General features: G+C 40.0%; 1 long non-coding RNA gene across 3 annotated transcripts; it reads right to left on the bottom strand.

The window, feature by feature from the left end:
- Positions 1–36,462: 36,462 nt before the first annotated feature.
- LOC141962496 (uncharacterized) lies at positions 36,463–71,838 on the bottom strand. 3 transcript variants are annotated; one of them, XR_012633953.1, is made up of 9 exons: positions 71,708–71,838; positions 71,083–71,175; positions 68,994–69,100; positions 66,193–66,253; positions 62,715–62,810; positions 62,281–62,483; positions 51,701–51,932; positions 44,946–45,069; positions 36,463–37,898 (listed from the first exon to the last, which is right to left on the bottom strand). It is a non-coding gene; the product is annotated as an uncharacterized LOC141962496 (long non-coding RNA). The 3 variants fall into 3 exon arrangements; XR_012633952.1 differs by lacking the exon at positions 36,463–37,898 and adding an exon at positions 41,483–42,821; XR_012633954.1 differs by lacking the exons at positions 36,463–37,898; positions 66,193–66,253; positions 68,994–69,100 and adding an exon at positions 41,483–42,821.
- Between the last annotated feature and the right edge of the window lie 251 nt (positions 71,839–72,089).

Here is a 72,089-nt window from a genome sequence, read left to right as displayed (position 1 = left end):
AACTTTTCAGTAGGAGCTTTTCCTTTAGAAACAGAAAAATTCTGAAGAAGAATTTTATAAGAGGAAATCTATGTTATGATAACTGGACTGACATTTCTTTGTGACTTAGAAAATAATTCTGTGACTCAGCTGAGTTTACATACACCTAAACTTTCTCTAACAATCATCTGTCTATTTAGTCTGGGCCAAAATCCCCTTAGTGGTGAGAATTCCATCACCTTCTTTACCTAGGTTGGACGTGTCCTTCTCTGTCCTTACAGTTAGGAAACTTTTTCCCAATTTCTCAGCTAAATCTTCATGGCTTCAGACTGAAATGGTTATTTCTTGTCCTTGCTTGTGGTGGACATGGAGTAAACAGCCTAACCATAACATCTTTCTGCACAAGTGAAGATGTCATCGTCCTCTCATCAATTTTTTCTAAACACTCTTCTCAATCTTTCCACATTGGTTTTTGCTCTTAAATTTTTGGTCATGATTTTTGCTCTCATTTTTTGTTGCTCTTCCATGGATTTTCTCTCAGTTGTCAACCTAGCTTTTGAACAGTGATGCCGAAAACCAGCCATCAATTGTCTTGCTAAGACCTTGTATGTATTGCCATAGATCAGGGGTTCTTAACATTTTCTTCACCTGGACCCCCTTCAAATATCTTTTGTGGCTGCAGACCACCAAGACTTAATTCAAGATTTAAAGCACTAAACTGCATCAAATATTTATTTCAATTTTCTCGTGAAGGGTCTTCTAATTTGGAGATAAAGGGAAGTAAGTTAATCTGTTAATGCACAGACTGCTATTACAATATCTTTATCGCAATGATTCCATATGAATTTAAAATAATAGCATCCACACTCTTCTTGCTCAAATGGCCCATTTTATGGTATTTTAACATGCTAATTCCAAATTCAATGCAAATTTTACATAAAGAATTGATGAAAAGTTTTTACAATTCTTCTCACCTCCCCCCTTGTTTGACTCTGTTCAGTCACCATATGTAACATATGAAACATACCCTTGTTTATGGGTCCAGGGCTGCCACTTGGAGGGACAGGCTTCATCCCTGTTGTGTCCCTAAAGAAGGCCGTTGGGTTAAGAAAATGCCTTTAAGAGAAAAACCCCCTAGTTAAAGTGGGTCCCAGCAACCATGCTAGCACCAAAGATACTAGCACGACAGGGCAAGTGGGGTGGGAGGCGACACACACACAACTTGAGTATGAGGGGAGCACTGAGGGACAGGGACTGTGGAAAAAAGGAGGCACAGTGCTTGTCGCAGGCCAGACCAAATGTTTCTGGGCTGGATGTTCCCCACCCCTGCTTTAAGCCTTCTCGGATCCCCTGTGATGACCTTGCAGCCCCCCCAGAGTCTGCAGACCACAGGTTGAGAGCCACTGGCATAGATGACTTCTGCTCAGATCCTGCTGCTAAGATGTCCCACAATGATGCTTTGTGGTTTTCCCAGTTACATCTGACTGTTGACCCACACTCTGCCTTTGGCCTTCTCCACCCTGTGGTTCTGGGCTGCAATGATGCTGTCTGTCACAGTATTCTTTATTTTGTGTTTGTATATTTGATACTTACTACTTAAATACAGAACTTATTTTTGATGCTACAGCCCCAAAACTTGCACTGGCTGAGAATTTTGATTACACAGGCACTACGTGTTCTGGCTGAGGGTATGCATTCAGTTCTACGAATTGCCTTGAAACCTGATTAGTGCAGTAGAGGGCTCATATTATTAATCTTAAATATATTTGTATATTTTACCTCACATTTTTGGGGAAAAAAATGAAACAAACTTGATTTCAGAATTTTAAAACTCTTCTTCTTTTCTTTTTTCTTAGCAATGAACACTTTATTCTAAGTCTTAAATTATCAAAACTTTATCGAAAACATCAAGAGTTATGTGAAGATACACTTGACCTGGAGTGAAGTATCAGGAGTTTTTAAACATTTAACTTATAGTGTATATTAGTATGAAACTAAGTTGAGCAGAACCCATTAATGTCACAGTGGTCGGTTACCAATGGAAATAAATAATTCATGATGAAGGGAATTAGTCTAATTAGCAGGCAGTTTGAGTCCTTTGATAAAACCCAGCTCTAATTCCGTGAAGGGCAGGAAGTGCTGTCATCAGTCAGCCCTGAAAAGATTAGCATCTATTATGAATGAGGTTAGACACCCTAGTGAAGTCATGTGTGTCCTGGAGACAAACTTAATATGTTCCAGAATGGGACACAGTTTGTCTCACCAACACATCATGATTCCTACTGGGCTATTGTATGTAATAACAAGCAAAGATCAGTGCTCCTTCCTATCATTCTCCCCCTGTCCATCATTCTGACAACTGTGCAAATACATTTTCCATGCAAAGCAGGGAATGTGCCCTGAATACTTGTAAAATTGCATAAGATGTCAAGGAAAATGTGTTACCTTTTCTCAGCAACTTAAAACCAAACAAACCAAAATACCAGTGTGGAAAGAAGGTTTAAAACCGCATCTGGTAAATATATGGGGTGTAGAGGGAGGTGTATCAATTTTGAAGTACGTTGATTCCGTTTGAAAACATTATTACCATCTGTCATAAGATGCGCCAATAAAGCTATAGATGTAGCTATGCATGATAGAAAGGTTTCAAAATAGCTGGTGGTGCTATAAGCGTATAGTATTGGATGGATATATAGAAGTAACATCCTGGAAAATTGCCTTAAGTTCTGGAAGTATGACCTTAAAAAAAAAAAGGAGAAGCTTCTTTGTGTTATGTATTTTCATTTAGAAATGTTAACTGGTTCATTTGAGGAGACTATCTGTGAGCTGTGCAAGCTTCATGGTTTTGTAGTACATGCTGACGCAACATCAGCTGTGTTTCCATTTTTGCTTATGAGCCTTTTGAAATTATATGTTTCCGTTTTGCAATTTGATGCAATAATGAAGAAACTCCACATTTGTACGTTATTGTATTGCCTGTTTTTATTGTAGGAAATTAATTGCTCCTTTTATTTATGTTATTAAGGGGGGAGAAAACAATTTTGCAGTATTTTATCATTTGCTGTAATAATTATCATACTAGTAATACAACGGAAGCCTTAGAAACAGAGTATATTATGTTCAAATGTCTGACAGCACTTTATATGCTGACACTTGTGTCTGGGGAATGTTGGTCTTCTAAGTACATTGGAAAAGGTAACAATAAGTTACTAATAATGTCTGTGATGAGCTTAGGATGATTTATAATATAGAAGTGAAGAGTAAAAGAGTAATTGTAGTCAACACAAGAAATTATTTTTGTAGAAACATAACAATATAGCAACTCAGCTGTCCAAATACTTAATGACAATGGACCACTGATACTGTAGAGAGTGCCAGAATCAAGTGCCCCACTGACTTCATGTAGATTCCTAGAGGAGGTCAAGAAAACAGTGACCTTCTCTGTATGGTTTATTGTTCTGAGTTCCTGGAAGAAAGAAGATCTGCAAGTTAGTTTACCTTGATTTGTTCATTTTTGTCTTGATTTCACTGGCTAGTAAAAGTCAGGACAAAATTCAGCTGCATGAGCATTTTGGGGGTTTGAGTCTTCTCATCTTTGTGTGCCTCTTAAAAATGACCTTGGGCTAGTGAATAGGTTCATTCATTAAAATGGATTTATTTATATGTATGTGTGAACAGGCGCACGCTAGAACCACTATTTTTATCACTATGTCAGTGAGAGCTTGGTGCTTAGAAGCAGAAAAGTTATAGTCTGGAAAACTTGTGGTATTAGGTACCAGTTTAGGCAATTAACACATGTACCCTGAAGTCACATAAGACAATTAGAGAAAAGAGGGAAAAGATTGTAACAAAAATATGATTTTGTCAAATCTCTTGATGTCCTTAACTGGCCACCTAGCTTTGACTGTTGTCACAATATACAGGAGCTTCTTGTATAATTCATTGGTATATGTTAGTCCTCCATGGAGTTCACAGATTGACCGGTATGCTTTTTTCACATTAAAAATGCTGCTGGGTGTAAACATAAGAATTTATCAAAACTTCTTTTATTCCATATATCCAAATAACACCTGTCCCAGGTCATACTTTGGTAGTATCTGCCAGAGAGAGAAGTGAAACAATGAATTCCTTCTTCAAAAAGCTCTCATTCTATCCTTTCCTGTCTTGTCTAAGGAAGGTTGAAGTGACCAACATAAATACTTTTTTTCTGTGAAGTATGTTGTTGTTTTTTCCAGATTATTCCCTTCAAAATTCATAGGGTGAAGCACAAGGACCAGGAAAAGGTTAGTGGCCAAAAGCTGGTTATGTCCAGCTTTGCTCTGTAATTCTGTGTGAGGTTTCCACCAGGCACTGCATGGCCTGACGTCAGTGGGCCTGAGTGATAGAATCATAGAATGGTTTGGGTTGGAAGGCACCTTTAAGGTCATCTAGTCCAAATCCCCTGTGGTGGACAGGGACATCTTCAACTAGATGAGGTCATCACAGACAGATCCAGCCCTTTCAGTCAATAAATCACAAGTAGTTATATGGCTCAGCTGTATTCCCACTGCACAAAGATACACGTTTCCAGTGCAACCAGAGTATGAATTCTTAATTCTGCTGATTTTCCTTGGATGATATGTTTAAACAGTACTCTATTCTTATTTTTTTGTTTATTCTGCTTTCAGTACCAGGAGGGTGACACTGGAAAATGGGTGACCACAAGACATTTCTGACTCTTATAGTATACTTGCATTGCTACATCCCTGTGTCAAAATCCAAGTTCTTATATAATGGGACAGATGGCGTCACTGCATCAGTAAAGAAAACTGGGGAGGTCACAGTAGTTCCTGTGTCGTGTGACAAAAAGGGCACACACCTCAGGCGGTCGTGCCACTATGGAGCTGCTCTTTCACATTGTACTGAAAAGGGAATTCTGCAGGACTTTGATATTTTAAAAACCAGCAAGCTAGTGAAAGAAGATCCTTTTCACTGAGGCACTCTTTATCTTGGCAGCTGTCTCACCTGTCCCCTCACTGAGGCATCCTTATGGGATATCGTCCATTAATCAGTTCCTCTTCTTCCTGCTATTTTGTAACCAGTGTTTACATGTGTCATCCCTGTCTCTATTGTCCTTAATCCTCACTCACACCCTCCCACAACACCGATACAGCAAGATATTGCAGCAAAGGACACGTCATCCACATTCACAACTAAATCTATAACACACTGAACCATTTTCAAGGTTTACAAAAGTGGGTGTAATAGCCCTATGTTAGTGCATTCTCATTAACTACTGATCACACTTTCAATCTGTTCTTGCTACATGTTTTATTCAGGGGCTCTTGTCACATGTATCAATGTGAGCCATTTCTTCTGTAAATAAAGGACTGTTTAGATCTTCTTGTAAATAACAACACAAAGCTAAAATTGTTCTGATGAATATAACACATTTGTGAAATGTTCATTCTCAGGTATGTCTTTGATTCATGAGGCTTATAGTATACTATGGTATCTAGACCAACTGCTGCCCATTGTCCCCTTCTCAGATCAGCTTATGTTCTCAAATACCTGCTAAAGAACATTAGCTATTGGCTGCTTCTACTGGACAGAAACATGGAGCAGAAAAAATGTATGCCCTCTGTTTCCCCGTTCACCATGAAATTAATTTCTGATTTTTTCTGCTAGTAATGTAAACTCAGATGCTGGAACTCTCAATCAGAAAGTTTTCTCTACTTTAGACAGAGAGCAGATGGACTAGATGATCATTGTAGATCCCTTCCAAATGAAATATTCTGTTCCTTTCTATAGCAATGAAGAATAGCAGAGAAAGGAAAAAAAGCCAAAGATTAGAGTAATATCATGCTATGCCCTGGTTTTAGCATGTTTATCTGCATGAAACCAATCCAAGTTTACTTTGTGTAGATAGAGCAACAGGACAGAAAGGAACTGAAGTAAGGCTGCAGGAATTTTCATCAGGGAAGTGTTCAATTCTAAGGGCATTTCTGGAAGCATAAAAAGCTGAGTGCATAGCAGCATGACAGGCAGGAGAAGGAAGGGATCATGGAGGCTAATATTGCAGGGACATAGAGAAAACAGTGGGATGTGAAGTCAGTAGCATACCCAGAAGGAACTATCCTGGGCCCTGTTAAAATGAGCTGGAACTTGGCACAGGCAGAAAAATGATGAGGCAGCTGAGTCTTTGAAACAATACAAAAAAAATAATGCTTCTGGAATTAGAGGCAAGTGAACTTTTGCTGCCTTAGTTCTAACCGGTTGTACTTCATATCATGCGTTGCCTGTCATTGCTGGGTTTGCAGATGAAAAATGTAGCTCCTACTCTAAGTTTCTGTGTGAATCCAATCCAGAGGGAGCATTTTGGGAGCTTTGTCTTTTGAACAGAATGGAAGCCCTGATTAAATGGAAAGAGAAATGTAGACACTCTCTCTACTGCACCCATTGTGGCCCAATAGGAGGAAACAGATTTGCCAACAGTTTAATAGCTCAAGGTACTCCTATGGCAAGTCTGCAGTCCTGATCAATGCGACATTCTTGTTCATCCAGCAAGGTGAAGTCTGGTGTAAATACCTACAGTAAATTAAACTCTTATGAAAAGTCTTCAACTAAATAATCTTTTATACTTTTTGCTGATGGTTGTCTCAATTTCTGTTATTTTTTTTCAGCTCCAGGTCTTTCCCTGCCAATGCCTTGGGCCTTGTTCTCTGCTGCTGCTTTTCTGCAGACACACAGCATCACCTGGAACCTGCTGAGAGTGCCACCAAGAGAAGCAGCAGTGAGAACCCGCTGGTGGGATCCTTTTTCAGTTACTGTGCTCAAATATCAGATTCTTGTCTGCATTTTCCATAAAGAAATGAAAAGAATAGGAATTGGTGCTTAGATTTATCAGTTGAACTCACATCCCAGCTGGCTCAATTATAAAATGTGCAGCCTCTCTGATACATGGCACACTGCAACATTTTGACACAACTCTGGTTGTCAAGGTGTTTGTCTCCAAACTAGCAAGACATTATGTGGCGATAAATTTTGTCTCCTATAATATTATCTGTATAAATGCAAATTTTATTTTACCAGTGCACCAAAATTTTGAAACTAACAAACTTTCTCTGAGCAGCGTACCGTAATTTCAGTTCCATAATTAAACCAGAACCCCTCTCCTGGACAGGTTCACTCAGCGTTGCCTTTCTTTGAGTAATACACCTTCAGGCCAGTGCCTTGTTTTGATGTATTACAATGATAGACTGAAGAATTCATGTAATATATCATCACGGTCAGCTGTTTCTGGACGCCAAGGATTGAGAGACTGAGCCAGCTGTTTTTCTGATGTATTCTGGTAATGTATCACCAGGTGATGGAAACTGATAATGTGTTACTTCAAAATGAACCACCCGGAAGAGTCCAGAGGTGCAGATTCTATATAATCAGGCATCCAAAATATGAAGCAGGGCTGAAAACTCCTGGAACAAGATGTTGGTAATAAATCAGCTTGCTATAGTATTACATTAGCAGTGTGGCTACACAGGTATGCAGACACCGTTGTGTGTAATCTGGTTTCCAGTGCCTCTGTGTGATGCCGCTTTAAAGATAACCCTAGCAGCACTTTTACCTTCACTTCTCTTACAGCTAAACAGTTCACAATGAAAACAACCCAGAACAAGGGACAGGGCAGAGTTATACTGTTTCAACAGATCCAAAGAGTTGGGATTCCTTCTCAGTGTGCAGTACCGTTAGAGCCATTCAGTTGCCACTCTTTTAGTGAACTGAGCCCTTCTGTGGCAATGGCAATACTCTTCCCCTTTGCCCTAGATGGGAGTACTGTGTCCCAGAGGGGCATGGCCCAGAGCAGTGCAGTCGTGACTGACTTTTCTTGCAGGTTGACTGAAGACAAGGAAGGCTTCTTTGTCCATCTCTTCATCCCCTCTCTGTTAATCTTTCCCCTGTCACACACACAGAGAGTCAAGCCAAACTATAACCGATCCCCACTTATTAAAATCAATTAAAAAGAAAATTATCGGAATGGGTAGCAATTTTAAATATTTGCCTGAAAAACTCTACCTCCTTGATAAAGCAGGATTGTGTATGTGTAAAAATATTTCCCTCTGAATTTAATTTTAACCCCAGGGCAGTCATGGGAAGACAGAAAAACTGTAAAATTACTTTTTAAAATTATGAGCTGTGTTTCTACTAGTAGCTCTTCCAAATACTTCTAGTTTGTTAAATGCAGTACTGTTTATAAATTTGCATGTATAAACCTCATTATATCTTTGGAAACCCTTTAGGATAAATAGGTCCTGCCCTCAAACTTTACTCTTTTTGTATGGAAGGCTTACACTGCAAACAAAGACTAAGTATATTTTACTAACAGTAAGCATACTTTTCTGTCTGTAGTCAGATATTACAAATCATAGGACTACAAGACATTAAATATGGGGTTTTGGCATGTGATTGTGAGTGAAAAATATTCCAGCCTCATGCATACAAAGGTCCATACCAGTACAACTGTCTCTGCTAGGTCAAATTTAATCAAAGCGTTTTGAAGAGAAGCTCTGCCTGGCAGGCTCCATACTGGATCAGGTAGTACCACAACCTATCCTTACATAGCCACCACAAGGCTAGCACAAATATTGTGCTGTGTGCTGTGACTTACCCTGCAGAACAGTGATTTTGTGCTCATATCTGATCCATTGCCAGCACCGTCACTTATTCTCTTCATCTTTGGTACTCCAAGGAGCTGTGTGTTTTCAGCCCCTGCCTGCCTTTCATCTCAAAGCCTATGCTTAGCACTTTGCAAGAGCAAGTTCTGTAGAATACCATCTGTAATTTATTTCCTGCAGTTGATTGTGGGTACAAAATTCCAAGTGCAAATGATCTCAATAACCCACAGATTTCTTAATTTAAAAAAAGAACCACAAGAATTTTCTGTGCTTGCTTTTTCAGACCACTTCATTTCGTCCCCAAGGTTATATACATGATTGGCAATCAGCCTTGAAGCATCACAGAAACATTTTACTCAGTCTTGACTGCTCATCTTTTATTTTACTTTTATTTTTTAAATATTTTTACTTTTCTTTTAAATATTCTGGCTAACGTGTAGATGGGGCAAAAGTTCACATATCAGGAGCTATATTTGCATGGGACCAGTGGAGAGTGTCAGGTAACATTCCCTCTCTGACACCATTTTGTCACAGTTAAAATAAGGATCATTAATATCTCCTTGAATGAATCTTCATGGAAATTGTAGTTCTGAACATGTAATCAGCTCATTTATGGCCTAACGAATGTTGCCCTGAGTCAGCAGTTGACTGACACTCAACTGTTTTTGTAAAATTCACCTTATCTTCTACTATTAGATACTGAGATGTCCCTTCCTCTTTTAATTTTTGGCACACAACAAGCATCTCATCTCCACTCTGTGTGTGGAAAAATCACAAAATTTTTATTTAGCTCTCCTCATAAACTTGGATAATATGAGAAGTTTCTAATCCTCATAATTATTTAAGAGTATTACAGTGATAATTATTGCACTGATAATAACACATTATTTCAGCTGACAATACATTAGTTCCATAGGGAGATAAACTACAAGGCCAACGAATTTATCTTGATAACAAAATGGATTACTATTAACTATCATTGTAATTTTGGCATCCATGCATTCCCATTGAATTCATTGTCTTTTGACTGATTGCTGGTAAGAGTTTTCTCAACAGATACATAACAGGACTGGATCCTGAACTAGTACAGTATCGTTATTGTTATTCTACTGTTATCTAGACAAGCTCCAAAAGCCTATACCTTTTACTAGCACTGTAGGAGTAGGACTTCTGGCTTTGAAAATGCCTCTTAAAAATTATGAAATGCAAGACAAGTAAGGGATAAAAACAGATGTGAACCTATTAGGATTTTACAGGCTAGATCCATAAATGAGAACAACAAATCTTAACCTAACTATTATTTCCTCTATGTAGCAGCATAAAAGAGATGACTCTACCTCCATGATCTTCCACCATTAAACCAGAGCCTTCACTATACTGGTGGTACAAACTTTGGACATTACAGTTCCAGGCTCTGATTATGATTTTGGGCTGTAGCAAATAATTTAATTTATTCTTGATTTTTATTCTCATTCTGAAAAGTATCTAAGGACACCTGATAAAGAGAAGGATCTTTCACAGTGATTATGTTTTTGTAGGAAGGCAAATGTCCAGAACTGTTTTGTTAAAAATCTTCAGCCCAAGTGTCTTCAAAGAGCTTTGGATCAGTCTCTGAGTCTTTACTTAACACTTACTTAGCAAAACTGTTATAATCGAAAACTGTTAAAAATCCATACATGTTTTGTTTTGTTCAATTGGTTCATCCCTCTCCTGCATGTTTGTCACTGTGATGTACTGGTTTTCTTACTTTGTCTTTACAGCATACCTTTAAAAAATTAATTAATTAATTAATTAAACCAGGCAAGAATACTATAAAATTATTTGGAAATTTTGATAATTGTCATGGACATTTATTTGCTAAAAAATACGTTTGACACCACAAGACTAATATTAGTATGCAGATCAGTGGACTATAAAATTCATTTTGGTGCCTCCAGGGCAGTATTTTTATAAATACAGAAACATAATCATGCATCCTCCAGAGGACTAAAAATAATTATACAAATTTACAATAAAGCCCAAGGCAGTGTCTCCTTTTAACTGTCTGTTTTTAATATCATTTAAATCTTGTTAAAACTTAATTACCAATTCTCTTCTGCAATAATTTAGGTGGAAGAGCTGAGCTCTAAGCTTGCTGTTAGAGAGAGAGAGAACTTCATCAGAGAAACAAAGACACCAAGGCACAAACTGACAAAATAGGACAGTGCACAGAAAAACTTGGTAAAGTCATTGCAGATGACAATGAAGAGCAGAATATACATACATCTATAAAGATCCACATAAAGTGGAACTGAGATGATGTCGTGTATGATGGCGATATAAATATACCAGTGTATATATAAACCTAAATATAATATTTACATCTACACGTACATACTTATGTATATGTGGTGATCTATTCATTCACACTGGTATAGCTCAAGCTGTATCCACCTGGGAGGGGAGTTGCAGGACCAGTTCCTTCATCCTCTGTCTATGTTCTCCAGTGGTTCTCTGTCTGTGAGGTGGTGGCTGCTCAGAGCAGCTGTGGAAATGAGGAGCATTAAGTTCAAAGCTGGCCTGGTGACAGGATTAGGCAATGTGTGGAGTAGGCACATTTTATTGGGAATTTATACTGTTTGAGTAACTGTGGATCTGTTTAATTTTAAGGCTTCACTTCCAAACAAGATAATCTGTTCTCTTCCCCCATGGCTTAAGAAATGGGTGCAATGGCAACTCTACCTCTGTACCAGATATATGAGGTCAAGGAGAGGGCCTTAGCTTTGCACCCCAAATAAAGCACCTGGTAAGTAATTTAAAAGAAATGTTGTACTGTCAAAATCTGTTTCTTTGGACTGATTTACAGAAGATTCTGTACCCGTTACTTTTTTTATGTGTTTGTCCAAAGATCCCAGCAACGTCTTCTCTCTTTACATTAAAGGTAAAGCAGAGAGTAGAGCATATGTCTTCTCTACACTCTCATGCTGCCCCCCACCACCCCCCAATTTTGCTGCCAGGAAAGTTGAGGAATCTAGAAAACAGAGTAGCTTCTTGATTTCCTCCATTAGTGATACACATCCCATTGACATGGAGTCTGCTGCCTCAGGTCTTTTCTTTGTGTCATGTTTGCCAGCTAGTGTTTAGTAACAAGTGTCACCGTCTGCTCCTCTGCTTTGAACTAGAACACATTTCTGTTAGCCTTCACATCCAACTGAAAGCAGCTTTGTATTGATTTAATTCACCCTTTTTAGTATGACCATACTCACAATGAGGGATGTGCATCCAAACTTCCAGCTATTGCACAATTGCCACTGGGCATAAATTCAAGTGATTTGGCACAGCATCTGGTTGGGAGTCAATTCTCATTGGTCCATTCTGTCCAGTGCATGCATTCCTTTTGATTGAAATGCCAGGCATTTGTAGGCATTACTGATGCTGGTGACAGTCATCCTCATAGCAATTCTCTATGATTTCAGATTGCGTATTCACTGAGTGTTAATGGAAATAAGAGATGCAAAATATTAGAGGAGGCAGTATGTCACAGATTTCACATACTCGCCTTATTGCATTAACAAATAACCTGTTCATTTGCAAATATACAAATTCATCATACTTGTGACTGACTCTTCATACGCCTCAATTTTTCCTAGAATGATAATGCTTAAATTTTAAGATGTCAAAATTATATTTTTATTTAACTGTATAGAATACTCACAAATCTTGTAGCTTTTATATAGAAATGTTATCCTTCAGAGCTAGGAGTATGGCATATATAATAAGCCTCTTTAATTTGTAAAACCTTGAAATTTAAATCAAGTGTTAAATAGGCTGTCATTTGCACCTGTGCAATTCAGTTTGAAGTTGAGGGGGTTTCCTGAGCTGGACTAGGTTGTAAATATATTGGTTTCATTGGGCTGTAAATACATTTGCTTCTAATCATTGTTTGCCATGCAGCACAAATGCAGTGGGTGTAAAAATGGAGGTGTGATATTTTCCAGGTTGTTGCTAGTCAAGCAAAAGTTATGAAACAGCAACAAGAGTCTGAAGATGACCCTGCTAAAGCTGCCCCTGCTCTTAATGCAGAAAATTATGCCTTAAATGTTTTAAATACAATGATGTGTTTCTCTTTCTTGCTGTGCAGTAGAACAATTATATTTTCTCCCCTGGTTGTAAGTTTTGGATCTATGCTTCTTACAACTGAGCTTTGTAACCTTGTCAGCTTTTAGGTAAACCTGATGGGAGCTGAGAAATTTCATGAACCTACTCGAGGTGTAATCAATGTGACACAGCACCATGGGGCCTTATGTCTCCAGGGGGAAAAGTCCAGAGGAAAACTGCAAAGACATACCTGGAGAAGGTAATTGAAAAAGTGATGTGAGCACATTTAAGAAATGTGATTTATTCGAACAGTCCAACTAAATGAGGTTTTCTTGCTAGGCATAGGTTTTCTAGTGATATTTCAAGAAAATATCAAAGATCACAGAAATGGCAGGAGCTTGTCAAATTCCAAAAATGTTCCCAAGTTAATTGCAAGCCCCTTTGCCATCTTATTTCTGCAAAATGTGACGTATTTAAACATTGCCAAAGAATACACTTCTTAAATGTCAGTATGTTTTTAGGAAACATAAAGGCTGCAAGATGTATGTCAAAAACCCAGATTCCCCAGATGGGTGCCACAGAAAATCTTTCTCCAAAGAAGCTTCAGAAATTTCAGTCTAATGTGTACTAATAATGCAACTCTGTGACAGCTCTTGAGAGGGCTGTCATTATCAGGCTTGTTTGGATGGGACTACGTCAGACAACCACAGGCTGAAAACGCAGAATGTTCAGCCTTGCTTGCTCTAATGTACTTTAGGTATGCAGTCATAAGAGGAGCCAACACCTACCCTACAGTGTATCCTGTCCTTGCCATGCCTTGGAGGCCTGCAATTCCCAAATAATGCCCATGTGTGAAAAGGGAAAAAAGCTCCTGTTTGGTTTGCTTGAAGCCTGGGAAATATTTTATCATTCTGCTGAGCAGCTGGTGACAGCAGTACTGAAGTGCCAAAGAGGGAGGTTTACAGCATGCCTGTTTACATTGCCTCATCTCCTTTGTGCTGGATTCCTCTCTAGCACATCCTGTCCGTTTGTCACCAAGAAATAAGATATAGTGACCAAGAGAAAGTGTCTTCAAGTGAAGGATTAATTTCATATCATGTAAGAAAGATGGCTATTGATACTGCGTGAGGGGAACACTTATCATGCTGATGAATTTCGTGTACCCGATAGTGTCAGACGCCAAAGGTTCAGTTTCAACATTGCATCCTTTGCAACTCTTCCAAGCTCTGAGGCTTCCTCTGAGTTAAGCACCAGCACATTTTAAAGTTGAAGCCTTGCTTCATGGGATAGCATGGGTAGATTGTATCCTACCTATTCTGTGTAAGCTTCCAAACCTCAGTCATTCTGTAGTAGCTTTGAAGAGATACAGAATACACAGTGAGGTTCCAAAACCTTACAGTTGTTATATATCAATAGCTGTTAATTATAGAGAGAAAAAGATTTGTTGTTGTTGTTAATGCTAAATGGATCTTAACATATAGATGTTAACTTTCCTGGAAAGTAAAGAATTTTCTTTGTGCCCCACATCCTTGTAAAGGGAAAGTGCAAACATTTTTAGAAGCTTTCATGGGAGGAAAAATATTGTGGATTTCTTTTCTAACTGCCAGGAGCAGCGTAACTGCATAACCCCTGCTGACGGGTTAGGCTGAGAACAAGACTAGATGATGCACTGGAGGCCTTCATGTGTGTGAAGTAGCAGTTATTGTGAGTGGTGTTGTGACAGTCCCCAGTAGCAATACTGCAATCATAATATAGCAGACTTACAGTGTCAAGGCTGTGCTCCAGCCTCCAGTCTCTGTGCTTTTCTCCAGTTATGCACTGCCTAGCTAAGGTTATCTAAAGTTAAATGATTGAAAAGTATAAATCAAAAGAGTTCAAAATGTGCATCAGGAAAAAGACACAATTCCCATCATATTAGACTGCAAAATTCTGTTCTGGATTAGGCATACCAGCTATGCCTCTCTTTATTTTGGTGGTGTAAAGGATAGTCATTACAAAAATACGGTTGACAGTTCTGAGTTGAAGATACTGATACACACTTTGCAGATTGCTTTGTCCCTCTTGGTGCTATGGAAAATCAAAGGCTTATGATACTGGTCCTTACTGATTTAAAACTGTTTGAGACAGGGGTGTGGGGGAACACATGTTTAGGTTTCAACCTCTACAGACATGACTATCCATATCTTTGAGAATATAACCCCAGTCTTCCAATAAAAGGAGTGACTGGAAATTTATTGATGGCTATACAAATTAACAGCATACTGAAATTAAAAAGTAAAATAATTGGCCATCATAGCTGACCATAAAACTGCTGAAAGCCTCAAAGGGGCGTGGGTTTTTCAGCTGTCTTCCAGAATGCTAAAGGTAGCCCACATATCCTTCTGCAGCAGTCCCATGTTGAAATACAAAGCATGTCAGGAAACCCTATGACGAAGATCATATCTTGATAACTGCATAGATGGAGTTTTAGTTTATCCTGAGTTTTTAATCATTAATAGTTTTGTAATCAGTTCTATCCCAGGGATTATTCATGCCACTACTTGCAAGACCCAGTCTGATCTATTGATCAATGAAGAAAATAAGACAAATCAAGTTGTCCCTTAAAATTAAGTTAATGATTGACACACTGGAGTTAAACCTCATTTAGATTAAACATTTAAAAGTTACATTTCTGCAAAGTAATGAATCTAAATTATTTTGTTACTGTGGTTTCTTGCTGATCTATTTCAGAAAAACAACAGTCCCTGGTGAATAAAATAAATAAATTACTGCACGTTCCAAGTGGAGTTCATGTTGGTGAATCAGTCATTAGTCCAATTAAATAATGTTTGTCTCCAGAGATGAGTTGTTTCCCATATCCTGGAACTGCTAACATATCCCTAGGATCACAGACATTTAAAACAGTGATTGCAAAACATATTATTGAGATATACAATATTTGCATAGTTTGCATGTGTAACGAAAGCTTTGTTATTTTTCCTTATGAGGCTGTTGTTAGAAAACTGCTAGATTACCCAGAAGACTTGTTGAGATCAGAGAACAAGCCTGCATAGAAAGGTCATGCCTAATACTAAAGGTACTCAGAACTGTAGGCTTAAAAAACCAGCATTATCCATTTGAAAATAGCAATAGGAGCCATGGGAAAATAATATCTCACAGTCAGTCTGAACATACTGACGTCAGTGGGAGTTGCTCATGAAAGTAAAGGCCAGAACTGAGTGTTTTATGCTATATATTGACAGTCTTACTGAAGTAAAACTGCAATATTCCTCCAGGTTGTTCTTTAGAATTTGTAATTACATTTTTCTTTTTAACAAACACAACAAATAATTAAATACGTGAACTATATTTTGCTTCCTATGTATGTGAGGTCACTTATTTAATTTTCTCTGTACTAATACATTTTTTAGGTTTCACTAGTTCAACCTCAGGATACTGCAGTTATGTGAGGGAGATGTGGAAAAAGAGCGGGAGACAGTTTATTGGTAAAGAAAGACTTGTATTTTCAGGTCACAGTAAATTTCAGTAAAGGGAAGATTTGGAAAGAACAGATTTAGTGTCAGAAGAAATATCCAAACTAACATTCAAATGTATATGAAAAGCAGATTTGAACCATTTTTTAGTATCACTTGTACTGACCCACAACTTACCAAGCTAGTATTTTTGTGTCACGTTGAAATTTCCATAAGCTTCAGATTTTATTACCTGATTAGTAAAACTTCACACATCTTTTTTTTTTTTTTTCTTTAAGTAGACGGATTTCTGCAAAAGCATATTAATTTTGACAAGGAATACGTTTCTGCAGTTTTTGTTAAAACTGTAAAAGAAGATTATCTCCATGACCCAAAGTTCAACTCAAAATTTGTGCAAGCAAAATTTCAGCTGCTGCTGCACACAGTGCTTGGGTTGTTAACAACATTAGAGTCCAGAAGGTTGGAGTTAAACTGGTGTAAATTTCTTCAGCTCAAAATTTTAAGTTTTTTCTTCTTTCAGCTCTTTTGTTAATGCAAAGAACTCATTTCATGCTTATAGCTATTAAAAGGTCCTAGAGAAAAAGTGTTTTGAAGATACTGTGAGAATAGGTTGTGTATCATGGCCATGCTTCATTTGGAGGGTTCTGACCTTCCAAAAATAGCTCAGTAGAATAGTCTCTGCACAGGGACCCAGAAGATCTGAATTTAATCCTGGTTCTCTCACTGATCTGCAGGGTGACCTTGGGCAATCTGTGTGCCATTTTCCTGCCTGCTAAAATGAAAATAATAATACTTATAGCCTTTGCAAAGCACTTCCAGAGCAGAGCATATGAATCGATAACATCTCCTTAAGTATGTGAAATAGCAGAGGAAACTCTTCCCACTTGCATTAGTGCACTTTTAGCATTTAGAAATCTGAAATTATAAAGATTATTGCATGGAAGGGAGAAGCTCAGAAGTGTTCCCCTAATCAATAAGTTGCCAGTTGGAATGCAAAGGAAAACAGCACTAGGGTAACGTACCATTTAGTGTAACAAAAAAAAAAAAGAATAAAATACATGTTTTCAGTGTGAGTATAGCAGCTACCAGTGCAGTCATACTGTATTATACTGCTGACTTGCTTGCTTGTGCTGTAGTAATAGTATAAAGCATATAAGGAGTTTGAAATCCCTACATTAGTTTTCAAGACTTCCAGTTTTCCTGGAGAGATCTGCCAGTTTAGATAGAAAAGGAAAGCTAGACTGAAGTGCTTTGGCCACATGTGTGTGCCTTGTTCTGCATGTGGGGACTTCCTTCCCCTGGGATGCTGCTATAGCTTTCCCCAGCAGATAACCAGCACAAGTTGTCTTGGCACAGTGCCGTTTACAGGAATGGCAGCAGGTGCGATTTTTCACTGGTGTCCATAGGCCTGCTGACCTTCTCAGAGCCTTTCTGTGGTCCATGCAGATGGGCGAATTGTGCTTGAGTGGTGTACATTGCTTGTATACTGTCTCTTAGGATGTTATAACAGACACTGCAAAAGTCCAGTGTCATCTACTGTACAGCCTAGGTGAGCCCTGGCAGTAATTAAAGTATTTTAAACAATCTGCTTAGTTGCATTAAAAATATGATCATGAGCTTGCACTGTTTAAATGGTCTTCAGGAAACTATTAGGCTAAAGCATGAAGCCTCTTGGCAATGTTTAACTAATTCACAATGTTTGGTGTTTGAATTACAGCTGGTCTTTATACCATTTGTTAGTCTTACCTGTAGCAGAGCTCTACTTGCTACTAGTGAGTCTGCAGGTTCCTCTTGTTCTTCCTCTTCCCTCTGCTTTCTCATCACTGCCTCTCAAGCTCTTCATTGACGTGGAGACTTTGGGAATGGTGCATGACAGAAGATGGGCAGTGAAATCCAGCCCTCTTCCTTCTCAGCCATGCCTAGAGCTTTGGCCCCAGGTGAGGAGGAAAGCTTGTGCCGCTTAGTGCCTGTGCACTCTGGCTCCATGCCCAACATACATCACTTGTCAAGCAAAGAACCAAAGTCTCTTCTACCAGGGGACAACAGTGAGATGTCCTGTGAATCTGCCTGGAGCAATGTAATGAATTTTCACTTCCAGTTGCCTCTCGTAGCTCTTCAGCTGTATCTTCTCATCCCCAGCTGAGACCCTATAACAGAGCACAAGCATTTCCCTGTGCTTTCTCCGTGGTGGCATTAGGTAACATAGCTATGTTGCAAGGTGGCCTAGAGGAGGGCCAGGAAGATGATCATGGGACTGGAGCACGTCCTTTATGAGGACAGACTGGGTTGCATTTGTTCACCCTGGAGAAGAGCAGGCTCTGGGGAGACCTTATAGCAGCCTTCCAGTACTTAAAGGGGGCTACAGGAAAGATGTGGGGGGACTCTTCATCAGGAAGTATAGTCACAGGACAAGGGGTAATGGTTTTAAACTGAAAGAGGGAAGATTTAGATGAGATATAAGGAAAAAATTCTTTACTGTGGTGAGGCCCTGGCAGAGGTTGCCCAGAGAAGCTGTGGCTGCCCCCTCCCTGGCAGTGTTCAAGGCCAGGTTGGACGGGGCTTTGAGCAACCTGGGCTAGTGGAAGGTGTCCCTGCCCATGGCAGGGGGTTGGAACTGAATGATCCTTAAGGTCCCTTCCAACCCAAACCATTCTGTGGTTCTATGAGTCACCCCTGTGCCTCTCTGCCAGTAAAAAGGCACTGGAAACACGGGAGAGAAAGTCTACTAAAATTACAGATAAGCACTGTAACTAGTGGGCTTGCTTTGATTTTCATTAAGCATAAATTAAAGTCAATCCTTTAATAGGCATTGGAGTCAACTCATCATGAAGATTGCTATATATAATATTCTATCCCTGCCACATGGGCAAGAGAGTCAGTGGGTAGTTTATACTGAGATCGAGCCCCACCCTTTCTATTCAGAAATCCCCCTTAATGTTTAATTAAACTGCCTGAATGTCTCAAAAAAACAATGTGTAAGTATCTAATAATCTAGATTACAAATACTGGGATAGTATGAAGTAATGCTATTAGATTATCTCAGCATAAACTAAAATAAGATTGTAATGTTTATCCATTTTGCTTGATATACATGCAAAAAAGAAAATTTGCTGTTAGGTGTGGTACAATGTTTATGATTAAATGCTTTATTCATACTTGTATGTCAATCTATTAGTGTGCTGTTAATTCAAATGTTACTATGATGTATTTTATCGCCATTAGCACATTTATCACAGGTAGATGTGAAACTTAGACAAAGGTGTACATTCTCATTAATGATGAGCAGCCTATTCATCTTACTAGAGCGTAATTAATGTTAGTTACACTACTTAATTTTTCACTGTTTGTCATGGTGCATATTTAGCATTTCTTCTGTCCTTTATCAATCTGCTCTCCTATCATATGTGCACATCAAAAAGATATATGTAAGTATCTGACCTGTTTTGATGCCTAATTTTTATACTTTTCCAAGAACTGAAATATTTTTATTCTTACACTGTAGTCAGCATGGTTAGGTACAAAACAGACTGTATGGTGTCATCCACCGCTTTGGGTTCTGGGTCAGCTTTTTTTGCATTAATAATATAGCAACCTGGTAATGAAGTAAAGCAGGGCACACAATGAAGACACTGGTGATCGCTTGCTGTAGTATTGTGCTGTGCTTGTGTGAGGTTTTAATGGTCCCAGTTGTTCTGGATTTTCAAGTCCTTTTTTTTTTTTTTTTATAGTATTAAGAATGTATGTGCTAGTAAACGTGTTATGTGAGTAATACAGCTCTGAAAACAATACAAACATGGTGTATCTTAAAAGTGTACATTATTAGGTAAATATGTGTTACAACAGTTTACTGTTATACTCTGTGGAGCATTACTTTGTCAGTAACGTTAGCAGTCATAGAGCCAAACTACAGTCACTTGTTCAGTGATGCAAGAGTGTAAGAAGTTATGGCTAATGTGTCACACAGCATGTGGGAAACAAGCTGTGCAGAGGTGGGTAAAAGGGAGAGCACTGAACACATCCTTGGATTTGCTCCCCAGCGTGCCAATAAATCCAGCTGAGCTGGAATCCTAGGGTAAGTCCATACTTTTCTATTTGTCCCAGGAACAACACAGTCGCCCTAGCTCAGCCCTGGGCGTCAAAACAGTTTTATTTCTTGATCATCCAACATTCCCATTAAGCTGAACTTAAAAGATAAATGATTCTTCCATTAATACTTGGCAAATAAATTTCATTGGGAAAAATATTGGAGCTGGCTCAGCCGAATGCTTCAGGTCAAGGATTCTGTGGATGCAAAACGGATTTGGGATGTATTTTTCTCAAAATTTTAAGAAACTGTCCCTGAGAGAAAGCACACGAATTATTATTCATTAGCCTCTTAATTGGTATACTTTACATTTCTAAAGTATTTTGATAATAATCAAGGTCTAAGGAATTAGATGTTACTTTCTGTGAGATGACCTCTTTTGTAACCACTGTTTGAATTCTACCGCAGTCTACTGTTCATGCCAGACGTGAAGCTGATCACATCTCCAACATAATGAAATGGCTCTTAAACTTTCATTCAAGCCAACAAGGGCTTGCTGTTGCTGCAAAACAACCTGAAGCTATTAGAAAATCCTTAAAATAGTTTATTTGTATGCTTTGGATTAATCATAATTTCCTTCTGACCCACCACAAGTGAAATATAAGGCAACCAAACACAGGGATTTAACACATTTCAGTATGAAAATTCAGTTTGGACACAATTACAAGTAGGTGTAAGTATAGATTAGTGACAAGCTAAGCATAAAAATACCAAGCTAAGTTTAGGCATTTTAAACAAAATGATAGTTGAAGTTGCTCCATAATGACTGAAGTACAGTAATAACCTGTAATGTGAACAGAATTGTGTGATTTTTTTTTTCCATGGTGCCAAAGCAATGCTCCACAACATGAGATATATTTCTATGACTGCACTGAAATCTTTTTATTAAAAAAGAAACTCCTTCCTTTGAATTTGCTATGGCAAAAAAGACCAAAGATTTTCCATAATATAGCAAAATTCCTTAGACATCAGACTGTCATTCTCTTTCCCACCACCCATCGCTCAGCCCTGAGTCATTTGAATAGAGGAAATTGCAAAACCAAAAATATTATAAAACGGTGACCTTGTGCTTATGACTATTTTAACTGATAGAGGATAAATACAAAGAAACTATGAAGTTGCCTTTAACCTTTATGGCATTATAAGGCGAGTTATAACAACAAGCTGTAAAACACACCAAAAAGGTGAGCATTTCACTCCATTTTGATTTGACCATTTTGCTTTCAAAAGGAATTTATAAAAACACCCAGGAACAATGAACATTTGAACTCAAAATGATTCAGGTTTATTTTTACTCCAAAAGAAGTTGTCTCAATAGAGATATTGATTTTCTAGCATTCATCCAATATTGCACAGAAAATGGACTTGACCTTGCAATCCCTAGCGGAGACAAGGAAGCAGTCATTACAGTCATGGGTTCCCATTGATTTTAGTGGGATTACTTGCATAAGTAAGGCTTTTCAGGATATGACCTGGCGTTGCATTCGCAGTAAGACCAAGCATATGTGGGCATCAGTTCCACTCAGTTCAGAAGGGTGCGGTTTACCTTCCTGTTATATATTCATCCTATGGTTTTATTCCTGTGCATTTATTTGACATATTTTTTATTTTCTAGCCAACAGAGCCTCATCGTTATGTGAAGAGTACCAATCCTCCTTCCATCTTGAGTAGTTTTTTTACTGTACCTTCAAATGTCTAAGCTCAGAGTTGATTCCTGCTCTTACAGCTCTTTCTTCCTTTAGTTCTGTTTTCTATGATGAAAAAAAATTCTTTGGGCTAGGCACTCTCCCTGTATTTTTTAATTAATTAATACATTTTGGAAGCCTCTAGGGCCAAATGAGAAGGTGACACCACTGTACTTTGCAAAGTAAACACAGAGTAATAGACAGAAAACTAAAGACTATAAGCCCTTTCCCAGACAGAGTGAATTTCTCCTTAACCCTTGGGAGGTTCCTTGTGCCCCATGGCTCCTATAGGAATGCTACTCCAGAACCTCACTGCTCAGAGGGATAGAAACCTCCTAATTATTCACTCTAAATATATTCACAGCCATTTTATACATGTTCTTGTGACAACCTTGTCCTTTATCTCAAATAGTTCTTTGCCATCTTCAATATTTAGCCGCTGATGTCAAATCTCGTCTCGGCCTTCATTTTGTTTTATTAAAGGTGAGGAAGTTGGAGGAGTGGTGTGCAAGAAACAGGGTGACTACATGTTTGTACAGTGCCTTGCACAATTGCTCAGTCATGGTTCAGGGCCCAATGGGCTGACTTTGTTTCAGCAGTGAATAATAATGACCCTCCAAGTATGTTGCCTGCTTTATTGTGGATGGACACCATTAATTAATTCCATTTTCATTGAGTTACATAGCTTTAGTACAAGAATACTAGCAATTGATTATTTTAGTCAGTGGTATTTTCTAAGAAATTAAGAAATGAAATGTACAGTATATTTCAGTTTGCAATGATCATTCTGATGTTCCATTTGCAATGGAAATGAGCATATAACATATTCATGTGTACAGATAAGGAAAATGACAAACATTAACAACCCTTGTTCTATTCATTTACAATATTCAGTAAAAAAAAAAAAATCCTTCCATTCCATAGTTTTTAGTTTTCTTTCAGTAGCACAATGCAAAACAAAAAAAATACTAATTAATGGATAAAATACACTTAATTACTTTCCAAGTAAGTTTCGTGAAAATGACTATAATCTAAACCACAAATTATTTGTAAATCTATCTACTAAAAATATGTAATTCCAATTTTATTGCCAATTTTATTTTATTTTTTATATTGCTTTATATGTGCATCAAAGATATGATTGCTTGAGAAATCACTAGCAAGTCTGTGTGTGTACACACTTATATTCTTGTGGCCAGGCAGTCTTTGATGTGCAACTCTCAGCCTGTTTAAGCGGACTGCAGTGTTTGCCTTATCAGTGTCAGTCAGTTTCTGCACAATTTAATCTGCCACTAAAAAGGTTTTTTGCTCTACATATATAAAACTGTATGCCAATGATAAATCAGTGCAGCTTGCCTTCCTTAAAATTTTAGACACAACCTGAAACTGCAGCTCTTTTCTTCTCTCATCTCAATGGGATGTTAACCTAACAATCAGAATTTTAAGGTGGGGAAATTGCTCTGAGCAGAAGTAAATTGTCCTGCAAGTACTGTTTCATGGGGTAACATTAAGGCACATGGGGCCTGGGTTTCACAGTTTATGATATCTGGGTTTGGAGGACTGGAGTGATAGTAAGAACATGTAGAGAAAGAAGAATAGGAATTAAATGTGTGTTCTAGATGGTCCAAGTGAGTTGAAACAGTTCAACAACAGACATTCCAGAATGCAAAGAGGCTTATTCTCCAACTACCTTCCCTGATGCGTCGCTGTCTCCTGCGAGTCCTCAAGGAATTATTCTCTGTGAGTGTGAAGATTCCCTTTTTTCCTCTTTTGTTGGGGTATCTAAAGATATTGGTCTTTAACTTGCAGTTTATATTTGCTGAACAAAAAAAAGAAAAAAATATCTTGTTTTTCTCCGCAGCTGCCAGGAAGGAGAAGTCCATTATTTGAAGCTGATAGGGGAGCAGGAGATGAGGGGTCTTTTGTCTGCTGCTGCTTCCCGGGGGCCGGAGCGGAGGCCGCTGCCAGCGGGGAAGGGAAGGCTGGAGCAGCCACGGCCGCTTGCTGTGCCCTGCGTTCCCAGGCAGGCTCACAGGCTGGGCACAGTCCTCTGCGTGACATCTGCACCTTCGCATGCTGCAAAACACATCTCCGAACTTTGGACGCTGTGAAAGGCATACACGGTAAGGAGAAAACAGGCTGCCCCTCCGAAACATGAGGCTGAAGGTGAGCTGCCACAGCCCCCCTGCCCACGATGGCAGAGCACCACTGGCATCTGCGGGGCCTCTGCAAGGGCGGCCACTGTATGGCAATGCCACAGGTGTAAAACCGGTACGAACAGACACTGCCTGTTGTGACCCTGAACAAGTTAATCACATCGCCAGTCCTGAAGGTTCACTCTACCACAATATAATTTATGTGGGCCCTCAAAGAAGATGGAGAGAGACATCACATGTTGATCCCAAGGAATCGCTGCCAGTCAGTCTTTCTGTTGGTTTCCATCCTTGTGATGTGTTTTAAGAAATACTGTATGATTCAAAATCATACCTGTAAAACCTACAAGTAGAAAATTATTGTGTGCGTTTATCTCTAATAACAACCTTGTGCATATTTATAGTACTAGTATAACACTAGAATGTGTTACACTAGTTTATTTCCTAGTTTGTTTTAAATATTATTCATTAGTAGTCATGAAGTGGTATGAGATATTTTTTATGTTACTTGTTTGTAACAAAGGTTCTTAATACCTTTCATAATGAAAGGGGATAAATGGTTAGATGGAATGTGTGAAACTGTGCTTGTAAGAGCACAGAACGTTGTCTTAGGGTATTAAATTAGTATTTGGTATTGCTTTGTATGTATTTCTAGCAAATGTTTCAGCTACAAATCACTATAATACACCTGTATTCTGATTCTTCAATTCATATAGCATTTAAATCCTGCCAATACTGTGTCTTATAAATATAAATATGCAATTTAATTTAATTCAAGCATGCAACACATAATTTTTCTTCTAATTAAAATATGATACTGCAGTATGGTAGCTGCCTAGGGCAAACAGGACACATCATGTTGCCAAACCCAAAGGGACTATAGATACAGCTCTGAAGACTGACAGGAGGATGGGGGCCAAGCCTCTGAGTCCTCAGTGTAGGGCATCAGTGGTGCCTGCCTGGAGGCTGTGGGGTCTCTGGTACCTGCAGGTCCAGCCTCAATTTGCTGGCCCCGCTGCCGAGGACGGTGGGGAGCACGGGCCTGGCAGCTGCGGGTGCATACGCCCTGTGGTCCTTCCATTCCTGTGCAAGAAAGCAGAAGCAGCACAACCACAGTTAGTTTTACTGCTGCCCTGTCATGTGCTGAAGTTGGCTGATGTGCAGCAGAACTCAAATAGGTCTGGGAAGGAGGAACTGCCCAGCAGTAGCAACTCGAGGGATTCCTATCACGCTCTCTCAGAACTGAACAAAACAACACAAATAGACCTTCTGCATAATGACTCAAAAAAACTGTTAATGGCCATCTTTAGTAACATAGCAACAGCCAAACCCTTGAAAAGAGGAAGTTTTCATTGAGAAAGCATTTCATTTTAAACATTGAAATTTGGTATAATGTAGAGTGTGAAATAAGTTTTGAAAGGAAGCTGATGATTAAGAAGAAATGCAGTGGGCATTTAATAAATGGAGGAACCGCAAGATAATTAACTGGCATGCATAAAGATTCATGCTTTATACCAAAATTTTAATTTTGCACATAAATGTGCCTGATGTAGGCAGCATTTAATCACCTAGCTGACAGGAGTAACTACTTTCATTTAACCTTGACTGAAGATCATGAATTCTAACAGGTTTAATTGGATACATCATTTAACAGAATGAACAGAGCAAATTTTTCTCAATTCATAGGTTCTGATTGACATGCACCAGCAATAAGGCGTTGCACAATTAAAGCTGATCTGTATTCCTGGCCTGGGCAGCAATTGCCATAGTGATGTGACACTGTTTGATCACTGTGGCACTGAAACTATACTGAATTTCCCCTTGTTTTGAAAAGGGCAATGCTTTAAAAAAAGAGAGAGAGAGAAAGAGAGAGAGAGAGAAAGAGATTTTGGCACTTTTTTTTTTTTTTACATTAATCACATTTATATGCACAAACTGTAAGGGAAGGAACTTGTCTTGTTATCAGTAACTCAGGGGAAAGAAGGAAAAATGGTATCTTCTTTATCCATTTAACACATTATTTACAGAAAGTCAAAAAATGTGGATAGTCAAATGAATTGTAACACATTAAGGGCCTGATTGTTCTGGGCTTCCACTTGAATAGGGAGTACTGGTGTGCGGCTCCACTCTTCGCCTGCAGATTGGCTTCTCTGTCCTTGCTCAAATCCACTCCACATCACAGGTAACTTGCCAGCTGAGTAGGGGGACTGAGAAGGGATGCTCATATTGCAAATGAGAAAGAAAAACATGAGAGGGAAGAAGAGGTACCAAACAGTGAGCTACGTACCTTTCCTGGCATGCAATATTTCATATGATAAAACCTTGAAAAAATTTATGGAGGAGCTGGCAACTTCCAGTTCCCCATGTGGCTCCTGTCCATTCACACGCCACCACTTCCACTGCCCCTGGCGCCATTCACAAGTCCTCGGTCTGACCTGCATGAACTGGAACTGTTCTTCCATTGTTCAACCAGATATATATGTGTGTGTGTGTGTATATATATATATATCTTTTAAGTGTGTTATCCACTTATATTTTTGCTTCAGATGCCTCCTTTTTATTTTATTCTTTTACAAGAAGATTTGCTGAACATTGAATGGTCTGCGAGCTGGGTAGCACGCAATGTGTTTCAGCCTAGCTCAGTAGAGCCAGAACTGCAGTAAAAAATCATTCCTGAACAACCTGCTAAAACCAGCTTCAAGCAAGTTCTGGTCCCTGCCATGAGAGCTGCAGCATCCATGCTCAGCACAGCAGGTAGCTTTTTTGCTTTTTTCTCTCTCCATCCCCTTAGGTTCAGTGCCTAAGTGCTGGTCCTTGATCTCACATGCAGACCTATCGCTGCCCATTTGTCAGCCGTCATTTGTGTATGGGCAATGTATATACATATCAAGTAATAAGCTTTGTAGGTGTGCACTGCAGTGGGAAACAGAAGTCTTTGGGGAAAGCTGGAATTCTGGTTGGCCCAGGCACCTAAACTTCAAAGTCAGGACTACTAGATCTATTTAAAAAGCTTTTTTTGGTCAGAGAACTCTAAAATTCTTTGTAGTACTTTTCTCTGTCTGAGGTATTTCCAGTGTGATTCATTGTATAAGCAAAGGTATTTGCCAGTATAATTTATCACTCGCTAACTTTTTTAAATTTCAGGTAAATGACTGGGCTGCATCCCCAGCCTCTGCAGCCACATGACATGCCTTGGGACTGTAGCAGATGCTTGTCTTCATGCATGGCAAATGCCCAGTCAGTGTCTGGGTCTTCCCTGCGCAGGAAAAAGAGCCAAGGATTCGGTCAGTATGCCTCACAGCCTTGCTGACAGGACACATTTCTAACCAAAGCACTGCCTGCTCTCACCTTGCACGGAGGCATACAAAGTTCAGGAGATAATGTGCCCCCACTCTGCTATCTCCTGAATCCCTGCAGACTGGGTGGGTGCTGCAAAACTCCTACTGAGCCCTTCTTTAAAGGGTCTCTTTGAGCCCCATTTAGAAATATTTGTTCTGTAATTTACTCTGTTTTTCCAAACCTTCCCAATAAAATATCTAGCTGTCCCATCACCCAGTTCTATTTATGTCCTATAGTGCACATAGGTACTGCCTCATGCTGTCCTTAAGCAGGAAGCAATCAGGGCTTTGTGGTACTCATTCAGCATCACTCTAGGGAGATTCCCAGCGACATCCCTCAGTCATCCCCAAGGTGCACAGAGCTTGTCAGCAGCACATCTGGTGTAAAACTCAGCCCTCTCCGCTGAGTTCAGTCGAGGTGCGTGGGCACCTATTTGCCAAGCCAAGTTTGCTGCTGCAGGGATCATGCCTCTTTCACAGGTGTTTTGCTGGCTGCTTGTACAGCCCTGGCCTCCAGCCAATTTCCCTATCCACATGCACCCAACAGCACCTCTTCTCAAGTGCCTGGCTAGGCTGAGGTCTTACAGCACCTTTCTGATCTCTCATTTATCAGCTCGCCAGTCAGTTCATCTTCTGCACTCAGTCAGTCATTTGGGTGCTTTGCCTGAGACTCTCCTGAGTTGCGCGTTGTTCTTGCCTTGTCCTCATGCTCAGTCATCCATGCTGAATTATCTTTCACTCCTCCCTCTGGGAATAACTAAGGCTTTGACCCAGTGGGACCGTTTGCGTGCTTAAATGCTTTGATGGACCAGACACTGAGCTGCTTGCTCCCACATCTGAGGTGGCTGGGGATTTCAGGCTGTATTTTCAGAAACAGTTTGTGCACTAGGAAGCACAGGCTAACTGAAAGCCAGCAAAGGACACTGACTTGTGCATTTTCAAGTATGTTATCTATCATCTTTAAACCTTTCTGTTCTGTCTAGTTTCCAAACAGCCATCTTCGCAAGTTTTTTCATCTCCTGTAGAGGATATGCAGCTGTAATGAGAAATATATTTCAATTCATTTCAAGAATCCTCTGGGAGAAGGTGACATTCCTTTTTTACTGATATAAAATCAAGTTTGTAATTTCATTTTGAAGGCTGTTCTGAACAAGCGGGGGAAAATTGGAAGGCCAGCCACATTTTCCCCCAGGTTTCCCGAATCCACCTTCGGAGCATGACCTAACAAAATTCTGAGAGCGGTTAATGTTTACAGCTCTCCTGCACTGTGTAATTTAACTTTCAGAAATACAGGATGGGACAGGAGAAATATTTTTATGTGTTCTTACAATGTGCAGAGTTGTTTCTTACTGTTTTTATTTGAAGGCACTAGACACAATCCTGGCTGCCTTAACCACTGCCTTTGAGAGAGCTACAGCTGAGAAAATCTGCTGCCAGGAAGAAGTGAATAGAACTAACAAGGCTATTGAGCTGGCCAACAGATTAGTGAAAGGTCTGAGGTGAGGTCCTACAGGGCAGGCTAATGAAGCAGCCTACAGAAAGCACTTCTTTGTTATACACTACTGATCTGGCAATAACAGAGGCACTTAGCAAAGAACCTGATGAGCTGAAAAAATTATGTCATTATCATTCATTTTTTTCATAATAGAAACATGTTTTTGACCTTTGCATTTTCTTACATTTTGCCTCACTGTGGTATATATTAACTGTAAGATTACCTGGTAACTAACCTATCCACGAACATTAAGAGAAGAGAAATAGTCGATTGTAGATATTGACAATGAAGGCAATTTATTAAAATGCGATGACTATATTTGTAACAATTAAACAACGCTAATGATACTGCCCTGGGTTGGGATACATGGAATATAATACAATTTGCACTACTTAGTTAAGCAGTATGATAACTCTCTAATTATCTCTCTGAGATTTGCAATGGGTATTTCAGGAGAGAATAAATAATGGCAAAGCCATGAATTATCAAAAATCCATATTGTCTGTTGATTCAGGCTGGCTCAAGGGAATCCATACTCACTGATGGATTTTTCATTTATCATTCATCTACTGATGAGGCTGCTTTTCATACACACACGTTTTACAGATACTTTATTTTATTGTAACATTCATTTAGGAAATCTCTTGTGGTGCCTCACTGCCATTATAGGTTTTGTGCTCTCCTACCCAGTACTTTCAAGCTGAGTTTGATAACCAAACGTGTAGTAACCAGCAAAAATAGAAGATCCATTTGTTATGAAGCAAAATTATACGGCTGAGTGTGGCTAGTGGAACTTAAAATATAAAACAGTGCTTAGAGTTATTTCCTGAATCAATAGAAAGGATTTATTGACTAGAGGGGAGGGAGGGCAGTGCAGAAGGCCCATTGTTTCTGTTTAAAGAAGCAAGATGAATGCATTTAAAATGTTAACATCCTGGCTGAAAGTGTAATATGTTTCAGTGATTAATAATGCCTGTAAAATTAAACTATGTACCTAATACAGAATAATAAAATAAATAACATAGCAGACCTCTTTAAAGTGTGACAATAAATGATTGTTCTAAGGCGTCTGATAATAATATTTTCTTCCACCTAACATATCATATTGTTTGGTTCTACCATGTCCCTCCTGCTGGGGCTGACAAGTGCTGGAATAGCATACATATAGAGATGAAAGGCAAAGTGTGTGTATGTTGGGGGGGAGGCGTAATGAAAAATAATCTAAAGGAGGAAACAGAGATGAAAGGGAAGAAGGAAAGTTGAGCCATGCTCTAGATGAAGACAGTAAAATGAATTTTAATGGAAAGCCCTTCAACTGGTACCTCCCAAACCACCAGCCCCGAGAAGAAGGTGGCCACCTCAACAGATTGCTGTACTACACTCGGTCAAAGGCAGTAATAACCGTATGACGGCTACTTGGTGACTTATAGGAAAAAATCCATTTTAATCCAGTTTGTGGTAAACAAAATCTCTTATTGACTTCATGGCATAAAAGATCCTGCCCAAAAGTAGAAACAGGTTTTTTCCTTCCTTCTTCTCAGCCCTGGCATGCAAGGACTATTTTGGGTGGTTGCATGCGTAGTTGTTACTCTATACCAAGGAATTCTTTGCTTCTGACAGGTGCCAATTATGCTGTGGACATCTGCCCTGGAGGCATTGAATCAAGCTGACAACTCATTTTATATCCATCAAACAACAACCATTTTCAATAATTTCCCATCCAGCTGGGACTGAATTTGCACAAGTGATCCATGTATTAGAGACATTACCAATCCACAGAGACATTCAGAACCGTGATTATGTTCTGTTTTCCCACAGAAACTCTTGCATCTGCACAAGAAAGCAGCAACTTTCTTCACTATGCAAGAGGATGCTGACAACTCAATTTTGGTCACTTTTTGCAACAGTCAACTCATGTCAGACTAGAAGGGGATTTTTTATGTCCAGGCTTGCCACATGCAAATCCTTTCTGTTGATCCTCTAAGCAATATGAATCTGTAAGGGTAATACTGAAGTACTCACTACTGGTTAGCCACAGTAGTGGGCAGGTTTTTGATAAACAGTGAGTAAATGACTGTTTCTTTAATGCTGTTTTCCAGGTAGAAAAGCAGAGCTGGGCTTATCAACAGAGCACTATTAGGACAAAAGAAAATGCGATGCAGAAATGTGTTCCAGATTACAATCCTTCATTCCTGTGATAGTTCATTTTCAAAGTGGTACTGGCATAAGCCAAAATCTCTTCCTGCTTTGCTTGAAAAGCAATAAGGTAAGCGAGGGCTTGCACATAATACCTTCTTCACAGCTCTATATTTTTTAAAATGCACAGTTAATCAGAAAAAAATCTAGCAGCTATTCCATTCTGGGTTTGACCTGTTAAACCACAATGTTGCTTATATGAACTTCCTTCAAATACTTTATTTAATAGAACAGTATATTTGGAGGCAATGAATTGGCAAAATGTTCTTCTGGAAAGGACCAAAATGTGCTCCTTGCTAGTGTTTGAAGTACATTTGCTAGCTGACTGGAGCTAGAGGTGATAACTAACCCACAGACCTTGGGAATATGGTTAGCAAGCCAGAACAGTAGGCAGGCTCACCTTCTTCTTGTATTCTGTTGAGCGCTGTGCCCTGCTGTTTGCATAAGGGTACCGGCTTTTATTATTCTATTCTCTCCCCACTACTGTGCACCAGGGCAGCACAAAGCAAGATTTAGTGCTTGGATATAGTATTTGCTTGCTAGCAATTGTTACAGTTAAGGCTGCACTAAGACTTCCGTCTTAACCTGCTGTTCTCCCATGCTCATAATATTCCTTTTTTTAAAAAATCCTTTTCATCAGAAATTTTTCATGCTTGTTATCAGCTGAAATATGATTTTTTTTGGCAAGCCTGAATAAAATTCATTCATTCATATTTGAATTATGCAAGGAAGGGGGTGTGGGGAGAAAGGTCTCTTTTTTGCACATTCATAATTCACAGAAAAAGCTGCATATTACAAGCTGAAACTTTCCAGGTGGCTAGTTTTGACTGAAGGATAGTCTTCATGCTAATTACAAAGAGAGAATGACTGAAAGAAAAATGAAAGAGAAAAATTAAAAATGACACATATTGTGATTAACTCATTTGTTTTGTAGGTGTGTCATACAAAAGTTCCATTGTGAACCACTTAGAGCAAGTTTAAAGTAACAATTTCACTTAAGTTACGATGAACTACTATAATTACATAATATCAATGTTTTGTACTGCAATTTCACTAAGAATCTCCCTACAGAAGCTGCATAAGCTTTTACTTATGCAAATGTGGAAGCTCACAGTGAAATCAGTGCAGAATCTTATGAATCATTAACTTTGGCCAGAAAGCTAGTCTGGGGAAGGGGGGGAAACGGCGTGTAGTGGCAGTTACTGTCTCTGCATCCTGGGTCTCTCTGAACGCCAGGCTGCTACAGAAAATAAATCAGAGTTTTTGCAGTTTGTTCCTACTTACTACACTGACTGTCAGGGACACCAAACCAGTAAAGGTTTGGTATGCTTTTTCCTTGCTATATTCTCCTATACTAGCAGACGTAACAGGCTGCACACAATCTGTCAGCACTGTGTGACTCTCCACAGTACCAAAAGATTGCTTCTGCAGAGGGCACTGGGACAACAGAAGCTAGGAGTCTTAGAACAGTCTCCCTTAACTCATGGGAAACAGGTGCTGTGCTGTAACCTTCTGTGTTCTCATAAAACACCTGGAAATAAAATACAAGCATGTAAATAAAGCAATATAACTGTAATTTTAAACACCTGAAAGTATAACTGGCAAAGGTTCCCATAGTAATTGCTGACCTTGCTCCACGTGGAGCAAAGATGAGTTCAGAAATTCCCCAGCACTACATTCCCAGTAACCTCCTGGAGGCAAACCAAGGACTGTTGGATTCAGTGCAGAAATCATCTGGTTTTTCCCTGACTTTTGAGTGAAGTGAGGAGAAATTACACTTTTTTCCCACTGATGCTGCTTATTCTTACAAAAAACAAGCAAGTGAATGCCTACACATGTCAGCTTCTGTAACCAGGAATTTAAAACTTAACCTTTATTATTCCAGGTCCCCATTCCAGGAACAAAAGGTCTTGATCCAGTCACTGTGTGGATGGATGATACAACAATTGCTAAATAGAAAAGTGATGGCAGTGCCTAGCAATACCACGTCCACATAAAAAGCCCCTGGTCTTACATATATAGTCATCATTGGCATGTACTGATCAATCCCTCAGCACCAGAGATGAAATGTATAGAAGATAAACCTGGTTCAGATTTAGAAGTTATCTATTTGAGTTAAAAAGGGAAAGAGCCAGTTGGCAGCTGTAAGTACTAGTGAGAGTAAAAACAGCTGCTGAGCTGTCAAGGAAACATGGTAACTATTTTCTTCTGAACCCTTGATGTTGCACAAGGTGTTTTCTTAATGCCCCGGGATTTTCCTCCCTTAAATTCATCGAAGTATAACGAATGGGATACACTGGTGCCTGTTATACAGCAGGGATTTCTTGCTGGAGGCCCTGTTTTGGTAGACAACTTGGAAGAAAAGATCAATCATATTTGAGCTGATTTGTGTTCAAAGTATCTTTTAACAGTCTGTTATTTTCTCCATCAGCTATCTCTCTGATTATGTTCTGCAAGTATTCAAAGTATCTTCCTCTGAAAGCTGTCTTCCTACACCTGTATAATAGTTATCTTAACTCCCGAGGATTGCAGTGCCCCAGACACGTTGACTGTAGCTAGATTTTTACTTGTCTATTTGACCCTTTCTTATCTTATTTGCACCCTTGCATGCACTATAGTTCAATGATTGCGATTTGAGCACTCCTTTCTATCTAGCTGAATAGTCCTCCCCAACACACCACCATCCTGATGTGTAATCACCCAGGAGACATAATCATTCACTTAGAATAAAAATAATTCTCCTACCATTTGCTCCTTGCCTCCATTCTGCCCTTTTTCTCTGATTTATTACACTATATTCCTTATGGAAATATTTTGACATCCATCCCCTCTATTCAAGTCTGGTACCCACCCTTTGAGGGAGTGCTTTGAACAGAGGAAGGCCAGGATGAGTGGGTATCTCATATACTCACTCACCCTTTTATTCCAGTGTCATTTCCCCCACCTCCTCATTATATTCCTGAGCCCTTCCCCTCCTTCTAGTTTAGCTGTACCTACTGCCCCTCCTACAGCTACCAGGAGTCCTCTCTTCCCTCCCCTGCCCCTCTAATAAATGACAGAAAATATTTCCCCACAGCCTCTGCTACTGAGAATTGTGTCTGAGCATATAGGGATCCTGAACCCCAGCCTATTATGTTACCTGCCTTGTCTAAGCTCTCTAAATCACTTGACCCCAAGAAGGTTGCCGCAGGACAGCACTTACCTACAGCGCAGGCTGGAGACAAAGTGTTGTTAACGCACTGAATTCCTTTGGCTCCGATCTTTGCTGCTTAGTTAGGCTGCAAGAAAGTATTTAGTGAGCCAGAGCACTAAAATTATTACTCCTTAAGCTCAGTCAAAATTACTGTGAAATTCCTTAATTAAAAAGTTCAAGCTGAGAAGCAAAACGCTTTTGAATTCAGCCATCACAGTGCCCCACTCAGCACTGTACCTTCCACCTCTTCTTTATTGCTACCTTCATTTTCTCATGTTACCTTACATGCTGCCTGTTGGTTTTGCTTGTTACGACGAGTGTCCCCCCCACCCTGACTGCCACCCCCATACTGCATTGACAAGCAGAAAGCTCTTTATGCTGAGTATTGATCCAGTGGTATGCAACAGTCCAGGGTGGAGGAGCATCTTAAATTTCTTGCTGATTCAAGGAGGATTTTCATAGGTGGTTACTATTCAGTAAATATTTGTTGCCTTTCTGAATCTGAATGCATGCTGAGGTTTTGCTCTTATTGTGGCAATAAGCTGTGTCCTGGGACAATCAATTCTGCATATTTTTCCCCAGTGTGCAGAAGAGCAGAAATGGGACTGCACCTACACTGACTGCCAGGCTGCCTTTCTTGCACTTGGGGACATAGGTTTCACCATTTTGTCACTCCACGGGAAGGTCCCAAATCTGCTCTCTAAATGGGACTGAAGAACTTGAATCAGTTTCATTGTTACTTGGGATGCATGAGGTCAGTTTGGAAACATTTGGAAAGCCCAGAATGAGGACATTTCATGAGTGTCGGCATCACTCTCACATCTGCCACAGGCTCCTGGAACAGCACTCGCAGATGCTGGAGACCTCACACCACAGCATACCTTTTACTGGCCTCAGTAGGCTGAGTCTGGTACACAAATATGCACACACACTCCTCACTGTGCTCAAAGGAACACACAATCTGCACTCATTTCTGCCATTATAAATCTAGAAAAACTTTGCTGTAACCCAGGAGATGACTCTGGAGTCACAACACAGACACGAATAGACATATCAATATTCTCAGACACCAATCTTCAGCCTACAAATAATGTTTCCATGCAAATCTGCTTTCCATTTTGAATCTGTAAATCTACTTTTGGACAAGTAGATACACACAGTTGAACTGTGGACACAGAGAAGTTAATATACCCATGACAGGCATCCAAGACTTGTGCAGAACAGTTTCAGGCTTCAGAGGACACCAGAACACCAGCTTGGATTCAGCTTTCAAATTAATAAATTACCTTCATCACTACAATCGATTTCAGCAAACCCCCACGCCTGAAACTATCAAATTCTAAGGTATCTGAAGCAATGCAAAAATGAACTCCTTCTCCTGGCCCGAGGCCTTTTGCATCAAAGGCTCTGCAGGCCAGGTGAAGTGAAGGGCACCCAGTCCGCTCCTGCAAGGCATTGCCCTGCGCAGACACAGTGGCAGGCTGACAAGCTGCTGTGTGTAGTTAAACACATCAAATGGCACAGTAAAGGTAGCTGCCATTTTCAAGGTACCATTTCATCCTATCATTGGCAAAAAGTGTCCCAGTGGAGCATAAGCATCCACTAGAGCTTTCACTAAGATTCAAGGTCCTACACGCACTTTTTGCTTTTTGTTGGCTTTTTGGTATCTTCAGCAGCACACAACTTCCCTGCCTGAATGTCAAAACATGAGTGTCAATAACTGTAAATCAAAGAGCAACTTCATCAGAGCACGGTGAGGCCTTTGAACACTTCCACACGCAGATGGCACAACACATCTGTGTTCATATGATGCATTGCAGGTATGACCTGAATTTGGGAACCTTTTGAGATGTGATACTTTGGGTGCTATCCTGGTATTTCTGCTTAACAGCTAGCTCCACCAACTGGGGATTACCACTCCAAAATTTTTCTTCAGTGAAGGAGGCTGACATGGCCTGTATATGGCTCCTCCCAGACATAACTGTAGGAAACTGCCAGTCATAAATGTGGATGTTCAGTGTGCATTTATTAGGGCATATATAGGCAATAGCTAGGTACCATTTCTATTTAAAACCTTCCTATGATGTACACAACACAGTTCAAATTGTATTTCTTTCTCCCATTTCTAGTAACTGGAGATTTAATTACTAAAATGTATGCTTACAATGAAGTTTTAGGAAAACAGAATATCTGAAAAAGAGATATGTATTTCCTTTATTAATATGGTTTGATTTATGGATCTGCAAAGTTACCACTTCAGCCTAAATTCATAAAGCAGAAAAATTACTGTAAAATTAAGTTGACAGTGCTTTAGGATGAAATACAGATATTTTTTTTTGTCTGCTGATGGTAAATTCCTTCGGGTTATTCTTCTGGCTGAGAAGCCGTAAACAACAAGTCGCAGAGCAGCAGAAATAGAAATGAAGACAAACAACTAAAACAATTAGATCAGCTACAATAATAATCATTTTGATGCTGAATTTGGTTTCTTTAGGTTTAAAATATGTTTATTTTTTAGAATTGTATTTATTTCATAATCTGTATTTTTCAAAGCACTTATCCATGGTGAATATATCCATGTGTATATGTCTAGTCTCCAAAAATTGCTGTGTCCCCATCATGAAAAAAATAAAATAAAACTTTGTAAATCACCTAAAATTTTAATTTATTTAAAGTAAAAGCTGCAAGAGGGGAATTTTAGTGTTCCATTTTAAATACCATATAAATGTAGCTTTCTCTGGTACATTTTTCCACAACTCCTTATAGTGCTGACTTGTTAAAAATTATATCACTATTTATATTATTAACTGGAGCCCAGGACTACATGGTACTGTTTGCATCCGATGTACCACTTTTACTCAAGAGACCAGCTAAAGCACAAGTACCACCAATGGAAGGATGAGCGAGCAGGTTGCACCACTCAGACACTCATTTCTAGCTTGGAGTGGCCACAGTTGACTGCAATATCATCTGGCGACTAGGTGCGCACTTCTCCATGTGAAAGTCAAGGATACTGAAAAGTTAATGAAAGCATTTTCCAACTCCATAACTGCTTTGCAGGGCTTGTGATATTCCTTCCTGCTATGGTGATGCATATTATTATGTATCTTGTGCAAGACATTATTGAACATGCAAACTGGGAAGTAGATGTTAAAAATCATTGTATTATTAAATGAGGAATCGTATCTAATTTAATTAAGAAATAAATGTACCCCCAATAGTAAGGAAATGTTGTCAGGTAATATCAGTTGTATATCTTTTCCATCCTCAGAGTCCTTTAAAAACCTTCCCATTTATGCACAATATGTCTCTGAAATACGAAAACAAGCTTTTGTTCAGATGGCGAATAAAGCAGAGTTTAAAAGACTTGACTGAAGAGCATCAATAAAATCAAAATGTATCAATGAAATAATTAAGGAAATCTCACACAAGAGTAGTGTTTTTTTCCAGTTAGGCTGCAGGAATTTAATGGGTGTAGAGTTGAAAATGATGACTCTTCCAGCTTCAGGCTCGCCCTGCAGTCTGCGAAATCTTGGAGCTTCATGTAGTTATCAAGCCTCAGCTGTTCTAATGTCTGAAAGTAAGATGTTTCCAAAGAAACAAGTTAATGATGATCCAGGCATTAATAGCATGCATGTGTTTGCCTTGTCATGGTATTATCATCATATAGTCTTTAGACAACCTTAGACTTTACAAAAAATCAGTGTTTGCGTGGCCATTATAAAATTTCTTACTTTAAAAATCTAAAGATTGCAAAGAAACTACTTCAGTGAGCAAATAGTAAAAGATTTAGAAGAAGGAAGCAAACATTTAGTTAAAATCATTTTAGAGAAAATAAAAGCCTTCAAGCATTTTGTAAAAGGCACAGTCTTCCTTTGTGATTGTGTGGAGCTTAAAGGAACTTTTACTGAATTCCACAATAGTTGCATTTGAATGTAAGCTGTGGGAACTCACAAAATCCCAGACAAGGAGATTCCCCTTATTTCAGAAATTTATAGATTTTAGACATATTTTTCCATATCACTGTACTTTGTGCTGTCATTTACATGGGTGAAGTAAAGACTGGTAGCAATCTTAGTGCTCACTTTGAACTGAAAAACTGCACACAATACAGAGACCCAGATAATCACCCCTTGATTTCTGAAGAGTTAAACTGCATCTGCAAATCATGCCAAGTTCCACTTGGAGTAAGTTCTGGTGTCTAGTGCATTTCTTCTGCTAGTTATTCTTTCTTAAACTTTCTGTTTCTTCAGGAAGGACATATTTGCATTCTAGCTGTTAATGAAAGACAGGGACAATCCTGAAATGCTTAGTCACTTTTATGTTGTGATTTTTACTGAGGCCATGAAGGAGTGACAGAATCCTTTAGTTAACATAGTTCAAAAGAAAAGGGGGATGAGAAGGTGGAGGATTGTATAAAGTGGATTTATATTGCTTTTACAACTGAATTGTTTTCAGTATAATGTCACGCTCCTAGTGTGGGGGATTCTGCATGTGTCATGATTCTACAGATGTTCTTGCACACTACATGCAGCTGCACTATTTGTCATGGGCAAATTTAATAGCAAGATGCTTGCTATGTGTTCCCTCTATTCTTAGTCCACAAAAAACACTGAGGGGAAAAAAAAAAAAAAAACCAACAGTGCCTGATAGCTTGTCTGCTTCCCTTCTTTATCCAGCCTTTTAAAGCACTTAAAAAACAAATTTTGGAAACACCATATTTGTTACTAAATTCTGTGACACCTGCAATTACAGCTCCACTACCTTTGGTAGAATGATTTGTCAACTGTGTTCTTTCTAACGTTTATAATGCTAATTAAATAATGTTAAGTGCCTGAAGGGTCATATTCCTACCAGCGGGGGGGTTCTTCAAGAGCTTGATCCTTCAAAAGGGAGAATACTTTCTGCTAAGTCCTGAGTATCCTCTGTTCTCATTGACTGCAAAGGAAACTCAGCAGCACTCCATAGTGGGCTATGGCAGAGCTGTCAGAAGTTTCAAATTCATAGTTGGCTATGGCAGAGCTCTCCTAATTTTCAAATCCTGAATCTTATTTAGAAGTATCCTCCTTATTAAACTTTGTTAGTCCAAAGGCCAGTGTGTTATTCATCTCTTCAGAGGGGACCATACCCTTGGGTTCCAGCTTCTTGCAGATGTATCCAGGAAGCAGAACAAGATTTTTGCAAAATTAAAAAGAAAAAAAAAAATCTGATTTTTTTTCTCTTGAAAAGCCTAGGGCTGTCTGGTTAGTGGTAAGAGAGGTAACTGGAAGAACTGGCAGCGCAAGGAGAAATTTGGACTTCAGAGAAGGGAAATTGAAAGCTGAAGTAGGAGCATATCCAACTAAACTGAACAGGATAAAACTTCAGAAGAGCGTACAGCTGTAGAACAAGTTAAAAGTGTTACACTATCGGTAAGTATTTGAATAAAAATAGATTGTATAAATGAAAAGTATGAATTTAATTACTGTATCTCCTACACTACAAGGAAGACATTAATCTACTGGCGCTAATCCAGTGGAGGCTGGAGCAGGTAGCATGTGGGGAGAGTCTGAGGGAGCTGCAATTCTTCAGCCCTGAAAAGGCCAAGAATGCAGGGGATTTATTGCTGTCTAAAAATACTTTGTAAGAGGCTACAGAGAAGACAGGTTTTCCTCAGAGGTGCACAAGGGCAGGAAAGAGGCAAATGGCAAAAGTCAGAGCATAGGAAATTCTGACCAGGGATTAGGAAAAATTACCACAAGGGTGGATGGGCCATTGGAGGTTGTGGCACTCTCAGGGTGAGGTTCCTCCCGATGAGGAGGACTGTACGTCCTCTCACTGAAAGCGACCGCACTTAACAGACCACTAAGATATGAATGTCTATACTTTTAACATTAAAATATACATACATTTACAAGTACAGTTGAAACTTTGAGTGCTTATAAAATATATATGCAAAGATTAACCAACAAGGTATCATTTTTTTCCCCTAGAAAACCATATTTTTTAAATAAATGCACCATTTGTATACTATTATATTGGAGGTATTTTAAAACATCTTGAATTTAGCACATGGTGGAAACACTGCACATATGTAAGAATATGTAGTCACGTATCAAGTTGATGGAAAAGTTCTTTTTGTTACCAAGAAGCTGTTCAGATAATTTTGGAAATGTATAACAAGTGTTTCTGATATTAAAGATGTGCATCTGTGAACACAGACTGTCAAAGAAAGTGGAATATTCCGGTGATTCTTTTCAGAAAAATTCCAGCAAATAGTACTGAAATATGCAATAGATATGTGAAGACAGTATCTTTCAGTCCTCAGATGATTGCTTAGCTCAGAAGTTAACCAGATGTGACTATGGCATTCCTCCTTCTGTTTCTGATCAATCTCTAATCATATATATGGGATCTAGTTGTGTTTGTGTAGAGATCCAATTCCAGAAACTGTTGTGAATTACCTCATGTAAAATCTGCCTGATGGTGTCTGTGTATATGTGTGTGCATGCACGTGTATGAGAGAGATGTATCATTGATTCAAGCATGTGATCTCAATTATCCTATGCCCTTATAGGTTACGCTATGGCCTCCTACAACTACAGGAATTTTTAACTTAGCTCTACAACCTATAGCTCTCATTTTAATAATTACAGTACTCCTGCTGATTGTGCAAATTATATTCATGATGAAAATCAAACACTTTGTTAGCTGGTCTTCTGATGGCAATGAAGAAATACAGATCAATCAGACTATATACATTATCCTGATCCAAAAGAAGACAGGAAAGTGTGAATTCTACCAAGATCTGCTGCTCAGTCATGATTCTGCAGTCATAGGAAGGTTTGCAAATCCTTTCTGAACTCTGCAATACACAGGCTATCCAAAGGGACTCTACAGCCTAGTAAATGTGATTTTTGCCATTATTAGCAAAAAGCAACAAGGTTTGTATTCACATGACAGTCCAGAGTCTCAGCAGTTCCCTGGGTTTGTCTGGGCCTAAATATTTTTTAACTTGTTTTAGCTGTGATAGCAATTGTCCAGCTGTGATGTACTCTTGACTAGATTTGTGTTAGTCTAACTCTAGTTTATAGTAATAACAGATGGTTATTCATTGTGGACTGAACTGCCTTTAGCTCTAGAATAAGTCGCAGGGAAGAGTGCAGACACAGATGACACAAATCAGTCATTTAATCCCAGTAAGCTGATAGTGTTAAGAAAACATACAAAACTAAATCCAAGCAGACACCAGACTGAGGAGAAAGACATCCCCCTCCCATAAATATCACACTTCTCCTGGTGATGACTCATCATTATACTCCCCCATTCCTTTTGAGAAATACTGAAGTGTCAATCTTAAGACCCAAAGGAGTGCTGGAGGAGTAAGCACACTAGTGATTAGGGAAATTTTTGTGTAACAATTTTAACTCTATTTTAATGAGGCCTTCCTGTATTCATTAAGTAATTTTGACTATTAGACTGTTTAAAACATTAATTGGACTAGCAATAAGTTCTTAGATCAGTATATACCATGCCTTTTGCCAATACCCTTTTGCCAATACCCTTTTGCCAATAAGATGACTTTGAGTGTAATACTACATCTTAACACCACCAATATCTTTAAAGACCTGGAAGTTGAAATGAACACCATAAAGATCACTGAAGCTCACAAGCACTTTTGGCCAGTTGCATACAATGCTGCCATGCTCTATTTTCTCATGGACAAGCTGAATAAAATCAATCCAGTGAATTAGCTCTCACTCAAGGTTACCACTCAGGAGGAGGTCAGTGTGTTTGCGTGCTGCTGTTTTAATCTAGTGCTACCACTGGCTTACAACCTTCTTTCCCTCCTGTCACAGGCTTTTACTGTTGTACTTCACAGGGCAGTGCAGTGAGCAAAACACTCTGACAACATGAGGCTGAGTGTAAAGAACCTGACCGCCTGCATTACACCCTCAACTATCATTTACATTGGTCTGTTTGAAAGAGAAAATCTTACTTTCACAGCCCAGTTAGGTCTCCTGGTACAGCATGAACTTCGCACGAGCTCTGTGTGTGTATACCTATATGTGTGGCCACGCAGCCCACAGAACAACACTTTGCCTATTGATTTTCAGGCCTCACTTGCTGCCTTCCTGCTTCACCACAGTAGGAGGGAATATGGACAGGTTTGTGTGCTTCTGCTCAGGTCTCCTTGCTGTAGCTTGAGCTGTTCATGCTGCTAACCGACTCTGCCGGGCCTCCGGAAACTTCCTCCTCAGTCAATGAATGTCAGTCTGAAAGTCTTCTACAAACTGAGTTTGCTCTCAGCCAGTCCACACTGCTTTTTCATTAAAGACAGAAAAGCACAATTTCATAGATGTTGCTGTGGCTGGTGGGGAAATCTGCAGGGACAGCCGATTTTCTCACTCTCCACTATCCATCCTCTTCCCAAACGCCGGTAACCGCATCTACTTTCAAAGTAGCTCTTCATGTCCCAAGTGCTGCTGTTGCATGTATATATTCCTCCTAGAATGAGCTGAATGGAAAGAGTATTGTATAATGATCTCTGATTTAAAAGCTTAAAGTGCCATCTTTTCCTTTACTGCATTTTGTCTCTGAGAAGTATGCTGAGTCTTGTGCAGCTGTGTTCTTGCTCTAATTCGGCACAGATCTCTTCTAAGTTTTGCACCCATACCAAGAGTTTCCTTCTTCCCTTTGAAAAGAGTGATAAATGGGTACAGAGCAGAGGAGCCCAAAACCTGCACGGATATGAGGAGGAAAACACTAACCTAATAAAAGAGGCTTCTTTGGCTTCCAGTGAGCTGGAAAGTGAAATCCCAAATGGAGGAGGTAAAGGGAGGACAAAGGAATTCAGATTCAGCTGCTGATCCTACTTGTTTTCAGAGCACAGAGTATCTACTGTACTGAACAAGAAATAAGCCAACCAGTGAATTTCAGCCCAGTCTCCCTGAGGTTATCTGGAAGTCACCTACAAGCATCTCGCACAAGGACATGCACAATGGCTGGCTCCAGCAAGGTGCTGAGCACCTTCTGCTCCGGTTGAGGTAGGATGCTCAGAGTGCTCACCACCACACGTGGCTGGGCCCTGCCTTTATTCGATACATTTCTGATTGAGTTGTGTAAACAAAATACAGTCCTGACTCAGAAAAAACACACCATATCTACTATCTAAAAATTAACTGGGGTTAAACCAATTGCCATTGTCAGGCATGCCAACCTTTAGAATAGATCTAGCATTAAATCGTGGATGTCTATAGGGAGTTCCCTTGGATCATTTGATCAAATTATGCTCTAAAAAATACGCTTCAAAAATGTCATCCTGGTGTAGGAGGAGAAGAAAGAAAATAAGGCAATGAAATTAATGGAAATTTGGAGACATGAAATGTTGTCTCATGTATTTTGACAATGTAGACATCAGTAGGTTTGCCAGACAGATCAACTTCAGATTTCAGATACAGCTTAAACAATCTTTGATTTGCACAAAATAAGCAAGTCTAAAGCACAAGCTACTTGCTAGCCATTTTCTTGGCTTTGCCCTCTTGAACAATTTTACAAGTTTCTTTACATTATAACAGCTCTGGCCATGCTTCTCCTATGCTTGAGGTCCTTCCCCAGTCCTTGGGAAGAAAACTGGCGTCTGACAACACGGTCAGTTTATGGCCACAGAAGTGCTTTAAGTAACAATGTGGGCAGGCAGCAGCAGCAAAGATGAGAAGATGAAGAAATGAGAGACTGCTAAAATAATTAGGTATGGACAGCAAGAGGAAAGAGTATTGAAATGTCTGAAGGGCTGGGACAGAGAAATCCCACTGCACCTATTGTTTAGTTACCTTGTTTTGCAAACAGCACGTTGTAGGTGCCTTTCCTTTGCTAACATCTGCTGCTGCACCCCATTATTTTCAACAATAAGACATGAGGCATAACTGGGCATAACTGAGGCATCCACAGGGTCTTTGGCACCTGCAGCAAGTTAGGAAAAAAAGATGTGCTAATTGGGTTTGGATCTTAAACTGAGTTTGCTGGACTGGAAGGTTATTTGGTGGTTTTGGTGGTGTTGGGCTCTTTACTTGTGAATGCAACAAATTTGACTGTGAAGCCTGAGAAATATTTTTACAAATTCTTTTGAAACAGGATCGTACTTTAAAACTGACTGTCTAGCCTCATGCAACACGATGTGACTTGATTTTGCATTATTATGATGATGTATTACAGCACTAAGTAATAGAGATCAGTGAGCTGAACTCAGGTTGGAGAATCTAAGCATCCATCCTCTCATTTGATTTTCCTAGATCTCTTTCTGACCCAAGCACCTAAATATCCTTAGTCTGGTCATGTTCTACACCTTGACCATATGGTCATCTACCAGAGAACAGAATAATTCTAGGCAATTAAGGCACTTGCCTATATCCATTTCATCTGCAGATCTTTGGAGGTGAAAACAAAACACTGGATGGGGAAGACTTGCTAATGCTGATAGTGCTTTAGATCACTTGATAATCTTTTTCCTGTGTTAGTTATTACTGAATGGAAATCAAATGCATGCATGTTAGGACTAGGAACAGATGGCACTTCTGTTCTGTGAGGAAGAAATGGGGGCAAAGGGGCAGCAAAGTTGAACCTCCCCCCTTCCCTGTCTTACCAGGATTCATTGTGTTGCCCTCCTGTTACAGTTGGCTGTGACTCTTTCTTGTTATAAAGAGATGTCAGAAGTTAGAGAGAGACAGACGATAACCTTAAATCCTTTACTGCATTTTACCAGGATTCTGAAAAAAAAAAATTAAAAAATAAAAGCCAGCTGAGGGAGTTGGAAAATGTCAGTGAGGCATTACACAAAGAACTTGATACATTTGTTGACCTTTCTTCTTCCTCCACCCTTCTCCTCTAAGATGGATTTAGTAGTAGTGGGTGCTTAGTGTTATAAGTGCTTTCTTAAAAATAATTTAGATGCTATTGTCTGTCTGCCACTTGGAAAACATGGCTGTTTCAGTGAGCCCCTGCTGAAACAGAAGAAAGAGGGTATATTGAAATGCCTCCAAAAATGCACCAAAATTTCATTCTTTTCCTTGTTGGCTGAAACCTGTCTCGTTCTTGCCTTTACAGTCTTTTGTTTTATTTTTTTAATTGTACTATTGTATTCAGGGTCTTTTCATTCTTATCCCCTATTTTACAAATGTCATGTGTGGTATTAAGAGCTGAAGGCAGAAATGAGAAGTGTTTTGAACTGACTAATTTGCAGGCAAGAAATAAAGCTCTTGTAAGGTGGTCCCTGGGGTATCTTCGTCATGAACACTATTTTAAATGACATGTAATCTGGTACATTTCAAAGGCAAAACATTTCCTATTCTAAAGTATCTTCATGAGCCAGGGTTGGTTTACCTGTTTCCAGAGAATAATAAACTCCACCAGGGACAAGGAAACTCCTTCCCTCCTCTCTCAAAATTCCTGTTCTTTGTCAAAAGGGCAGTTGCAGCCAACAGTTTATTTCTTTCCTATCTTTTGCTGCTCTTAATTGCTTATAACTCAGTGCTCGCTACTAATACGTAGTACATAGCTGAATGCACTTCTGGATTAAATACCAAGTAATAGAACACAGCACATCCCTGTACAACGTGATAAAGAATGGTGTGGAACCCCCTTTTTGTTTTTTACAAGAGTGGAAAATTTAGAGCTGATTCTTACAGACGTCTATAATTTTAAGCATTTCACCATGTATCTTTGATCTGGCAATTTCTTAACAGAAACTGTTCCTCTTCTGGAGAAATCTGAGTTCAGCTGACCTTGGAATATTGTATTAATACTCTTTCTCAGCACAATTCAGTGTTTCTAGCCTTGTTGACATACTGAAAAGCTTACATACAAAAGCTCACATTTAATTTGAGAAGGCAGACATTTCAGAAAAGTCTTAAATTTAGAATTTTGTTCATATTTTGGTGAAGGCTTAGCTGGTCTTGCAAGCTGACACACTTAATCAGCCTGTGAATGGATTCATGTACTATGAAGAATGCTTCTATATGTGTATGATTTAAGCTTATGATACCCAGAGTCTGTATGGCGTGGCTTTAAAAGCTTTAAAAATGTTTTAAATGCAGAATTTGGCCACAAATAAAATCCAAAGCTTTTGCAAAAATAAACACTGATAAATATTACAAATATTTTCTATTAATTTCACAGCTCTTCTGTCCTAAAGCTTTCAGTTACAGAAAAAGAAACTGTTGCTTTGTGAACTCTCTGAATTTACACTGACCGCTGTTTCAAGTTACTTGAATTTCTCTCTACCTCTGCTTGCAGAGAAATCAGGGTACAGTGTGTCTATAATAATGATCCTATATACTTGATTAAAAGTACTTGATTATCCTTTTTAAAAAAAAAATCAAAAACTTTAGTTACATTGATTTTCAAAGTCTGTATGCTTGTGCTCAAATGTACTGGCCCTACACAGTGTTTTTTTAAGTGTGGACAACGAATTTTGTTACCTGAACAGAGCTACTGAAGACTCCTTGAAAGGATAAGCAGAAGTGATGGAGTTGGAATGTCCAGAAAAGAGAAAATTCTGAAAGAATGAAAAGCAAAAGAAGTTCTCTCCTGAACCTGATAATTATGTGAGACAGCAGACCGGCCAGGATGACTTGCACTGTCAGTTTGCATTACTAGCCTCAGCCCTTTGAAGGACAGATTTTGCACTGTGAGTGACCCTAATGTGTGTTGTACTTGGATCTCTACCAAAAAGAAGTCATGATAAAATATTATGCCTCATAGATAGATCTTACACCTTAACTGTTGTTTTCCCCGAGGCTCTGTCAACTGTAATTCTTAATTTATGGAAACTTTGCCCGAATGGAACTAGGAACAAAATGTGTCCAGTGTTCAGAAAAAACTTTCAAAGAAGGTAGTGCTGCTCCCCAGTAATGTTTATCTTCTGGACTGGTCCGCTTTATCAATTCTGAACCATTAGGTTAGTCTGGACTAGAGCCTATTACTAACAGTCATAAGAAACCACAGCATTTACCATGAAATAAAAGAAATGTCTACAAAATTATTTAGCAATACCACTGGTTTAGATATTCTAACTACCACAACCAGGGAAATAAATGAGGCCTTTCCATTACTGCGAGTGCTGTCACATGTTAAAGCACAGACGGCACTACATCTGGAACACATACTATCTGATGAAAGTTACAGTGCTTGACTCAGACAGCTGCCTGGGTGAATGCTGGCTGCTTTCTGAAATAAGAGGTAGCTGTCTGCTCCTCTGCCTTTTACTAGTGCGAGTCATCAACCTTGCGTAAGTATACTTGAGCAACAGATTTGAATCTATTGCCTAGATAGGCTGAAATCTCCCTAGCCCTCCTCTGACTAAACTACCTCCTAGTGCCAGTGTAAGGACTTCTGTTCAGCCCCTGGTATTGCCTGTGTGTAATGTTACCCTTAGTGAGACATTAATTTAGTTTCTTAGATTTTCCTTTAGATACATTTCTAACATAGCCACTTCTGTGTGCATTGAAATATATATATAGGCAATAGGTAGGGAATCCATTAGCAGGAATCAGTTGTACCAATTCTGGACTGCTTTTCAGACACAGCAGTATTTTGCTAATATAGACTACCTAGCCAGAAAGCAATACAATATCCTAGCTCAGCTGATTTATTGAAACTGTATTTTTGAGGGTTGGTTTTTTTACTTTGGTGACTCATGCAACATGGTGTCATTTAAACAACGTGTGTAGAACACATGCTTGTTTGAGCACTTCATTATTTGGCTCAAAGTAGTACAGTATATTGTTCTGTTTAGGGAACAAGTTTGAATTTACCATTGACTCAGGAGAACTTCACAATGTATCATTGGGTCAAGGACAGGAAGCTGTAGCAGAAATAGCTATGGAAAAAGCATCAAAAGAAGGCCACTAGGTTATACTTCAAGTAAGTCAAAGCTCTTCATTACATCAGTGCTGCATTGCAGTGTTAAAAACTGAAGCTTTTCAAAATAACATGTGCCTAGATGAAAGAGTACTCAATAGTGATTTAAAACTTCCTTTGTCTTTGCCACAAGGGAAGTACGTAACTTCATCTGTATATGCAAGTATCACTGAATATCACATAAAATATGAATTGCAACTATCTTGTGTGTAGGGAGTCAACTAACGTATTTTCCCAAGCACATGATATCTGATTTACTAATTTATTATCCATTTTAAAAAATCCTTTAGTAAATAAATGTGTAGCAAAAAAGAATTGTTACGCTGCATAATCAGATGAATAGATACAAACAGGGAAGATTGCTGTCATTATGCAGTATATTGTGCTAAACAGATGCACACGATTTTTTTCAAATATTGTGCAATACCAAACTGCTTCCTTATGTCTGGGTTTTTCTTGTATCAATAAAATGTTTCATATTTCAAATCAATAGCTCACTGGGAGGCCTATTTTTTCCTCCCTTCTCCCCCCCTCCCTCCCCATCTCTGAATATTTATTTTGTAGCAAAGCGGCTTGACACATTAGAGAAATTACCAAAGAAACCCAGGGAAGGAAGTCAGCAAGGCAATCAGTTTTGAGCATGGGGAACCTGCCCCTTCCCCTAAAGAGCATCTCATTCCAGGGGGGATTTGGGAAACCTCCTATTAAAATAACTGACAAGCCACTACCTGAAACGCTGCCTGATCGCTGTGCTGCACTGGAAAAAATTGACCAGGCAAGTAAAACACGACAGCAATTAAACTTAAAAAATGTGACTATTAAACTTCTCATTTTAAAGCCACTTGAAATGGTGAAGTCACTAAAAGCTTTTAAATGATATGTAATAATAAAGCAGAACGCATTTAATTTCTTAAAGATTTGTTCACATATCCTAGAGTGAAATAACCACCCATCTCCCACAAAAAAAAAAAAAAAAAAATCAAACAAGAAATTATTTCTTTTCATTTTAAAGCATCACATACAGCTTCTGGTTTAAAACATGCTTGAGTGCATGGGAAACAAAGAATTTGCAGTCACTACAGATAATTACTGTAGTAGAGAATAAGAATTTATTTTGGTTTAGTCTAGCTTAGTTTGATTTTTCTTGAAATGCGAGACCACGCTTTTTTGTGTCTCTGAAGTATCTTTTACATATTCTGAGTATGTTGTACAGTGGAATTAGGTTTTCAGCCAAGGTAAATCAGTGAGGTTCACTATGTCAGTTTATATTGCTAAGGATTTGGTCCAAAATGTTTGGGTGGTATGCAAGAGGAGAGAGTGCTTTGGCTTCCAGGTTTTCATATTTTCCTCTGTCCTCTCTCATCTTTGATTTGGAAGGCTTTTAATAAAATAAATTTTTGTTACCGACTCTTAAAAAGGCAGATATACAAACATAGGTGTATGTAGGCAGTAATGATAAGCTATGATCAAAGATATGGTCAAAGAAATCAAGTATGTCTTTGGAATACGTATCTGTACTGAAGAAAGAGCATCAACGTGAACGCTAAGAAACTCACCAATTACCAAAAAAAAAAAAAAAAATTGTTTTTCGACTGTCATTTAAACAGCATGTTCTTAAAAACCTTTGTAAAAATTACAAAGGCTTTTCTTCTTTTCCTCTTGTTTAGAATAATCTCCTCCAGCAATAAAAAAGGGAAAATTGCCAGCCAACTGCACAGAGGAAGGAATGTCACCGAAAGTGCTGACAAACGCACAAAGAAAGCCGCCGGCTGCAGGCACGGCCAAACCACGCTTGTCACTAACTTCTGGCGGCGGCGGCTCGCTCCGCCGGGCCCGCTCCCTCGGCGGGACCGCGCTGCCCGCCTCCGCGGGCCCCAACGGGCCGGGGCCGGGGCCGGGGCCGGGCGGCCCCTCCGCCCGCCGGGGCGGCTGCGCTTCCCCGCCGCCGCCCGGCGCCACTGGCGGCAGGTGTGCTCGGGGCGTGGCGGCCGGCCGGGGCCGGGCCTGGCCGCACCTGCCGGGCGGCTGCGGGGCGCCGCCACGGGCCGGGCCCCTCAGGCCGGCGGCCAGGCTCTGCCCGGGGGGTCGTAACCTCTTCGCTGCCCCGCGGCAGCTCGCGGTGCGGTGCGGTGCGAACCGGCGGTACCTGCCGGGCGCCGGGGCAGCCGCCCGTGGCCGTGGCCGTGGCCGTGGGGCGGCGGCAGCGGGCCGCGCCGTGCCGCGCCGCGCGGGGGGCGGGGGGCCCGTGGAGCTGGACGCGGCCGGAGCGCCGGCGCGTTCCCGGAGCCAGAGCGCCCCCTGCCGGCAGCCGCCGCCGCGGGCCGTGACGGAGGCGCGGGCGGGCGCCGCCCGTTGCGGGCACCGAGGCGGGGGGCGGGGGGATCCGGCCGGCCCCTGCAGCCCGACCCGCCGGGCCTGTGGCCCCACGGCGGGAGGTGGCTCGGCCGGCGCTGCCAGCGGAGCGCTCCGAGCCGCAGGGTTGCCCCGGGGCAGAGGCGTGTGCCCTCCGGTTTTGAGCCCGGCCAGGGCTGCGGGGCCGGGATGCCGGCCGGTCCCTTAGGGAGCTTTTCCTCTCGCACGCGTTTGCGGGACTCCCCAGGCCGGGTCGCACCCCCGGCACCGCCACCACTGCCGAACACCCCGGTGCCTGCGGGGAAACTTCTCACCCGCCCCCGTCCCGGAGGCTCCTGCCCGGGCTCCGCCGTAAGCCCGGACACCCCCCGCCCCAGCCAGCGAGCGTGCCTGGAGCCAGGTCGGCAACACCGGGGCACAGGCTGCGCTTCCTACCGTGTTCCCCTTCGGGGTGCGAGGGGAGCGGGCGCCAGTCCCGGGGAAGTGACGGGCTGGGGGCGACCCGGCCGAGCGCAAGCGCCCGCTCCCGCCCGCTGAGCCGCGGCTTTGTGCCTCCCCGGGGAAAGTAAATGCAGGCCCTAGCTGGCATGCTTTCTGACTGGTTTAAATGGCCGCAAGAACAGTACTCTTTTCGAGGAATTACATCTTAAATAGATGTAGCTGTTTAATAAATCAGCCCCCGATCCCTGCAGCGGTGACCTCTCGTCCCCGATCAGAGCGGAGATTGCTGGTAGCGCTGTGCCAGCAAGGCCGCGGCCGAGCGCGATTCTGACAAAGTGCCCGCGGGCGATCAAACTATTTTGGTAAGAGAGAGGCGAAAAAGCCCTCAGCCCTCTCCCTCCCGTCCCTGTGGGGCAGTTCGTGGCTGTCACTGCCTGAAGCAGCGGCCGTGCCCGACGGCCGGAGGGACCCTCACTGAACCCGGCGCTTTGTCGGGGATGGAGAGAGGGGCAGGTAGCATCAGCTCCTACATCTCCGCTTCCCAGCCCACGCCGAACGTGGTGCAGAGGGGTGGCTCATAGCCCCCATCCTCACCTGAGAACAACACATTTGCCATCTCACCTCCTCCTCCTCGCCCCCCAGCCCTGAGCAAGGGAGGTTTAGATAGCTCGTGGAGTTTGTACCCACCGTGTCCCTGCGAAAGAGGCACGTCCAAGAGGAAGGCAGGAGTGAAACAGGCCCTGCACATACATGGCAGCAAAACTGTGGGCTCCCCTCTTCCTTCTCCTCTCCCTGAGCACCGGTGGCCCAGCCAGCAGCAGCTCACCTGCCGGCAAGGCGCCGGCAAGGCCCGCGGCGGCCGTGGCTCTCCGTCCCCAGCTGCCAGGAGCCTCCCGCTGAGAGGAGGAAGGAGAAGCATCTGAGGAGGGAAAGAGAACAAAAGGACGAGATCAGAAAAAAGGAATAAAAGAAGGAAATGTTGTGAATAGTAGAAACAAGAGAAGGAATATTCGGGGGGGGGGGGGGGGGGGAAGGTGCCATTTATAAGAGCTTTTTTTTTCCGAAAAATTTCTGCAGAAATTGTGACAATGCATGTGCTCATTTTCCCTTTCTCATCCCACACAAACCTGTTGTTATTTTACTTCCATTATTTCACTTTGTTGCATCAGAAATGCTGAATCATAAAATGGGGGTTAGTGAAAATAGTATTTATCTTACGGGAACAAGCCCCACATTATTTTAAAAATCCCTGCACTACCGTTGTTATTATTATTATCATCATCATCATCAGGCATCTTGGCAGGTTGAAAGGTATCTCAAAACAGTAAGAATTCAGCAGTAATTTAACATCCCACAGCAGTACTTTAAAAGCATCAAATAACATTTTGAATTTTAAGTCAGTACAAGTGTAAATAAATGGATGTACTCCCACATGTCTGTTGTTTTTAAACTTGTGATGATACTAAAATATTTGCCTAACAGCTTTGAGTTGCAACAGAATTTCAGCTCATATATACACGTGTGTGATACTGAATTAAACCATTTGTCATTCTTTTCCATAAAAGACACAATTTGGCTCTCAGCAAACCATTTGAAATAGAAATTATGATGATGATACCACAGCTCCATTTTATTTTATGGTAGTGTATTGATTGTCAAATAGACAATACATGTATTTTTGTAATGGTCTAAAAGAAGATATTCTGCCTTTTTATTTTACAACCCTTATGCTATTACTCGCTTTCATTTCAATAAAGGATGGCATTTTTCAGAGATGCTACCATAAATTGCTTCATTTAATAGTTGCTACACAGAATAATAATGTTACACCAGAGAGCAGCACTTTGTAATTTGGAAGAAATAACATTTTTCTTTTAAAATATTTGTCTCTTTATTTTTAAATTAAAATTATATCTCTGCTGTTTCCTAACTGAAGAATAATCTGATTATTAGAAATTGTTTTTTTTCTTGCAAGCACTGTATCTTGGGTGTGACTTAAAGAGGCTAATTAAAATGGGGAGTAAATTAGATTAATTTCCATGGATATAAAATTGTTATAAAAGTCTTGTTCTCAATGACTCCGTAACAGAACAATTTCATTTATGCCTAAGCGGGTTCCTTATTCTGTCTAGTGAGAATTGCCACCAGTGTCTTGGTGACAGGGTTTTTATTATTTCTTTGACAGTTTGATAGGAAGTCAGTGCTTGCTTCTATGTTTGCAGTCTCTTCAAACCTGGATTATGATGGTTACCATAAAAATATGGATGAAATGCTACCTCCTCAAAGCCCCATCCCTTGTGGCCCACACCCCAGTGTGGAGATTGCTTTTGTAATAATAACTGCAGACAACGTGCTCCATATGCTATTATAGCTGCAATTCAAATACTCAGTCACCGGGGAAGGAGTCTCCCAAGCTGTGGAAGACAAGGTCAGTCAAAACAGAGCAGGCTACAAATTTGTCAGAAGATAGTGTGATGTTTCTGGTTTTATGGGTTTTTTTTTTTTCTCCTGTGGCCACCATTTCAATAGATTTAGATATTTTCATACCTGATTTTTACAGGGATTCAATCTGAAATTTGTAATGAGAAATCTTTAGTACACACAAGATATAAATAGATGCATTATTTTGCACCACATAGAAAAAAGATTTTGCTGGAGCATTACAATATATTAATAGGGTTGGGCCACTTAGGATCCTTTGTTAGGTTGCAAAATGCCATTATTTGCAAACTACAAGGCAGAATTTGCTGTTCTTCCTAACAGCACGAAATGTTGCTGCACAGGTCTTCCACTTCTCCACTTCACATCCTCCATATCCTTCATACTATGATATGAAGGCAGTAGAACTGTATTCATTGCATAAAGTTAACATACACAAAGTTTATAATTTCCTTTACATTATTGCAGAAGTGGGTGCACCTGACTCTTGCCTCATGAGAATATGGTATCTCTTGAAGGTGAAGGCAGAGCTAGATGACATACAGAAAAAAAACCTTTTCAGAAGAAAGTAAGATCAGATATTTTATCCAAACACCAGCAGAATGCTCCTCATGTAACCTGATTTGTTTTCCAGAATATGAGAGACCGGATCTGCTGATATACGAGGTAAGACGTTATCTTCAGGAACTTAATTCAGGTCTGAAGATATATGTGCTTTGCTTTACTAATCTCAGTGGATGCATGGGTTTAAGCATAGCATCAATGTAGAGGCCAGTAACAGGGAGATGTGAGTGATACTTGGGGAGCTTTTTTCTGATTTCACTGATTAAAAAATTGTGCTTTCATAAACTGCCTACTCCAAATATATAATTTGTCTCTGTATATCAAATTATTTGTTTTAATTTGTGTGAAAAAAAGTATCATGAAACTGCTCAGGAGATTGAAATCCTCTCTCTCTTGAGTACTAGGAAACAAAACTCAAGGCCTCTGATTACAGTCTGACTCCTGTTTCAGTGCAGACCTGGAGGTAAGATAGGGACAGTCTCTTCTGCTATTGAAGAAATTTGACTTCTCTGTTATAATGCAAACAGAGCTGGTTGCTAGTTAACGGTGTGTGATCACCTGCTTTTTTGGCAATCCATAGGAGAGAAGGGAGGCAGCTGTTTGATACCTCAGAGACCCTCTGATGCCGAAAACAAACTCTACTTCGTAAAGATCCCCACTGGATGAGGCACATGGTTCAGATTGTGTCAAATGAACATGTTCAAAGACATCAGTATGTGGCATTTGACCATCATTAAGAGATGGCCATTAACTGTGAGTAAAGGTGCAGTAACAGTAACACCCAAGTCCTGATCTCACTGCACATCTAGTAAGCACAGTGAAGCTAAGTATAAAGGACATGAGTAACTCATCACACATCTTTGGTATTTTTTGGTAATGAGGTATCTCTCAATGCTGACAAAGTGCTGAATAGCAACACGTAATGTTCTTAACCATGCACGGCAAAATTTTCATAATATCCAGCAATCTCAAACAGCAATGTACCTGCTGCACTAACATTTAATATATGTTCCAATCATGAAATTGGACAGCCAAGTAGCTTCTTAGGCATTGCTAGCAATTTACACAGCCAGTCATGGTATATGCACACACAGCTGTAGTTAATGCATACCACTCCAAGACTAGGTACTAAAAATCTAATTCACATGGTTGGTTTTTTAAAGGGACCTCCTTTTTTGCCACCTAGAATTACCTTCTTTTCGATCTTTAATTCAGAGTAACAAAACATGGGCACTCAAATAGCCATTAGTGCAAGCAAGCCAGCAGAATGGTAGCTTGATTGCGTGTACAATTTTCCATGGGATATCTGAAAGCAAGTTAGTAATTTGGCCCTTTAACCTTTTCTCCCTGTACATACGCGTAGGTGGGTGCTTCTGTGTATATGTATATGAATTACTATATCATATAATTACTTAATGCAATCAGAGTGAATTTAAGAAATACAGAAAACCCAGAAACTACACTCTTGTTTTTCTGACCATTTCCCCTTTTTAAAAAATAAATGACTCATCCCAGTTGCAAGAGCCAAGATATTCTTTACACTTGACGATTTAGCTACCTTATGTGTTTTTACTGGGGAAAAAAAAGCCCTCTATCATTTATCATGTCATCTTATCACAGTCTCTTTGTGAGACGCAAATAGCACACTAATGTTTTCTTTTGTTAGGGTGAGTTGGCAATCTCCTCAGAGATGGAGCAACTACAGACAGCTCTTTTTTTTGATAATCTTCCTGACACTTGGATGAGACTGGCTTATCCATCAACATACAGTTGCTCAGTGGTAAGTCGCATGCCAACAGTCAATCAGTATGGATGGCACTTCTTGTCCATCATACAAAATAGAAGAGAAACTAAAGAATTTTTTTTTGCAAATATCTTACTTTCTTGTGTAACTCATAATAGCTTTATATCATAAACTGATGTTACCAGTGTTATGAAAAACAGAAAGAACCTTGCATTTACCTTGCCAATTACTGCAGACTTTGACAGATTTCTCTAAAATTTGGATTCCCACTTCTTCCTTGTTTGCTTGCTTTTTTCCCCAGCTGTGCATGCTGATCTAATAGGTTTGGCAAGTGCTGTAGGACATCATATCTCTTACTCAGAAGACTAGGCTTGGTTTCTTGTGTCTTTTGGGATCAGAATTTATTATAGAAGGGTACTGCTCTGAGCTCAAGGGTGAAATGGTCACCAAAAGGAGCAGCAAGTAACAAAGCAGCTTGCATTAAGAACTTAGAGAAAAGTTTAAGAGCAAGTAGTGAGGCCATCACATTTCTGTTCATCTTAACTCATTTTAAGATGCATCCATCTAACTGCTCTCCATGGCTGTCTTGTAATACCAAAAGTGAAACTGAGAACAAAATGTGAAAAGCCCTCCCGTGCTGACAATTATTTATTTGCTCTTGCTTTCAATTCCCCTCAAGAGCCTCCTGAGTAAGGCAAAGAGCTGTTGGCTAATGGAACAAACCAGGACTGGAGAGCTGACCAGTGGACAGGAAAGCTCTGCCAAGCACTAAGCCAGGTAGCACTAGAAGGCAAAACAAGACCACACTTCAGAGCTCAGTTCAGACTCTGAGAGATCAAGAGAGGAAGAAGGAATCTCGTTCGGCAGAGGAGACAATGAGAGAAGCACCAGAGGTACATTGTGGTGAAGATAAATCAGAGCTTTATGGAATTAAATGCTCTTTAACTTCTCTTGATGGAAAACTAAAGCACCATAGAGATACTGTGATGCCTGTGATAAATATATGTCCTGAAGACAGAAAGCGTTGCCTAGGGGATATAATGCAGTAATGCTAAATTACAAGCTGTTTTCCTGAAGGACAACACAGCTGCTTTCTTTAAAAAAACGTATGGAGGAGTCAAGCTGGACCTTATATTCATGTTTGGAGAAAAAAAAGGGTAAAAGTACCCACTGATTATATAAAAGCTGTCTTACAGAACTAGTAGGATTTGAGGTGACAGATTATCTTTTGCCATCAGGTGCAAAATGCAGTGAGTCACTAGGGAGCAAAAACATTTCCAGGAGATGCTGTGTTATGCAGCTGGGCTCCAGCGCAGCCTCCCTGCTGGAACAGCGTGTGTATGGGGAGGGACCGGGGAGCAGGTGAAAGGGAGGTCTGTCATGAGCACCAGAGAGGTTACACATGGATGGGACTAGTGGAGCGGCCGGTTCTGCTTGGCCATCAGTCCCTTGGGTCTGGGGAGATGAAAAAAAAAAACACGACAGAGACTGAAAACAAAACTTGAATCACTGTCACATCCAAAAAGCCCTCAGTAATTGGTGTCAGTAGCAGGAGCCGTGAGCTTCCTGCAGGGAAGGACGTCCTCTCTATACCACCCTGTTATGCACACTGCAAAGAATGAGAAGGCCTCAGTCATCCTGATAGTTTTATCCTCCCTGTTTTTTAAATCCCTCTCTTATATACCTACCTGACATGCCACCATCTGAGACATCAGATAAAACCCTTTGATTTCTAAACAGATGCCATTTCAAAGTAAGGCAAGATGGGGTGAGGAGGTGAAGGGAAAAAATCTGAATACACGCACAGTTTAAGCATCATGGGCTCAGCAAATGTGTCAGAAACAGCAAACACAAGTGATTAAATGAAGGAGATTATGTCAGATCACCTAATCTCAGATCTTCAGTTTGTCTTTAGGATCCTTTTCTATGTCTCTGAAATGAACATGTATTTTGTTAATGCTTCTTCCCTTTATAAGCTGTCCCTATATGTCACCTAGTGTTTCACATTTCTGTGTAGGAGTTGCCTCTTGCCCCTGAGCCAGCAGTCTCCTGTCTCTGGGTTAGAGACAGTCAACTTATCCCCAGGGCAGAAGATGTGTCTGGCATTTCTTAACAGTAGCTTGTTAGGAAGCAAGAAGCAACACTGAATAGCACCAAAAAAAGAAGACCTCAGCTAGAAAGGTGGAGATGTGATGCCAGTGATGTTAAACGGGGTAAAACAAACAAACAAAAAAAAACAAACAAAAAAACCAAAACAAAACAAAACAAAAAACCACCCAAGCTGATGTTTTCTTTTTCAGGACACAGAAATTCAGAAAAAAATCCAATAGGGAAAAAGTGTGAATGGAAGAGACAGTTTGGAAGCTTGTGTCACAGGTCATCCAGCTTTCTGGAAATCTGCAAAAGACCAACAGTGGAATGTCTTAACAGAGGCAAATATGTTTGGGTTCTAGGTTGTGACTGCACTGGCAGGCAACGGCTGGAGCAGGCTGAGGTGAGAGCAGCAGTGGGGGAGGATTTGAAAGGACACATTAAACGCAGAGGGGAGGAAGTGTAGGGGCTTGTAAGGAGCAGAGGGTAGCAGGGAAGGGCAGGAAGTCACAAAACGTAGGAGCTGCCAGAAGAGGGGATGTTCATTCCCCCTTTGGAAGATATTCATAATATACAGATACAGGCTTAGAAACTATTCCATGAAAGCTCAGGGTTATGGCACTGATTCCCTTGCAGGCTAGGAAAATACATGCTTGAAAGGAAAAGGCCTTCAGGGTAGGAGGATTTGTTATTGGGGGTTTTTAACTGACAGAATCTGCTGCTGACTTGTAAGGTGGGGAGGTATTAACTCCTGAGAAGGAGGAACAAAAGGCAGGGATTGCAATCCTGCAAGAAAAAGCAAGGAGCATTGCAAGTAGACGTGGGCTGGTCCTGAGGGGGGGGTAAGGATATTCATCGAGTGCTCTGAGATGAAACATGCTGTGTGTTCGCAAAGGTGCCTGTCAGTCAAGTGGGGGAGCAACGTTATGACAACCCCTCTTCCAGGAGCAGCAAAGACCAAGATTTTTTTTTCCCTGCAAAGCCAGCCAAGATATTACTGAAACAGTTGTTTTAACAATCAAAGCTAACTGGGAGAGAACAAAAGAACTCCAGATGCATGTACATACACATCCATCCATCTGTCCATGGCCTCCTATGGCCTCTGATGAGCCAACTTCCACTTAAAGAAAGTCTCTGACATTGGTGAGAAAACAGGCAGCAAATGATTTTGCTGCTGTAAAACTCGAAATGATGTAAGTTTCAGGGAGGAACGCGAAATAGGTGTAACTTGCATGAAAATTTCTGAGAGTACCATTAAGTCTAATGCACATGGAATAGCAGAAAAGAGGATAGATTTCTTCTGAAGGAGCCACTCTTGTTTCCTGAATATTGACTTGCTGAATACTGACTTACTGGCCACCTCTCGAAGCACAGCTGCTGCCGTGGTTTCTTGAGACAGACAGGCTCAGGTTCCAGGGGGGCTGTTCTGAAAGCCCAAAAGCACACAATATTGCTGCACTTGCTGCTATTCGCTTGTCAGTACTTAATTAACAAATACAAGTGCAGAGCTGTGCTGAAATCAAAAAAGACACTTTGATATGGAAAAACTTAATATGAGGAAGTTGCTTGATAAACAGAGAGGAATTTGTTGTTCAGCTGCACTCAAAACACAAGAAAAGGGAAAAAAACATTAATGTGTGCCAGGGCAAAAGTACCACTGTCTTGGCAAGAAAAAGAAACATTTGCAAGCTTCTGAGTTGGTATTCGAACAATGAGGAAGAAAATGAACTAGAAAAACTGCTTGATGGGCTGCTGAGAAGAATCCTCCTCCCCCCCTACACACACCGATTTTTATGTTTTCTTATACCCAGATAAGATGGACTGCTGGTACAACAAATATTATCTGACACACAAGTTATACAAAAAACATGGTATCAAGAGCAAAATTCAAAATGTGCTGAACTCCTTGAATTCAAAGGCAATCATAAGTGGCAAAAATATAATCAACTACCACCATTCCTTTCTACCAGAAGATGTTAGGTATTGAAAACTCTCTAAGCTTTTTCACACAGTTGCTATTCAAGTATAGGCTGATACAAAGTAAAAAAAAAAAAAAAAAAAAAAAAAGAAAACAAAACACCAAAGCAAAAACCAAACCAAGCCCTAAATTCCAGGCTGAAAATCAAGGTGAGAAGGAACCTTAAGTTTGGCTGTCATGTATCTGAAGTAATAGGTTTTCCAGTGTTTGGTTTGGTCATTTTCCCTGTGGCTGTGATCTTTAATAAATTACCCCTAATCCTTCATGAGAAGTCTGCCCTTTTTCAGTTTTATGCCAAGTTACTAGTCGGCAACTTCTCAAATTACTATTAACATTTTGGAGCTTTCTTCACATATTGCAGATGGGGGTCAGAATTCCACATTGCCAAGCTATTCATTTGTATTTCCTTTTAATCCTTCTCCTACACAAAACAAATATCTAAATTTTGCCTATGTCAAAGTAAATATTTGAAAACATACATGCTTAACTTGGGGCTGGTGGGAGGGGTGGGCTGCAATTATTTGCAGTCAAGGATCTTCACATTACTGGATCCATCCTAGCATGGCAGGTGCCAGGTCAGAGTGTGTGTGCTCACACACCACACCCCAGGTACACCGTGAATCTAGGTCCTTCCCAGAGCCTGTGATTCCTGACCTTCTACTCCCGGTTTGCTTCTAAACACTTAAAGCAAGAGCACCCTGTTCAAATCCTCAGTGTTTTCTAAGCAGTAGTACATTCTATCAGCGAATGCTTTCACTGCAGGTTAAAATTCTCACATGCGGATCATACAAGGTGCTGAGAAGTATTGGCTGGGGAAAAAAACATAGCATAGTCATACATAGCAGGACTACTGATGATGTGCAATATATTACACTCCAGCAAAAATGACTAATATCAAAGCTAAACAGGAATAATTTGTATGGTTGAGACAAGTAGAATAAAATATGTATTTTAACTAAATCAGTTTTTAGGAATACCAGGCACAGGTTAATCCTTTATAAATATGTTCACAGAGTACATTAGACACCAGCCCGCCTACACAAAATGAATGCAGCACACACTCTGATGTATTACAGAGGCAGGATAAATGAGGGAACTCTTCTGTGTTTGATCTGGTTCTGCTCTGTAATTCAGAGATACTGGAGATGGGTGGTGAGTTTCCTATTGATCCCAAAAGAACCAATACTGTTGAATCCTGTGAAATGTAAGCTTTGTAGAGGATTGGAGCCTATGCACGAAGGACATTGTAGCTTTAGGGGCATATTCTCTTCTCGGGAATGTGTGTAACTGGCATTCACAAGTGTCATACACATCCTGGGGAAACTAGACCCTGTAGCTTAACAATAGTGAAAATGCGTACCTAGCTCCACAGGCAATTATATCACTCTCATTGCTACATCTTCATCCAGATATCAAAGGATAGATTTCCAGCAGATAATAAATGAACCTGGAAATGAGTATCTTGAGAATTTTGAAACAATGCTGAATTTGACACACATCAGCATTTTAAAATGCAGCAACATGCAGTCAGAGCATCAATCGAAGTCGAAGATATTTTAGATAGAAAACACAGGGCTAGCACATAGATGTGGGAATAATAAATTCCAGGGTTTTCTCCCCCCCCCCCCCCCCCCCCCCGTTCCTTCCACCTTTTTAAACCACTTACACCAGTCCTTGCTTCTCTGAACTGTATTTTGCATATGGTGGAGGTGTTAATGCACAGTTACTGCACAACAGGGTTGTGAATTTTACTTAATGAAAGCTTTTAAAGGCACAATGAAATCCTCAGATGAAAGGCAACAAAGAAGTGCAAAGTATTATTATAGCCTAGCCTAAGTTTTACTGAGAGCATTCTTATACACGATGGACACAGCACAGATATGTATTATGGGTGATAACCTCCCTGTAAAGGCTAATTCCCACTCCTGAGGCTGCCAGAGGCAAGGGGTGGCAGTCTTATAAGACTTAATAAAGTCTCATAATGTTTTCATCCTACTCCTAACCCCAGGAGCTAGAAGAGGACCTGTGTATACATTCTGAATCCTTAATGAATAGCCTGGCTGTCCCGGCATATTACGTGCACAATCAGATCACACAGACTGCAGACCAAGACGGTTCAGTGAACACTTAAAGGCAGAGGCAAATATAGGAAGTACAGCGAATGCTGTAGTTCCAGTCACAACAGTGTAGCATACAGTAAGTTTACAGTGTGTGTTTGTTTGCTATCTATGGAAGAGGTAAGCAAAGGGACAGAAATCTGCTTGTCATTTTCCTTGATAATTTTTGCTAAAATCCAAGTAATTGTTTGTGCATAATAACAAAAAGGAACAATTAAGATGATCTGTATTTTGCAAAGGTGAGAAAGGGATAGCTGTCAACGGGTTGTGGATAAAAACTCCAGTAACCCATTTGGAAAAGATCTAGCACCAGAATAAATGTACAACAGCTTACCAGGCTGAGAGAGGACAGGATCTGCTGGTCTGAATGATGGTTTGATCTGTTATGATGGGAATGAAGTCTTCAGTTTGAAAAATATTATTCTGCTTCCTGGGTCTGCAAGAGCTAACATTGTTCTAAAGGCTGCATCCCTCTGATCAGCTGCCCTGTTTCACTGATCAGTCTAAGTGATCTGGAGCCTCCTCCTTTTTCTGCCTCTGTTCAGAGAAAAGATTGCAGCTTCATTTTGGTTATTATTTGCATGTTTTTCTTAACAGTTTACTCTCAGCAGCTTCTGATTTAAACTTACATGTTCTGTACTTCAGGAAAACACTAAAAAGAGAATTTTTAGATAGGTACCTAATATTGTCAAAGTAGTAGCAGGCACCTCACACATACATCTCATGTTCCACCCTTTTGGTAAATGTATTCTAACACTCTTAACTTACCTGCTTTAAAAGGACTGGCATGTTGAACCAGCTGGCCTTTTTCCACTGCTATAGCTTTTCATGTTATATTCTGCTGCTCCAATTTCTGTATTTTCCCTGCATTTTGCAAGACAAAACGCAGAAGTTTAAAGTCTCTTAATGTTTATGTGACAAAATCTTACGGCTAAGTACAGTATTACTGACGGATTAGTTTAATGCAATAGCATAATGTAATTTAATTATAGTAATAGCGCACAGCAACAATCTTACTGCTTATGTCAGATTGTGAGACATACTCTCTGAAAAGCTTTATCGTTATTATTTAGTTTTTTAGGTTTTGTTCCACAGTATCCCCCCCCCTACACACATTAAATTAATTTCATAGGTGTAGAAGAAGAAACATTAGGTAAATTGCTCCCATTTTGCCACTGTAAAATTTTGTAAGAATTCACAATACTAACTGAAAACCTATTTTGCATCATGAGACAATAGTCAGCCATCCTGTGGTGAAAGCTTGTAACCTTCTGGTCATAAGTCCTCAGACCTGCATGCTGTAGTTTAAAATAAAATAAAAAAGAAAAGCCCAAGGGAAAAAAAAAAAAAAAAAAAGGATCATTCCACCAAGTCTAACTTTTTTGTTTATCTGAGAGCTTTTAATGTAGCTTGATACAAAGTCCTGTGCCAGCCATGAACTACTTCTACATTCATGTAAACTATTGTAATTCAGGGCTCCAGCTTTTTCAGCCCACAGCTTCCACTGGTTTCAGCTTGTGGTTGACAGCAGTTCTGGAAATCTAACCCACAGTAACTCCTATTTCTAAAGTGTTTTCTATCTGAAGACCACAGAATTTTCTATCGGTGTTAATTTAGCCTCACAACAGCTCCAGAAAGACAGAAAAATGCATCTCCAGCCAGCACAGCTGTATGCAAAGTGAACATCTGTCCATTGCCAAATTCAGTTTATCTAATAATAAAAAGACACACTTTATTTTCTCTTCCAGACAGGCCCAGACTGCAAGGGAAAGCCTGGAGAGGATTTCCATGCTTTAAAAAGGGAAACAGGGAGAGACCGAATTTCCTAAGGTCACTGGGGAAACATGTGGCAGCGCTAGGAAAAGAACTCAGCACTCAAGCAAGCCGAGATACCATCTTCACAGCCAAAAATGGATAGTTTTTCTCTGCAGTATGACTGCATTAGCACTGTTGTGGTGACATAACAGCACAGACAGAGCAGGCTCTGTGGATTTTATGGCAGTGAAGTTAGATAAGTTTAATTTCTGATTGGCAGAAAGATGCTGTCTTCTTTTAATTGCATCATGGCAAAAGCTTTTCCTTCCTTGTTTCAGTAACAAGAAGCGAGGTCATGTGAATTAGCTAAATCACTGCAAACCACTGCTTTTTAGAGGGGGTAATGAAGGTGTATCTTTTTTCTTGAAACTACGGAAACTGCAAAATAGTCCTGCTGTATGCTGACCTGTTGCTATTCATTTACTAGCTTGCCCAAGGTTTTTTAAGACCCAACTGTATGTATTTTTCAGAGTATACATATATTTAGGCAGGAGGCTAAAGCCACAAAGGGTCTTGGGTTCAGGACTGCAATTCTTGACTCTTAGGAGCTCTTTCAGCTAAAGAAACCCATAGCTCCACAAAAGCCAGTATCTCTGCACAGCATCTCTGCACAGAAATAGGTTGTGTGCAAGGGACCGACATTTCTGCTTCTTTCAAGGGGTTTGGAAGATGACTCAAGGATGGATGGACACATTTCTCTACCCTTTGACTTCATGCGCAGAAGTATCCATGCCCAGTGGGTTATTTTTTTAATGCAGCATACCAGCATAAGGAAGAGATAAATTGTGCTAGACTTTCTCACTCCTTTTCAAGCCTCAACAATATATTTAAGAGCAGTTCTGTGCTGTGAGAGATTAAAATTCACAGCCTTTTTATATTCAATTTTGGGTAGATGTTTGAGCCCAGGATCAATCTTTTGTGGCAAATATTTTCTGAAAGCTAGTCCATTCGCTGTTTTACAATACCAAAGGCCACCTTTTAAATCTATGACACCTTTTCAAGCTACAGAAGGAAGCATAATTATATGCCAATTCACTTGTGCATTAATTTTAGCATGCAGCAGAAACCACTTTCTCTAGCTAGCCTCTGCTACTGCAGTAACACCCTGTACTCAGCAGAAACCTGGACTTTTGATAGAAGTGGCACCATTTTTACACCTTTATCCCTTGGTGTTATTCATACTGTGTACCATTTGCTACCAAAAGCCTCTGCATTCCTTAAAGCTTTGTCTCGAAAGAAGAAAGAAATCCGGGTCAAACTCCCTGCATCAAAGCAAGCTGGTGGGGGATTTCAACCTTTGTCTTAGCTCCACATCTTAGGTGACTGTTCTGAAGATTTAAGGGCACTAAGAAAACATTATCCTCTTTGCTGCATTTTGCATGAAACTTTATAACAACTAGAAAGCACGAAGTTGTTCCTAGCCTAAGATCTACTACAGTAAATTAGGTCACCTCAGCCTGCTTTTGTAGACAAGATGATGTACATACAGCAAAGAAGTCTCTTCCTCCCATTGATAACATTGTTCCCTTGCCTATACGTGTTGGTTTGGAAACGAACCTAGAGTTACTGTCTATTTAAAGTGAAACTCCTGATTATGAGTCTCTCTGCTATTTCTTTTTCTTCTTTTTTTTTTTTTTTTTTTTTTTTTTTTACCATTCAGGTGCAGTGAACAACTTCCGCGCTGCTGTGAGCTTGACTCCTAGCCTCAAGATCTCACCCTCCCTAGTGTTGTCTGGATATCAGGTTTTTCAACCCCCAGTCCTTCCTCACAGGTAGGAAGCACATCACAACTCATTAGTAATTTACTGCTACAGTAATTTTTATAATTACTGCCAGGAGGCCTCATTAAATTTGATCTAATGAATAAATATTGTATTTTTCAACGTGATTACCAGAACAGCTTAAGCTGAGTGCCATAAACAATTATTTTCTTCAATACGCAGTATGTCAGTGAGTATTGATTTTTATTTTGTAAAGAATTTACTGTATTCCTATTCATGGCTAGTAAGTAGTAAATAGCCAGCCCTATGAAGTATCAATTGCCACAGAGCAGATGGCAAAACAGAAATTGGGGTATCTGTTGCAAAAAATAAAATAATACACATTAGTGAAGATAAAGGGTTTGTCTGGAGGTCGAGAAGGAGTGCTCCGATGTGAATCTCTCTCCTATCCCTCATGAAAGCAGCCTGCTTTAGTCTGGTGTCTCTGATTTGTAAGTCAGTGATAAAAAAAAATTAGAATATATTAGCAGGATATAACACAGCATTTTACCTCAGAGAACTGAATGAACAATGACATCTTAGGTTTCATTCACTTTTAGATCAATTGATCAGATGAAGCAGTCTTCTAACAGATTTAAAAAAAATACAGTAATATGTAATGTGCTGAACATGAACCTATAGTTCAAGCTAAGGCTGCAAACTGTATTTACCTTCAGCATCATTTACACCTTCTTCAGCAGTTGCAGACTTTAGTATACAAACATCTTTGAACTGTAACAAAAAGCATGCATCGGCAAAGTCAGAGGAGCTCAGCATCAGAAAACCCTTGAAATTTCTGTCATCTAAAAATGTTTTCTGCACCTCCAGGTATCTGGTACCACATTAGATAGATCCAATTCCATAGCTCAAGCACGACTTAAATAATATTTAAGTAAATTTATCTATATCAACAAATAGCACTCCTGGCCTGCGCCATCAGTTTTTTTGTTTAAGTGAGTCTGTGTTTTAGGGCAAGAGAAAAGGGTGTGCGGGTAAACCAGGGTCAGTGAGGGCAATTCATATACCTAAAAGGATTTTTTTCCTATTTAATGCACATTTTTGAATGAGCTACATTTTCTCCCTTGGTTGTTTAGTTTAAGGAAACCTGGGAAATCTTGAGATTGTTAGCTCAATATCTCCCACTTAGTTTTCTTGCTGTGGCCAAACTGTGATCTGGCTTCCACCAGATTTCACTGGAATGAGTACAGTACAGTTAGTGATTTGCAACTGTAGTTGTCAGAATAGCCTCTGACTTTCACCAACACGCAACTTTTCCCCCGTACACATTACCTACAAGTAAACTGTAGGCAACTAACTCCACATATGACCTTAGGACTAGATCCACCTTAATTGCTGCTTCACTCCATAGCATCTGTACTTCATGACACTTAACATTTGCTCTCATAAAGTCCCTTTAGTACCCCGGTTTCTGTTGTGACAGTTGTGGAGGAACCCCAGTCTCACCAACACTAGCTGACAAATATCTGTGCTTCCAGATAGGCTGTAGAACAGAACTCCTCTCATCTTGCTAGTGGTGGGATTTGGTGGCACCTGCTGAATGATCCTTGCACAGAGCAAATACAAGACATCTTCTCTTCCTCCTTTGTGATTTTGATGCTCCATATCCTAAAAACATGATAACTACAGCACTTTAGAGCTCAGTACAACTGTAGGTAAAAGTAACAGTGGCCTACACTGCTGTGGTCTGACACCACCAGTACCTCACTTCTACTCTAATGACTTTATTTGCTAAGGGATAAGGTCAACATGGTTTAGGTGCCAGGCAAACACCAAGAAAACATTGCCCAGAAATTGAGGCAGAAAGAGGTTTAGTTATTTTTAACTGTGGGGAGAAGCTGAGTGCTTTGTACAAACTAAGCCATTTATCATAGGGACTTCTGAGAATCCCTTTTACTAAACCAGTGTCTTCCTGCATATTATACAGCAAGCCATGGCACACCAGGAGGAACAAGGGCACTCCAGCAAGGCTGGCTGTTTCACTAGATAGCAAGGAACCCTAATATCTGGCAGGAATCACATCTCTGTGGATTCCAACATGTTAAAAGTGTAATGTGATATCTATACAGGGAAAAACAGAAGGTAGATTTCATCAGTCAGGCTTAATTAGCAAGTTAGCTAAACCTGGTATCAGCCAAACTGTTCATCTTATCCATAACTTTTTCTCGGAACTGAAAAAAATATCAGATGCTAGACATGAACTTTTGGAAGCTGGAAAAACAGGTATAAAGAAAGAAAATGGTGCCTAATAGATTGCAATACTCTCAACTCCCTTGTTTCAGCTATAATGCACAATATACTTAATAGCAAGTATGTCTAAGAAATAGACTAACTCTGCTTGCAAGAAAAAAGGATGTCTATCTCCTGTCTATGCTTAGAAGGTACACAGAAGGAAAAAAAAAAGCATTATTCCTTAATGTGGGTAAGTCTGCAAGTCTTGATGAAAATTAACTGTAATCATGTTAAGAACATTCAGTTGATAATTTTTTTTCTAAAGCAGGCCTTAGCTATGTGGGTAAATGGGGTTTTGGTCTTACAGCTGAAAAAAAATTGACTTGTTTAAGATCATACCAGAAGGCTTTGACAGAACACTGTATGTGTATGTTGTAATGGGCACATAGATACTCTATATACTGGTATATTTTTATTTACTGGAGGTACTCTTCAGAGCTTTGTAGAGCAGATGCTGTTTTCTAGCCACAGCAGCCATTTAAAAACTCGAAGTTACTTCTCCCAGAGAAAACTGGGATTATATCAAAGAAGTTTAGTTCCTCACAACAAAACTCTGTGCTTGATTTCCAATACCAAAATTGTAACATCACAACTTTTTCATAAGAATTAAATAGAAGCAGAAATAAAGGGGGAAGAAAAAGCTTTTAGCGTGTTAACTCTCCACGGCAGGAGGAAGCCAGCATGGGCATTGAGCTCAGCACACTCATCCCCTTCTCCCTGCTGAAAGGGACACAAAAAGAACTCTGGCTAAGCATTTATTTTTCTGCTAATGTGAAAGTTTTCTTTTAAAGAGGAAGCAGATTGAACAGAGCACGAGAAAAAAAATTGACTCTGGCTTATTTCCAAAGGTTTTTTTTCCTGATGATTCACTGTTATCACTTGTATTCACATTACAACCAGCCTCAAAAAGAAATACCCAAAACCGAAACCCACTCCCCCCTACACCCAACAACAAAAAACCCATCGCACAAAAGCACTAACAAATAGGATCTTTCCTACTGCTAAATTCTGCTAATAAGCTATATAAGAATAGAATAATGTAAGATAAGAGTGTCCATGTTCATTCACATTTGAGTAGTAACATAGCTGAGCCTCTAGATCTAGAACTTTAGAGCACATCTAAAAGATGGTGAATTGCGAAGGTATTAAACAAAATGGCTGACACTGACTGAACTTCTTGTTTTACTTCAGCTATATAATAAAATAGAAAACATCTAAATACCTCTGAAGTCGAAAATGTTTAATTTTTCAGTATAGTCTTTCCAGTAGTTTTATTTTCAAACAGGAGTTTGTTTAGATATTCAGGAAGGAGACATAACTGATAATTCTCTGAAAACACAAACACAAAATTTTATGTGAGATCTCTCTCACCCTCAGCCCCTGTGACAGTCAATTGTGAATGCCCAGTTTATACAGCAATTCACAAACATACCACTTTTACGTGGGCACTCAAGCTTAAAGCAGGTAAATCAAGGCCAAAAGGAGTGCTGGTAGGATTGCTTTGTGTACGTGATTAAAAGATGATGAGGATGCTTGTTATAGGCTTCTGCTACTTACACCTCTTGACACAACCTAGCACACAATTTCATTCTCCCTGCCTGCAATGATATTAACAGACAGGTAAGGATATAAAGCTACTTGAGCCCAAACACACATCTATAGTTTCAGTAATGTTTTGGTTTTTGTTTTTTTTTTTTTTTTTTCAGGAGTAGATGTATGTTTTACCTGCAGATGTATGCAAGGCAACAGATTGTATGACTAGGGCTCAGTGCAGCAGGATCCACAGTTCAACTGTTGGGGTTTTTTTTTTCTAGTTTAAGTGATCAGCACTAATACTACTAAAGTACCGCTAATGAGAGAGGGATGCAATGTCTTCTTACCCCATCCTGACTGTACCATGGCTTCTGGTTTGGTTTTTGTTGGGTTTTTTTTTCACATAATAGAACTGTCTGCCATCCTTGCAACCAGAGCATGATCACTTCTAGCTGGAAGAAAGCCTGACAGTAGCAAGCAGATCTTGTTTAATATGATTGTAGCTCTATACTCTAGACATGTTTTCATACAAATTCAAAATCTGCAACTTCTAATAAACACCAGTCACAACAGGATTCCCAATTCCCCTCTTACCTCCCAAATTCAGGACTCCTACCATTAGCTCTAATCATTACATTTTTGGGTTCCAATAGACAATTTCCCTCCCATTTGCCACCCCCACCCCAAAGGGTTTGTGGGTTTTTGACACTCATCTAGGAGCCCCAGGCTTATTATTCGGAAGAAGGGTGAGACCCAAGCATGAAACTGTGATGCTGTCCTCTTAATGTTTGGAGCCCACACACTCATATATGTCTGCCACAGCCCAGCATTACCTGGGTGCTGGTGTTTAGGACCCCATAGTCTTGGCCAGCCTGTATCTCACAGAGAAAGCTGTATTTTTTTTTTACTCACTTTGTTTTTGTTGCAAGGCCAAGAACATGAAAGAACAGCAGGCAGCATTTCCAAAATCTCCACACTAGCTTATGCCATTAGCCATGCAAGAGCTGCACTAGCAAAAAGCCGTAAGAGAACAAACTGGTTTATGCCAGCAGAGGTCAGTGGGTGACTCTCTTGCCAAATGTTTCAGATGCACACTGTGTATTACAGATACAGTTTCAAAGTCAGCTATGCTCCCTCACCCTGGAACATGGAAAGCCATTCTTTAATAGATGCAACCATTTTACCTTTTTTGATCCCATTAGCCTACCCAAGCAAATGATGTACTTTGTTATGTTACCATCTCCTTGCTTTTCTCTTTAAAATATGTTTTTAGGTTTCTGGTAGACAAAATAAAGGTATATTAGTCCATGAGGCTAGGAAGGGAGACAGAGTAGTTTCCAAAGCTAATGTCTATTTTTAAAGTTTCCATTGCAACTCCCTACACTAATGTAACCGCTTAAGCGGCTGAGTGTGTTGGTCTGGAATGTACAGTGTATGCTACTTCATCAGCCTGTGAAGCAACACTTCAATGCTATATTTGTAACTTACATATAATGACAAAAAAGTTTGCTTAATAGGTTAGGAAGACAAAAATCCTTCACTCAAGATTTGAAAAGACCTAATGCTTCAACATTTGACTTAATTAAAAAGCAAGTAAGACAGGGAAAAAGCAAAAAACATACATACTAACATATACCAGTACAAGAGAATCTTCTGATAGGAAGTTTTGGCCAATTCCATCAGTAGATACTATATCACTGTAATAAAAAGTTCATTCATAAGCAAGCTTGTGGTTTTATTTACATACTTAACTTTTTTTAAAAAAAGCTATCACTCACCCTTCCAGCATAGTCACTTCTTTCAGACTATTACATAGCCACAAATGCCCTTCCCATCCACCTCCTGTTACAGGGAACAAAGGTCCAAGGAATCTAAGGGTGTAATTTGCCAATTAGTCTTTTCATTATTCTATTTCTAGCAGTTATAAATTATAATACCAGGTTAAAAAAAAGTTTGGAGTTATATCAGACCTAGGCACAATATCATCTGGCCTTAAAGTTAAGAGGAGTGAGGGAGTATCAACTCATACAGCCTTTTTAAATAGCAAATTAACATTCTACCTCACACATTTCATTTTTCTGTTCCTCTTTTAACAGTGACACTATTTCCATGCATCTTTGTTTTTAAAGCTAACAGTTAGGAACTTCTCCCCATGAAGTTTCTTAAATTGCTGGCCATTTGCTGCAGATATAAACTATAAGCTCTTTAACTATTTGTCAAGTTAATATCAACAGTACTTAAGTAGCTGTGGTATAGAGGCTTGGGAAAAAAGGTGTATTGAGACACCTCAAAATCATCATGTAAACCATAAGCTAACATACTACACAACTACATACAAATTTATTCTCACATCACCAGCAGCTTTTAGGTGAGAATAACATGAAAACTTTACCAGTAGAGTACCTGGGTACAGCTCAGTCACTCTGCTTGATCACTTCTCTCGTTTCCTCTCATTACAGGTCAGCTTCGTGTAATCTGCCCCAGTCTCATCTAACTCTTATCTCTAGACCCAGCTACACTGATGCAAAAGCAAACAGCTCAATTATAAAAACATCTTCAGCACTGAGATCAAGGCCCCCCAGTTAATTCTCTGCTCCAGAATAGAGCTCCCAAGAGAAGTTACTTAAGAGCTTGGGAGCGTGGGAGAGATAATATAATATATAGATAGTGGCAGGCACCTGACTTCGACTTGTGTCCAAACCAATAATAACCTCCTCATTCTTTTCAGTTCAGGATGCAGGCATCTAATTTAAAAGAAAAAAAGCACAGAAGGGTAAGCACATGG

Source organism: Athene noctua, chromosome 7 (assembly GCF_965140245.1).
Source record: "Athene noctua chromosome 7, bAthNoc1.hap1.1, whole genome shotgun sequence".
Taxonomy (NCBI): Eukaryota; Metazoa; Chordata; class Aves; order Strigiformes; family Strigidae; genus Athene; species Athene noctua.
This window is presented reverse-complemented; position numbering and strand designations above follow the sequence as displayed.